Source organism: Mytilus trossulus, chromosome 5 (genome assembly GCF_036588685.1).
Source record: "Mytilus trossulus isolate FHL-02 chromosome 5, PNRI_Mtr1.1.1.hap1, whole genome shotgun sequence".
NCBI lineage: Eukaryota > Metazoa > Mollusca > Bivalvia > Mytilida > Mytilidae > Mytilus > Mytilus trossulus.
Genome location: NC_086377.1, coordinates 53,168,487 through 53,240,575, shown reverse-complemented (window position 1 = coordinate 53,240,575; position 72,089 = coordinate 53,168,487). Strand labels below are relative to the sequence as shown.

Genomic DNA, 72,089 nt, shown 5'->3' with positions numbered 1-72,089 from the left:
TGCATTATAAATTTATGAAATTCTATTTTTATCTTGGGCCATAAAACATAAATGTACATTACTGCTGATTTCTTGCCTCATGGTTATGCATTATATTTTTATGAAATTCGATTTTTATCTTGTGCCAAAATACATAAATGTACATTGATCACTGCTGATTACATGCTACAGGGTTATGCCTTTAATTTTAAATGAAATTCAATTTTATCTTGGGCCAAAAAAACATAAATGTACGTCACTGCTGATCCATTACCTCAGGGTAATGCATTTTATTGTAATGGGATTCAATTTTATCTTGGGCAAAAAAAACATAAATGTACATCACTGCTGATTATTGCCTCAGGGTTATGCAATGTATTTTTATGAAATTCTAATTTTATATCGTGCCAAAAAACATATATTGTCATAACTGCTGATTCTTTGCCTAAGGTTATGCATTATATTTTTATGTTGGGCAACAAAACATAAATGTACATCACTGCTGATTACTTGCTTGTAGGGTATGCATTATAAATTGATGAAAATCTATTTTTATCTTGGGCCCAAAAAACATAAATGTACAAAACTGCTGATTTCTTGCCTCAGGGTTATGCATTATATTTTTATGAAATTTGATTTTATCTTGTGCTAAAATACATAAATGAACATCGATCACTGCTGAGTACTTGCTACAGGGTTATGCCTTTTATTTAAATGAAATTCAATTTTATCTTGGGCCAAAAACATAAATGTACATTACTGCTGATCCATTGCCTCATGGTTATGCATTTTATTTTAATGAAATTCAATTTTATCTTGGGCCAAAAAAACATAAATGTACATCACTGCTGATTACTTGCCTCAGGGTTATGCATTATATTTTTAGGAAATTCTATTTTTATCTTGGGCCAAAAAACGTAAATGTACATTACTGCTGATTTCTTGCCTCAAGTTTATGCATTATATTGTAATGAAATTCTATTTTTATCTTGGGCAAAATACATAAATGTACATCACTGCTGATTCCTTGCCTAGGGTTATGCATGTTTATCTTGGGCCAAAAAGCATTAATGTTCATTACTGCTGATCAATTGCCACAGGGTTTTGCAATATATTTTTATGAAATTCTATTTTTATCTTGAGCCAAAAAACATATATGTTCATAACTGCTGATTCTTTGCGTAAGGTTATGCATTATATTTTTATGAAATTCTATTTTTTTGTTGGGCAACAAAACATAAATGTACATCACTGCTGATTACTTGCTTGTGGGGTATGCACATTATAAATTTATGAAATTCTATTTTTATCTTGGGCCAAAAAACATAAATCTACATTACTGCTGATTTCTTGCCTCAGGGTTATGCATTATATTTTTATGAAATTCGATTTTTATCTTGTGCCAAAATACATAAATGAACATCGATCACTGCTGAGTACTTGCTAAAGGGTTATGCAATTTAAATGGAATTCAATTTTATCTTGGGCCAAAAAACATAAATGTACATTACTGCTGATCCATTGCCTCAGGGTTATGCATTTTATTTTAATGAAATTCAATTTTATCTTGGGCCATAAAACGTAAATATACATAAGGGCTATTCCATTTAAACATAGATCAACCGCCAGGAAGGCATTTTGAAATCACTTCTAGTGGTGGGTGCCCTTTTCAAAGTTTTGATAAGAACAATCCTTCAAAATTTGTAAAAACTGCTTCTCTGGGTGGCTGCCCTATTTTCAGAGTGCCTTACTGGGGGTTGATGTATGCTTAAATGGAATAGCCCTTACTTCTGATTACTTGCTTCAGGGTTATGCATTATATTTAACTGAAATTCTATTTTTATCTTGGGCCAAACAAATATGGTTGTGTTTTTTGTTATCCAATGTACTAGTTTGTATCCCAAGTTTAAAAATAAATTAAAATCAATGTGAATTTATTAATTTCAGACAAAAGTAATTGGAAATACATTTTTTTTTGACCTAGCTTGTTTGTGTTTTAAGATGTTTATAACAGTTATAATTTGTTGTATGTAAATTCTATTTCTTGAATTGTTATTTTCTGTACATATTTTAATTAAATAGTTTATTTACATTTATTATGTTTGTGTATCTTTAATACTTTTCATCAAACCTAAACTGAAATTTGTTTTTGTTACAAAATAAATATTTCAATATGATATCAGTTCATGGTTTTGAACCCCCTAACCTGTTTAATTTAATTAATTTTGTGAAAAATATAACAGCTAGCAACAAGCAATATAGGATCACTGCAATCTTTTCTCGTTCATAACTTCAGTTTGTATTTAATATAATACTTGTTTAGTTTATTAATGATTTTAATTCTTTTTTGGCCCCATGCAAGTTGCACAAAGGGCAAATCAGCGCATTATATATGTATGCATGGTGTATTATATATAGCTGCTAGCTAGCTGATGTGGAAAAGATCCCATTAATATCATATATGTTCTGGCACTAGAATAAAGCCGCTCCAGTGCCGCAATATAGCGGCAATAGTGCCAGAAAACTAATTTGCATACGGAATACGCTATAGCTGCATTGGTGCCGCAACATGATGCCAGAATATTACCGCTGAAATGATGCCAGAAAACTAATTTGCATACGAAATACGGTATAGCTACATTGATGCTGCAACATGTTGTAGCATTAAAGCCGCAACAAAGCCATACTGCTGCCGCAACTGTGTGCCAGAGGGCTTATATTTCTATAAGAGAACCTGTAATACATGAAACCAGCAAAGCAGGATCTGAGCCATTGGGAAGTTTTCCTTTATCGCAGATACTTCTTTCATATCTTTGTATATCATGAAAGATCTGTAATAAAAATGTGCATGTTATCTTACTGTCATGGGCATTTTGTATGCTGTACAATATTTTTTCTCTGTTTACTTTTAAATATTAGTAATTTTATTTGCTTCAAGACAGTTATCTTAAAGTGGAAATAGTCTCTTCGTAATATTATACACCTATTGACTGGGTGTGAGGGTAATAGCAAGTTTGTTTTCCCTGAGGGAGCAATAGTTGGTATGCGAAGGGACAACAAACTTGCTATTATCCGCACAACCAGTCATTAGGTGTTTTATTATACTGACCAACACAGACATCTATACACAAAATAACTAATTTTCTGAAAAAGTATAATATATCACCTGAAAGAAAAGAAAATTGTCACATAACTTTATATGCAAATGATGACTTTTAAATTTTTAAAATTCGTTTTGTATTTATAAATATTTCATTAATATCAATCAAGACCAGAAATACTTGTGTTAAACTTTCAGTGATTATAATAAATTCTAGCGCAAGTACACCACACGCAATTTCACTTTTAAAATACAGAGAGCGAACCCATATGACGAATAAGGTATTATATTTTAGATCTTACAAAAATTCCTGTGAAGATTTTTTTTCTCTTTTATAATTGCTTCTGTTCTTGTTTCGAAATAACAATCAATACAAACAAATTCAACCGTTTACAATATTAGAGTCTTATGTAGACGAAACGCGCGTCTGGCGTATTAAATTATAATCCTGGTACATTTGATAACTATATATTCTCCTCTGAAACTACTGGGCCAAATTTTACCAAACATAGCCAGAATCATTATTAGGCTATCTAGTTTAAAAATTGCGTTTTGTGACGTGGCAAACCATCCAAGATGGCCGCTACGGCTGAAAATAGAATAAATGGGTAAAATGCAGATTTTGGCTTATAACTCAAAAACCAAAGCATTTAGAGCAAATCTGACAATGGGGGAAAATTTTTCATCTGGTCAAAATCTATCTGCCCTGAAATTTTTAGATGAATCGGGCAAATCGTTGTTAGGTTGCTGCCCCTAAATTGGTAATTTTAAGGAAATTTTGCTGTTTTTGGTTATTATCTGGCTACATTAATTACCATTTATAACTATGTTTTTTGTTTGTTTATATTTGTAATTCTTCAGTCTGTATTAAATGTTGTATTTGTGTTTGCTTGACCCATATGGGTGTATTTTTGCAAATGAAATGATTATTATTATAGATATAGATAAACTGTAAACAGCAATAATGTACAGCAATTATGACTCAAAAATAAGTCAAAATGACCAAAATGGTCAATTGACCCTCTAAGAAGTTATTGTCCTATATAATCAATTTTAACAATTTTCATAAAATTTATAAATTTTTACTAACATTTTCCACTGAAACTACACGGACAAGTTCATTTTAGATAGAGATAATTGTAAGCAGCAAGAATGTTCAGTAAAGTAAGATTCACAAACACATCACAATCACCTAAACACAATTTTGTCATGAACTGTCTGCTTCCTTTGTTTAATTCACATATACCAAGGTGAGCGACACAGGCTCTTTAGAGCCTCTAGTTTCAAAATTAAAATTGAAGTAAAAAAAATATTTTGTTTGAAGTATTAACAGTAGTTTAAACAGGTCTCATTAAAAATTAGCATGCATGGTGAATTGATTAAACAGGGTCCCAGATAGCTTCAACTGGATGAAAAAGTTGTGTTATTTTAGAACTTATCCGGAATGGAATAAATAGCGATTAGGTGTATTATTTGGACAAGTGTTTTAGTAATAATTTGACCACTAAGAAAGGAGAATGAAATACGAAAACATCAAGTCAATATGATCAAGAAATTGGTGAAAAAGAAGAATAAACCAAAATGGAATATTTAGTTTTAAGATTGAATTATCCCTTTGATTTTCTTCAAAGTAAAAATAATATAGCAGACGAAAAAGGGGTTAAGGTAGGAGTTATCGAACGGGCGAAATAACCGGACACGACTGTACTAAAAAATCTTTAAACATGCGAGGTATCTTACCTCCAACTGCCTAAACTTTAAACTCCCACTCCTCGCAAGTGCCAGGATTCCGTGACCATCCTGCGTTTTTAGGAATTGTCACAAACTTCAAGTGGTGCACAGACATTTTTATACTGTCTCCTACCCATAGCGTTATGGCATATTTTAGTTGTGCCATAATGAGTTTGTTTGAGTGTTGAATTAGTTGTAAAATTCGTCTGCTGCGTCGGTGAGCGTCAAAAACGGAAAGGCCCGGATGCTGCAAACTGGTACTGGTTCAAACTGATTCCTAACTAGAACAACATATAAAATAAAGAAACCAGACCGCGCAGCCTCTCTCCGGAAAATCAACGCAGCGTACATCTTATGGAATGGAAACGCCAAAAAAAAAAAAGAAAACACGTTATTGGTGTAATAGTCCAGACTCCGACAAGATGAGATATAAAAAAAATTGTTTCAACATATATGTCCAATCGAGTTTATACAATAATAATGAATATAGTGACAAAAGTGAGTAAAGTTTTAAAATGAACCGCCATTTGCATTGCAGATTTGGGGGGGGGGGGGGGGGGGGGGATCTCAGGCACTTCACGCCACTGTTCTGTTCTGGTTTAGAAATCCCGGCTGTTTTATATATTCGTACGAAGGTTGGAATCCATGAGAAATCGCTACACACCTAATTGCCCTACTTTTTCACCAAATTGTCCCACTTCCTAAAAGTTTAAAAATCGCACTCTTGAGTCTTGTTTTATACCAACTCACCCAACTTCTGCACTTGTGAAAAGGACAAAACATCATGAAATAAAGTATACCAACTGGCCTCACTCCCCGGAGTTAGGGTAGGATTAGTCCAAATAAATGTGACGTCTTGAAAGGCTATTATATATTTTTTTCCTTGACGCCTTATCAAGGCAAGCGTCTAAGAAAAGAATTATAATAGCCTTTCAAGACGTCATAATTATTTGGACAGGGTAGGATGTTCAGACTATCTTTTCAAGTATGATAGTGCTGTCAGCAATTGTCAAATCATACCCTAGCTGTTCTAACCATATGTAAAGGCATACACGGTCAAAACACTTTGTTCTAGATCATATAAAATAGAAGTAATTAAAAAGAGAACCTGTTCTCACCAGCACGGCATGAAAAGCGACCCTGCTCTAACCCCCCCCCCCCCCTTTCTGGATTGGCGCCTGTAACCCACCTCTCTTGCCCCACTCATGACAAATAGATAAATCACAATTGGTTCCCGAGTCATGTTGGAATCCTTGGAAACACAGCTGTAGACCTTGAGGCAAAGAATGCCCTGGGTGACCCTCTATCTAACTGTGATATACCATATACTGATTTTAAATCTAATATTAGAGAATATGTTTTTAATATATTGAAAAATAAATGGAGTAAAAAAGATGATAATAAATTGCATGAAATTAAACCTAGTTTAGGCAAACCTTTTGATAATATTATGTGCAGAAAAGATCAGTGTGTTATTACTAGATGTCGTATTGGTCATACTAGAATAACACACGAGTATCTTTTAAAAAATGAAGATGAACCACAATGTGTTCCTTGCAACTGCAAGTATACTATTAAACATGTTTTAATTAATTGTATTGACTTTGCTGATATTCGTAAGAAGCATTTCAATGTCAATAATATGTATGATTTATTTAATAATGTGAATTTTAATATGTTTTGTTGTTGTTCAACTTTATGTCATCAAGGTATTGGGTAATTGGTATGCATGTTTGGAACAGTTGAGACTGTTGGTGCTGTTTAATCCTGACAGGGAAATGTAAGTATTATTTCATTTTGTCCTGTTTTATTTAGAGATGAATATTTTGCATGCTCTTTGGTTCATGGTTAATTGGACTTTGTTGAATATTTGTGTATCTTATGTAACCAAACTGTGTAAATAAGAAGTAAATATGAGTATCAGATATTTTTATAATTTATATAAGACATACATTTATAACAGCTGATCCCACAAGTACAGTAAAACATAAGTAAAGGTAACATTAACAGTATGCAATAATCAATCTATTGTCATGTTGAAGCAAAGCACTACGCATACTTTATTAACATATTCAAACTAATATTACATGTTATCAACAATAAAAGCACTAAATCATTTGAAGCAATGCACTCATACACTTTTTTATATCATAAAACTATGACTACATGTTATCAAAAATAAAAGCACTAAATCTTTTCAAGCAATGCACAACACACACTATATTTATTTCATTAAACTATGATTACATGTTATCAATAATAAAAGCACTAAATCATTTCAAGCAATGCACTACACACACTATATTTACACTATGCCACTAACTAAGACATGTCCTTTGCTGGCGGGCAATAAATGGCAGCACATTCACGAAGAATGATCACAACAGCTAGTCCATAGGCTGAAAAACTTGCCTTGCACTTGGCGGCTCTTCTTGCGTTGGTAGCGCTGGAGTTTCCCCTCGGTAACAAGTTTCAGCTAAGGAGGGATGTCACTTGCCTGTGCAAAAATTTCAGTGACCATCTGATAGAACGGTACATGCCCTCTGATTGCAACGTTGGTGTTAAAGCGGTTGTGCCTCCCCTCGACATCATTGTTGGTTCTGATGGCTGACATAAATACACTCCAGTGGTGTATCTCGAAGATGGTGCTGTCTATCCAGGTGGAGTACACATAGTTCATAACGGGAACTATGACCTGTGGTGCTCTGGCATCTAATTGCAAGAACGTGTCGGTGATGTGCTCTGGGGGCAAGAAGGGAAGTGCCATCAGTTGTCTCAAGAAGGTGTACACACTATCTTTCTGGTTGTAGGCAGTCTGAAAAAATATAAACAAATTAAATACTTATAACAATAAAAAATATATATACAATGAAGTTGATTATATTATTTTTATAATTAAGGCAGCTGTATTCATTAGGAATAAAAGATAATCACCATGAATTGATTGATTGATTGTTAGTTGCTTTACGCCGCATTAGCACAAAAAGGTTATATCGCGGCGAGAGCTAATTCGAATATTTTTTACAATTTAAAGCATATTTTTAAAATAAGACAAAAGGTCCTTCAATACACTAAAATTCTTGGGTTAAGCAAATTGATTATATACAAATAAAAATCAACGGTAAAATAACGTGATAAAAATTAAAATCGATTTAAATATAATAACATTTTTATATTTTATAATAAATTCCAATTTCTTTTAAAAAAAGCAACAATATTTGTAAATGGAACATTATTAAATAAATCATACATATTATTGACATTGAAATGCTTCTTACGAATATCAGCAAAGTCAATACAATTAATCAAAACATGTTTAATAGTATACTTGCAGTTGCAAGGAACACATTGTGGTTCATCTTCATTTTTTAAAAGATACTCGTGTGTTATTCTAGTATGACCAATACGACATCTAGTAATAACACACTGATCTTTTCTGCACATAATATTATCAAAAGGTTTGCCTAAATTAGGTTTAATTTCATGCAATTTATTATCGTCTTTTTTACTCCATTTATTTTTCAATATATTAAAAACATATTCTCTAATATTAGATTTAAAATCAGTATATGGTATATCACAGTTAGATAGAGGGTCACCAAGGGCATTCTTTGCCTCAAAGTCTACAGCTGTGTTTCCAAGGATTCCAACATGACTCGGAACCCATAGAAATATTATTTCTTTCAGAAGAATTTTTAAATTCCTCATTACATATAAAATTTTCAGGATTGTTGGGTTTTTAATTTTAGTATTTCGTATAGCTTGTAAGCATGAAAGTGAATCCGAACATATAATAAATTTGGATTTATCTGAAGAAGCAATAAATTTCAAAGCCAAAACTATTGCTTCTGCTTCAGCAGTAAAGATGGATGCATCAGATGGCAAACGGAGGGTTGCAGCTCTGTCCCTGAAGACAGCAGCAGATGCAACTCTATCACCATCTTTTGATCCATCAGTATAGACAGTTGAAAAATCGAGATAATCGGCTTTAATGGCTCTGTTCCGCAATATTTTTTCCGGACGTATTTCCGTGTTTGTTCCGATCTTTAGTTTTATCTCGAAATCAACTTCCGGGGCGTTCAGGAACGCAGTCTTTGCACTACACCTTGATGAATTTTACCGATAACAACGATTTGCAATGACACAATACAGTGTACCATTCAAGTAGAGATGTTTTAGTTACTTGGTTGAAGTTCTCATAATTGTAAGTATATGATTGACAGTTCTGTATGCGTCGTTCTTTATTTTCAGGGGTACGTTTCTTCATTTGTTGGCACATTTTTTTTCGCGCCGTGTTTGCCGTTTGTGTCTTTCAACCAGTAACGTCAAATTGACAAGTTTAGCACAATGGTTTAAAAAAACTTGAATTTGTCAGGGTTGTAGGTAGGAATTTATCTGAGTATGTCCCAGGTGAATGACAATGAATGTAGTAAATAGAAAAAAAGAGATAAAGACTTTAAAAGAGTAAATGTGCATGGGTCAAAATTGCACACAATACATGTACATGGGAAAAAATTATCAATGATCGGGCCTTTTATTCCCGTTTTTTATCTTGACAGTCCCTGGAGGATTTTCAACAATGAATGAATTATTCATACCCTACAACAAGGTCAAGAAGGCGTCTATAGTGCGAGATTACTCTGACATCCAATGGCTGATTTGCCTGACAAGCTGGGCCTTGGCCCCTAGCATCCACTTCAGTGGTATTTAAAGTATTGTACTGTGAGTAAGTTAAAGGTAAAAAAAAAATTACTTCTAAGTCTAAACTAAAATTAAAATTGAGAATGGAAAGTCTAAACACATTAAAAAACCTAAACAGTCAGATCCTTCATTAATCAGTAGGTACACAATGTATATATGTAAGCGTACTTTCATTCCACCATGTTTTTATTCCGGGTAGCTGTTTTTCCCTTGAGAATATTGGATGTAAATAGTGTGAAAGGGTCGATCTTGATATTGTTGTTTTTGTTTATTTTAGACCGATTTATTGTTTACATAAATAAAAGGATTAAAATTAGATTTCCAAGGAACCAGTTTAAATAATCTGAGTCAATCTAATGAATAATGAGTACTAAACACTTCATCAATGTATGGATCTAAAGCACTAGAGTAATCAATCCCGGTATAAAATAACTAGCTATAGTGCAATCATTATGGTACAAAATCACTAGTGTAATCATTCCTGGTTCAAAAACAATAGTGTGAACATTCCTTGGACGAGAACTCTCCATTTATTACATAGATCAACTATGCACGTTTCAATTACATGAAAAAATATCAATAAGCCCAATTTTATATATATTTCCCCTTCAAAAAAGCTTTTTTAGAATGTTATAGTGACTGGTGGATGTTTTACACTGGACCAGGATAAAAAAAAAACCTAGTGAATTTTTGTTGGTGGATAAAAATCACTAGGTATTTTATTCCTCTGGATAAAGTGCACTGGCAGAATCAAACCACTGTTACATATACACATTAAAACTACACTAAAATGTAACAATGAGGTATAAGCATGACAAGAACAGTTTTCATGAGTCTACTCTGAGTATACAGTTATATCAAAGTTAGGAACTACATCAAGTTGTAATGAAATGTGTTATAAAAACTGAAATTACATAGTACATGTAGTAATTTCAATAAAAAGCACCCCTCTTAACTTAATTTAAAAAAAACATAATACTTTTTTTTTCTGCAAGCATAAACTAATTACAAAAACAAAAACTGCTGCCATGCACATAACTATGTGAATTACTGTTTGTGATTAATATCATACATATCAGTCTTAAAAGTGAAAAGTTGAATCTACATGTATATATTTTGCTTTGTGATCAGAATATTGTATCATTTGTGATACCAAAAGTCACTCAAGTATTGAAATAGAACAAAACTCAGGGATCACTACAGAATTTATTTTAAGGGTGGTGCTGATATTGAAATTACAATCACACAAGATCACACAAGATCATTATCTGTTTAAAATTAGGAAAAAGATAATCAAATTAAACATGTTAAAGCCGTTGTAAAAAAAAATTGTAATGAAGGCATGAATTTATACTTTTGAAGTAAAAATTGTTAAAAATGTTCATGGTAAGGGTTGAGCTGAAAAATTTACGGTGGAGTAGCTCCACCATTAAATAGCCTCTGGTGATCCATGATTAACTACAGTAACTACTTGTATATTCATGAAATTTGTATGGCACCAATTTTTATACGACCCCAAAAAAAAATTGGGATCGTATAATGGTATGATGTCGTCGTCTAAGTAGTCTGCGTCGTCTTCGTCAGAAGACACATTGGTTTCTGTAGTAATAACTTTAGTTTAAGTGAATAGTTTATATGTACCTGCAGTAACAAGTATGTGTAAATTATATTTTTTCTTATGTATATTTATTCTTTCAGATTTGAAAATGTTATCAGAAGATCTACAAGAATCAGAAACAGAGGAACCACCAGATTTACACTCAAGTCTTCCAGAGTTAAAATTATGGAAAGTGACAAAACTTCAAGAGTGGTTAGAAAAACACAAATTGAAAAAGTCAGGATTAAAGGAAGTATTGGTAAACCGGGTTTATCGAGCAATGTCTGGTTACATGGATTCAGATCCAGATAGCTCAGATGAGAACTTAGGTGAGGATTTAATTCCTGTACATGAGATTTCAAATTGGAAGACACTAGACTTTAGTGACATTCCAAATGGTTTGGCCTCAAAAGATGTAGACGGTTATTTTCTCTACCAAAAGAACCCTACAACAGGAGCAAGATTGCACTTTGACCGACAAATGAAAAAGGCAAAACGACTATGCAATGAAGGGTTTATCAGAGATATACTATATAGTGATTTATCAGACTTTTGCTATATCAAGTCCAAGTGTTTACCCTCTATGAAACAGTCTGTTAGTATTGGGACATCTGGCATGACTGCCAAATTTTATAGTTTAAATGTATGCCTAGGTAGAAAATTTGGAAATATCTTCAATGCTAGATGCAACTGTAAGGCAGGTGGGGCTGGTCTCTGTGCGCATGTAGGTGCTTTACTGTATACTTTAGTTAAAACCAAAAATGCATGCACATCAAGTGAGTGTACTTGAGATCGTCCTAGACCTCTGCAGCGAAAGCCAAGTCCTGCAAGAGTCTGCGATATAACTTTTACTAAGACAGAAAAAGAAACACAAACAAAAAAAGTCCGACCATATCCTGGAATATACCAAGCTGGACCTATTAAGGAGATTCAGAATGAGACTTTTCTAGATGACATTTTAAAAGGGTTGGAGAATGCATATCCACAGTGTGTTTTATATCAGACACTTAGGTTTGAAAATGCAAATATTGATCCTTTTTTGGAATTGTTCTTCCCGGACTATATGTTTTGTGACTTTGTAAGTCTTACACGTGATACCTGTGTTAAAGACTTCACACACTTTTTTGACAACCTAAAAGTTACAGATGCAATTAGTCAAACCCTTGAAGAGGGAACAAGAGGTCAAAGTGTCAATACTAATTGGATAAAGGCTCGAAAAAACTTAATAACAGCATCTGTTATGGGAGAAGTTTATAAAAGAAAAAAGCTTGTGCCAGACAATTTGTTGAAAAAAATTTGTGGATATGTGACTGTTCCAGATAGGGTCAAGAGCATAAAGTATGGACGCAAATATGAATCGGTTGCTGTAAGTCAGTACATTCAGAAACATACAAAGGAATGTGGAAATACTACAGTCGAGTCTCGTGGACTATTAGTCAACCCCAAATATCCCTTTTTAGGGGCTAGCATTGATTCACTGGTCACTTGCAACAAATGTGGTGTTGGCTTAGTTGAAGTAAAATGTCCGTATGGCTCAGACAGTAAAAAGGAACCATGGAGGAATAAAACTCCAATTGAGTGTGCCAAAGATACCAACTTCTGTTGCAATGAAGTAGATGGACAGCTTGAATTAAAAGACACAAGTAATTATATGTATCAGGTTCAGGGTCAGTTAGGAGTGTATGAACTGAACTGGGTAGATTTTGTAATTTGGACTAAAAAAGGTATCAGTGTAGAGAGAATTAACTTTGATGAATCTACATGGAATTCTATGTTGCAAAAGCTCAAAGAATTTTATATTGGTTGTGTTATACCAGAAATATTTACAAGGAGAGTAGAACGGGGGAAACCACTGTATTAGAATTTAACTTGTTAACTACCATTTTGACTATCAGAAACCTACTTTAATATACATGTATATCCAAAATAGCTGATATAAATATAAACAGCAATAAATGTTCCCTGCTCATTTAATTTTCATAAAATTTTTACAAAATATTAACTTTGACACTTTCATGACTTTGACAAAAATATAAAAATTTCAAAAAAACTTGAACCACACACTTTATCAGAAAAAAATCATTGAATATATAGCAGTTTGACAAATATTAATTTTGATCATTGAGAAGCTTATAATTTTTAATTCCTAGTTATTATTCACACATTTGTCCTTTAGTCTTTTTAATACTATCATGACTATACGGTAGTTATCATGGTTATATCATACCACAAACAAATTTTTCTATGACTATTATCTCTAATTTTTTGGCACTTGTATACATGTAAATGAAACAAACATAAAAACATCCAAAAACTTTGATCATGTTGATGGCAATAGTTTATAGCATAAAGCATTATGGAGTAATTCTTTTATTAAAGTAGAAAAGATGTCATTGATGGATGAGTTGGTGTTTTATATTACATGTAAGTGGCAAATATTATCTTTATCTATCATGCCTATGGCATGTACATGTATGATATTTGCAAGTACTCGACATGTCACAGTTTACTCAAATAATTTGTTTGTAAACATGAATTGTTATTATATATACATTGTATTATTAGTATGGGGCTATGACAGATGTATAAGTTTTACCAAAAACATTATGGGACGAGCCATTGTTTAATGTAGTTTCAATTTTGCTTTATTTGATCAAAGCACTTTCATTTTCATGTCGTCGAAATGATTAATTTCTTATTTTAATATAAGTAGCATTTTCAAATTTTGGAAAGGCTTCAGAGTTTCAGAAACTATATAATAATAACCTCTCACTACACATTTCTTTTATACTGGACCTATATATAAGACTTTCCATTGGTATGTACCAGTTGATTGTGTGCAGCATTGAGACAAATTAAAGTTCATCTCGAGCTCTTATTCATATTTTTTATTTACTTTGGCAATTTCTTATTGAGGATTATTTTGATTTTTGAGACTTTTACATTATGATTTTTGAAATTAAGTTTTTATGATTTAGGAGTTTTAACAATTATTTTTTTTGACATTTAAGGAATAACTGTAATATTTTTTCTGTCTATGAAGAAATAACATAAAAAATGTGGTGCACACTGAATAACCCACGTAGCGGGTTATTTTAAAGTGTGCACCACATATTTTATGTTATTTCGAATAGACAGAAAAAATATTACAGTGATAATTATTTCTTATAATTTAATTCTAAATTTCATTTTAAACCGGAGTAAATCATGAAAAAACGTCACGGTCACATGACTATATTATGTCTATGGGCTGATAAACAAAACGACGTCAGCCAATCAGAAGATGCGTTACATCCAAAATCAAATTATTGTAAATTGTAAGAAATATTTTTTTCCCCCATATTTTTGTACTTAAATGAGAATCTTATTATTGCTGTATGACATTGTTTATTAATTGATTTGTTATCATCATTCATCAAAGGTGTTATTGTTAATTAAATTATTTAAACCTTCTTGGTGTTTTATCATGTTTATCATAGATGTCGGAAGATGTGGTATGAATGCCAATGAGACAACTCTCCATCCAAATAACAATTTATAAAAGTAAACCATTATAGGTCAATGTACGGCCTTCAACACGGAGCCTTGGCTCACACTGAACAAAAAGCTTTAAAGGGCACCAAAATTACTAGACGTGAAGAACCATTCAAACGGGAAAACCAACGGTCTAATCTATATAAAAAACAGAGAAACACGTATAAATTACATAAACAAACGACAACTACTGTACATCAGATTGTGTATGCCTATCAGAACATTGAGTCTAGCTATAGACTCATGATACTGACCTCTTGTCCCTTTGTTCAGGTACAATGTACATGTACATACTATTTAGCCCCTCTTCTTATCTTATTATATTTGTTGAATGAAATGATTGTATGATACATGAATGCCTGGTCGGTTCATCTCAGTTCCAGGGTTCAATAGTCAAAGTTAAGTTTTCATGGTTCGTATAAATGAAATAAATATTAATAAAAAGATGTGGTACATGATTGCCAATGAGACAATTTTCCACATGAGACTAAATTTAAATGTCACAGAAATTTACAAAGACCTGTATGACCTTCAATAGTGAGTGAAACCCATATTGCATAGTAGGATATAAAAGGCCATAACCATGCTAACTGACAAATGTAAAACAATTGAAACCAGAAAACTAATGACCTGATTTATGTACAAAATAAAGAAAACAAATTTAAACAAAAATAAAAGTAGTCATGCCAAAACAAAAGTCCAAGAACCATAACTCTGGACAAAATCATCAGACTTAAGACAAAATTCGAAATTGATAGGAATCGAGTCATTATAAAATTATATACCAAATATCAAATCAATATCTTCAAGAACAAATAAATAAAAAAGAGTGAGAAACTGATGTCGGACTGACAGATGGACAGACAAACTGTTTACACCTAAAATTTCTCTCCAAAATCAACATCTGTTGAGGATGGACATGGCGGATGAAAGTGAATACAAAATAAATGAGGCAGGAACTGAATGTTTTTGTCAATCGAGTTGAAATACTTTTTCTTTGGTAATTTTAGGTTCTATGTTAATTAAAGTTTGTAAAATCCAAGAGGGCAATAAAATCAAGAAATGATTAAAAAAGTTTCATCATTTTTATTAACAGGATATAACACAAAAAAAAACATAACATGAACACCATGAACACATTGCTTACTACCTTTTGAAAAGAATTCAAAACCGAGATTGACAGTTTTTTTTGCTCTGCAAATAATTGCAGGAAATATAGTTATTAGTTTCTGTCATAAATACAGTTTGTTTTACATTTTTTTTTTTTTTTTCTCCCTCATTTTTTTTGGAGGCTCAGGTTCAAAAAAGATTTTATAATGATAACAAATGATAAGAAAATGAAGATAAATTACTTTCCATGTACGAGTAACCCTTTTAGAAGGCGTACACCAAAAAAAAATTATTCAAATATCAATAATAATAAATAAAAAAAAATTGTATATCAACACCGTGTTTAACCAGAATTGTTGCACTCCTGACACTTTCCATTTACAACAGACAGAACAGTTGAAAGAAATTATATGAATTATAAAATGTAGGTTAAAGTTTTTAAATAATATAATCATTTGATAATTAAAGTAAAGGTTATTTCTTTCATATAAGTGTTGATTCTTTTGACAAAAATACACCAAGTATATATTAATTTTGTTAAAATAAACTTGTGTTTTAATTTTTTTAAAAGAGTTCCCATGATTTAAAATGTTTTATTTTTAATGACAGACATGACAGACATACTGAAAATAACTATATATAATTTTAGTCATATTTTTCTATCGATTCTGCTTTTAAGCATACAAAAATGTATACAACAATTTCAACTGATTATGTTGCATCCCTGACACTGTGTATGTACAACCATTAAATACAAAATATATGAATATCTTGGAATTTCCATTATTTGGTCTTAATAAGTTTTAAATTTTGGAAGTTAAATTGGCATGATTAGCAAGCAAAATACATGAACAGTTTTATTTAAGAAGTGGAGGCAACAAATTTGTAAATGCGGCACAAATGAAAATCATTTGCTCTGATAAATGAGCCTCAGATATTGGTAAACGAGAGTTTAGTATATTATAGTTTTTTATTTGCTCCATTTTCATTTCCACAACTATTCTTGCAGAAGCAATGCTATTGGTTTTAAAAAATTCCAGGTGTGACATCTGCTTCTTCGTTGAGACTCTTGGTGGCATATTTAGTCCCACATCAGCTGGAAGCAGGTCTTCTACGGTGAAGCCCTTATCAGCCATAATTACATCCCCTTTGCTTAGTTTTGGCAAAAATTCATCATGTTGCACAATGTGACGATCTGACACATTTCCTCCCCACAGTCTAGAAATGAAAGTTACCATGCCACTTGGTGTTACACCAATCAGTACCTTGAAGGTGTTAGAGTGCTTGTATTCAGACCATGTCATCCATTGAGCCTTTAATGATGAAGGTTTTTCAATGTAAAATTCAGTGCAATCTACCACAATTCTTGTATCTGGATGCCCAGTGAAAAGTTTTGGCAAGTTACAAACTATTTGTTCTCGTGTTGGCCAGGTTACTAATGATTTGCAATTATCAAATAGAAAGTTAATCCAAGTGTTCATTATACGAGAAACAGTGGATTCAGACACTCTAAAAATATCAGCTAAATGTTCCTGCAGAAGTCCTAGTCGCAATCGCATCATAACCATAAAGAATTCATCAATTGGTCTTAAAAAGCGCTTTCTTCCTGGTTTTAAATTTCCTTCTTGTTGGTAGGATTTTTCACCCATGGATCGGGATTCTCCTTCCCAATAATTCAGCTTATCTGCTCCATGTTTAAGTAGTACTGAAAAGAACATCCAAAAAACACTAAAATTAACAAATCCAGTGTAAAATCTCACTTTGGCATTATCATGTTTCACATTTTCAATTGTTATTTGTGGCAAGTCTGTCTGAATGCCTACACTCACAGAATGGATCTTGATATCTGTCTCAATATTGTCTGTTGTTGTACATGTACTTGCATTGGTTGTAAATGTAGTAATTTTAGTTTGTGTACAGCTTGTCCTGAATGAACACGTATTTACTTTGTCAATGTCAGAGGCAATATTAAGATCCTTCATGATACTAATGTTTGGTATTTTTATATTTTCATTTTCGTCTAACTCCGCTGTGTCAGTATTTGTATTTTCTGAATGGACTTCTTTTCTAAAAAGTGGACGACGTGTAGTCACCTTCTTCATTGGCTTAGAAGGAAAGATAGTTGGAATTGATTCATGTGTAAATGGTCCATCAAAATGAGCACTACAAACTCTTGTACTGTCATTAACAATTAAGTTTGCCCTCACATTTTTAAGTCTCTGAATCCACAGTTTTTTAATATGGGCTTTTTTTTCTGACATGGGAATACGGTGAAGTATAAATTTTGTTCCATCTGGTCCTATCTTGTCAGATGTATGACTGCATCCTGGGACACAACAATATTTCTTTCCAGTGCTGAAAAATATAAAAATAAACATGATAAAAAAGGTCATTTTATTATTTATTTCTAAGCAATCAATGTAATATAATTGGATATGTTGTCATACAGTTAGAATTTTAAAATAATTTTTATCATTGTATTAATATAACTTACTTTCTTTTTTTGGAGGGGGGGGGGGGGGGGGTCAAATGTGTTCAGATAGGTACACAATAGATTGAAAGTTCTGTCATTTTAGCAGAAAAGTTGGCATCCCAATTTATAGCACTTGACTAAAGTGCAGTATTACTGCCAGTTACTGACTAACACAATAAAATTAACGGTACCAATTTTTCTTGCACCAGATGCGCATTTCGACAATACATGTCTCTTCAGTGATGCTCGTGGCCAAAATATTTGCAATCCAAAGTATATATAAAAGATGAAGAGCTATAATTCAAAAGATCCAAAAAGTATAGCCAAATCCGTGAAAGGAATCAGAGCTTTGCATGAGGGAGATACATTCCTTGATTTATAATAATTTCTACGTACGGTTACGCTTAAGGTTCATCATAACAAATGGACAAATATGGCCGTATTTTTACCTCAAAAACTACTCTGAGTACAGACTTACCTGTGCTGTTTGAAAACTTTTAATGCCTAGCATCCACTAGATATATAAAAGTTAAATGCATTTTGTGTTTAAGAAAGATAAAATCTTTCTTGTTTTTTGCTGGGCATTTTTTTTCCTTTCTTCAGAAGGTGCAAAAATAAACAAACACCTGCATTACTTTGATACTGTCCACTCACTGACTCAGATAAACTCTTTAACTCACCTATAGTTCTGAAGATACCTGGTGTCTATGTCAATTAAGGACAATGAAAACAATACAAACCGGTTTTTTACCTGAGGGAGCATCTCATAGTTGTTCCACAACTTAGTCAATTTTCACACCTTTTGCACGAAGGAAAAAAAATGCCCATCAAAATCCAAAAGAGATTTTATCTTTCTGAAACACAAAATGGATTTAACTTTTTTATATCTAGTGGATGCTAGGCATTAAAACTTTTCCAACTTTACAGGTAAGTCTGCACTCAGAGTAATTTTGGGCATGTAAATACAGCCATATTTGTCCGTTTGTTATGATGAACCTTAAAAAGTTTAAAAAAAAACATGTCATTTTGCATTTGGGCTTCTAGTTGCCTTTGGCACTCATATCACATATCAAATATAAATCTTAAAGTAAGATAACGCTATTCATGTCTGCCTTACCTTTTTTTCTTCGTGAACATAGTAGAGGATGCTGCGTTCATCTTAGCTGCTGATGATGTTGAACGCCCCGGAAGTTATACCGGAATACTAATTTCGGAACGTATACGGAATTACCCCCGGATTTGCTATTGCGGAACAGAGCCATTTCAGCATAGTGTTGCTGAATTAAAAGAGGATTTGTTTTATTTTTATTGTGTTCACGGAGATCAAATATCATTTTTGGTTTGGGAAGTTCCCATGGAGGACATTTGCAAGTTTGAACTTGAGCAACAGATTTTAAATCAAAAGAAGCTAAATGTGGTTTTAAACGTATACCTAACGGAGGAATTTTATTTTCATGTTTTGCAAAAATATCTTCATAAATCGGATTAAAAACACAGCTGTAGGCAGGATTATCTGAATGCGCTTTTAGTTTGACAGCATATTGAAGTCCAAGCTTCAAACGTCTGTCAGTGAGTGAGTGCTCATCAGCCTCTACATACAGACTCTCAACTGGTGAGGTTTTAAATGCGCCAAGACAGAGACGCAAACCTTGGTGATGCACAGCATCGAGAATCTGTATGTAGGACTTCCTTGCAGAGCCATACACTATAGAGCCATAATCTAGTTTAGATCTAACAAGAGATCTATACAAATTGAGTAAAATGTTGCGATCAGCACCCCAGTCAGTGCTGACGACAACTTTTAAAATATCTAAAGCTTTTAAACATCTCGCTTTTAACATTTTGATATGGGGTAGAAAGGTTAACTTTTTATCGAAAAGTAAACCAAGAAATTTGGTTTCATCTACAATTTTAATTAGGTTGCCGTACAAAGTTAGTTCTGGATCAAGATGCAATTTTCTTTTGTTACAAAAATGCATCCCGACCGTTTTTGAAGTGGAAAATTTAAAACCATTTTCCGAGGCCCATTTTTCAATTCTTCCAAGACATAATTGTAATTGTCTTTCAATGTTATTCATATTTTTGCCTCTTTAACAAATTAAAAAATCATCAACGTACAATGAACCTTCAATATTACTTTTTAAAACTTCAACAAGGCTGTTGATTTTAAGACTAAATAATGTAACAGATAAAATACTGCCCTGAGGCAATAAAATTAAAAGATTTTTATTCAGTTTTGAATGTTTTAAAAATCATAGAAATGAAACATGTTTGTACATGTGAAAGGTAATGCACTTACATTTCTACATTTTTAAGTATCCACATCTGATTCACGCCACCTCTAGAATAGGCAGTTTCACAATAACTTTGAAGCCCGTCTTTGATTGCTGATAAAATAGATGTTAATAATTTAGAAAGGGGTTTCGTTGAGCACTTGGAAGACCCAGCAATATACCGTTGTTTGTAAGGACACTTGTGTAGTTTAGGTATCCAATACAGTGATGGAAGAACCAGTTCTTCATCTTTGGTTGAAATACCAAAAGGAAAAAAGAACAGACCTATGATTATCCAGGATTTCCTCTTTGGTAAGTGTCGTGAGGGTATATGTTGGGTTTCCAAGTGAATTGTCTATACCTAATTCGTTTATCAAGCAATTAATGTAATGACTTTTACAGACAAAAACGATGTTATTTGGGGCTTTGTCTGCGGGGACAACAACATATTTATCATGGAGGTCAGATAGGTGTTTAGCAACATTTGGATCTTTGGAGATTGAAGCAGCATGGGCATTGATGGACCCATTCAGTTTCTTAATTCTAATTTGTATTGACGACCTCACTGCCTTAATCCATTCGGATAGAGTGTCTAAGTCTTCCTTCTCGCGCTTAGTCCATTGCCTGGCATAATCCTCAACTGAATCCATCAACATTTTAAAGTTGTATTTCCAATTAATTGATGGATTTAGGGCTCACGATATTTCGGACCTTTCGATAACACGTTTCGTAGAGAAGTGTTATTAACAATGTTAATGTCACCGGTAATAACGTGGCCAGCAGGATTATATGTGAATTGGGAACTAGCACAAGTGCAATCAGGAGGTTTAGACTTGAAGTCGTCAATATTGAGATCCTGTTTAAAAAAAACGCGTTTGTAATTGAAAATTTTAGTGTCAATAGGTTTGGTATAGGTATAAAAAATAATTGGTACAGACTGGTCTTTGAAATAAGGAGATATTTTCGATTGGACTAATTTATGATGAAGGATATTGCCTAGGTTGACGCCATCGAGACCTTCGTTGGCAAAGGAAAGATTTAGAAATGATCTTTTCTCTGTTTCATCTTTTCCAATGCGAACTGGCTTGAAAAGTCTGCGACTTTCAAGTTTGTATTGGTTTGAATGAGGGTTTGTAACAGTGGATTCCAAACATAAATTGAACAGAGAATGAAGTTTTGAAAGGGGTGATGAATAAAGTTTCGTGCACATGTGATGAATACCTAACGGCTTTTGTATGAATGACAGCAAGTCATTAATAGAGACATCATGCAAAGAAGGTGGTGTATAATGACGATGCCCATGACTGTGTCTACGTCGAGGAGTTCAGTTGAAAATATTCATCAAATTCACCGAGTTACACGAAGGACAAGATAGAATACCTATACCATAAATTTTGTCATTGCAGCCATACGGTGTTGCAGTTCCCAATTGTCTAATCCAGTAGTCTTTTTTTTGGTCTACGGAAAGTTGTTGAAAGATTAGGATTGTTAAAGCTTGTAATTGTTGCCGTACTGCTTTCCTTATTTTTTGGAAGGTCTTGGTGTTGTGATTCTTTTTTCATAATACAGGGTTAGCCCTTCGTACTCGCCTACAGTTATCCCAGCCGCTTATTCTCTCTACTGATGTAAAATTTGTTGATATCAACTCCTTCTATTGAGAGGAAATTTATCGGGAGTTATTATATTTCGGTCCAGTTAACATTCGATTTTGCTGGTAGCGATTTAATTGATTAAAAATCTACATAGTATGCAGTGGCTAGATGTTCCATAAGTTTTGGAATCATATATTAGAAAAGAGAAAAACGCGGAAAATGAACCTCGTAGTTGTTATTATAGCGAAAGGTATCCAAGTGATGTAATTGTTGTTTCAATGTAGTTATTCATTCCAAAGGAGGCCGTAATGGCCAAAACGTATAATATAATGTGTGTACCTCTTCTTGTTTCAATGATCTTTCAACCCTGTTTGAGTAGATATCACATGCTCCTCCTACTGTGTTCTTAAAATGTGATTTCACTGTGTTCTCCAATAATATATTATAAAATTCAGAAGAATGTGATACAGGTAACATTTAACAAGCATTTTATTACCGTTAATTAATTTTATTGAAAACTAATGAGATAATGTCACTCTATAAAATATCCTTAAACTAGCATTTAAAATTATGGTTATACACTATGTGTTACCCACATGTTTAGTTGAACCTGTGTCTCACAAGGGAGGCACGTGTGTTTATATCATCACGGAAACATTGAAAACCTCTGGTTGCTCATGGTCATTCTCGTTATTGTCATCTTCCAGTAGTTCATTCAGCTGTGGAATAGACTTGTAAATTTTTTGAAGTATGAAGCATGCTAAAACAATGTTGGTACACTTTTTGGGGTGAAATGTAGGCATCCTGTGGTTTTGTGTAAGCACCTGGAATGATGAATTAAATCATTTAATTAAAAATTATAAAGCATATTTTGTGAAGAAAAATATGATGGTCACTTTCAATTTACATGTTTAACAGGTTAGTCACAACAGTTTTGATTTTACCCATATTTTCTGTTTGTGTAATAAAACTTACATTTTTTTATGTAACACAAATCTTTACATCTGATGTTTTGCCTAATATATCGCAAATTTGTAAGTCATTTTAACTACTTTGAAGTCATTCTGTATAATACATGTTTTTATAATTGAATAATGTACTTGACAATCAAAATAAAAAAAACTGTATTAATACAATATTTGTGACAGTTTTATTCCTTTGCTTTCCTCTATGTGTTTTACTGTGCAAATACTGATTAAGTGTGATGTTAAAATATCCTATATATCCTTAAGTTTCTGGTTTGAGAGTACTGCAACTTTAGAAATTAGTGTATGCATTTATAATTGTGATCTAATTTTGGACAAAAATTATGATCTAATTTTGAACTTAAATTAGATCACAATTTGCAGTATTTGAGAACATTTCTGTTTAGTTCATATAAGAATGTAATAAAATCATTGCAATAATTTCTCAAATTACAGTTGTACCACTATAGTTCGTCAATTATTGACTCATTTAAGTATAATCCAAATAAGTTCCAAAACTGGTGGATTTACATGGGAGGTATATTGTGATATCCGTTAATATGTATATCACTGAGTCTGCGCTAAGTATATATATATTAAGAATAGAATTTTATCACGGTGTTGTTTACAAAGCAAGAGAAGCAGGTCATATTAGGTTAACTGGTATCATTTTTGACTGGGTTATGGTTTTGTATACTTATATAAAGAAATAAGTCATCATATCTTTTTATTAATTGTACAAGTAGTACCATAGGCTGTGTATTTGAACAATTTGTATACCTGAACCCGGATTTCAGAAGTCCAAAGGATCTCTCAATTTCATTCTTGGTACTTTTATGACATCTGTTGTATTTTTCTTCTCCATTTGATGATGGATGTAAGAAGGGTGATAACAGCCATGGTTTAAGGGGATACCCTGAATCAACCAAAAGCCCGCCATCTACCTGCTTGTTTTCGAATTTATCACTTAAAGAGCAATTCTGCAATATGAAGCTGTCGTGTGTGTTTCCAGGCCATTTTATAACTACATTGGTAAATCTGAAATAAGAAGGCATATTTGTACTTAAAAACAAGCTAATCGAAGTCTTGATATGTGCAAACTAATTTTATTGGATAATAAAGTATGTTTTTTTTACAAAGCTAAAGAAGCACGTCATATTAGAATAAATGGCTTAACACTTCAATTAAAATGTTCTATGTATCTGTCATATTTTCTTCAAACCCCAAAACTGCAATTTAGCCATTGTCATCATTATTCTCGTCAAATTGCTACCTTATCCATGTTTGTTTGACGAAATGTGAATGGTATAACAATTATAATTAATCTTATTGTGCTACTGGTTGAATTGTCAATATCTGAACTTTATGTTGAAAAATGATACAATTCTAACTAGTGACATGGAAGTTCTAGACAGTCGGAATGACACAAATCAGCGAATCAAAGAATTCGATTTGATTTATAACTCATAAAGGACAATGCTGTCACAGTGATTAAAAAATACTCCTTTACATGCCCTTCTGTTTTCCAAATAAAATTAATAATACCAATAATTGATAAGTTCCAGGTCGACGGGTTCAAACAGAATTGTTGAAAACTGTGCATCTTATAATCGGCATGACTTTATCAGATGACAATACCAATACTAAAATAAGGCTTGTGCATATTCTTAAATTCAGCGATTTACCCGCGATACCACGGGTGTGTTCTAGTATTTCTGAAGATTTGTATTAGTATTTACCTTTAAGGGACTTCCGACTATCACTATAAAGATACTGCATGCAAATTGCACCTTGGTTAATATGGGTTCTGGAATCTTTTCATGTGTGCAGTAGTAAGACGAATGAACTCAAATTCGTCTTCTCCTTTCTTTTCCACATTCCTTCATGAAGCTTGATGTTCTCAGTGCTCAATAGTCGAGAACCTTTCTTCCTCAGGACCGGTTTCATTGTGGCGTCATATTCTCGGACTCTTCCTTTTATCAATTTTTGTATTTGCCGGATAAAATTTCCCGGTTCCAGTCTATTTCGGTCTTGCAAAACGTTTTCTAAATTGTTCGTAACCTTTTTTTTATGGTGGCATTATAATCTCTGGACATTCCTTTTACTGCCAACAGGTTAACACCACTCAACATTAGGAATATTGGAATATGACGGTAGACTACAGTTATTGCGGATGGACTGCAATATACATTTTTTTCTGTCTAGTTCCTCATTTATTTCAACTTGAAAAAGGCTGGTGAATGGTTACGAAGATCTAATAGTTTCCGCAGTCAAAAGCTGCTTTCAATCGTTACTGTCTTCCATATTGAGTTGCTCGATGTCATTTAGATAGTTGTCCGTTTCTTTATGAATATCACGGTCTTTTGTTAATTGGCGTAACATAGTGAGAGATCGAGTTACTATTCTATAGAGTATGGTGAAGCAAGTACTGTTTTTTTTACTCTGTTAATATCCAACACTAATTTCAGTGTTGTGGAATTTTGAAAGATCAACATCTGAACAAACAGTTGCAAGTGTATCCCTAAATCACTTGATAATATGACTGCAACAAAAATGTATAATGCAAATGTCGTTTCTTTCTATTTGTGAGTCGTCTTTTTCAGTAATTGATATGTCATCTTGATATATTTTATAGATAATAACGAATCACAATAAACGAAAAACGTGTCATCCTGATGGACGTGTGACAAAAACTGAGTCATCCTCAGAACGCTGCTAGCAAAATCTGTGCCATACCTCGTAAAATATCGTCCTCTTTCGGGTGATTTACTGAAGAGCAATGAAAGAACTGGACAAACGTTTTTTCCCATATTTTCATTGAAAGATGTGTTACTTAATACAGATTTGAATATTTGGAGAAATTTGTACTCGCTTCTATTATGTTACTGAGGCTGATATAAGGCAATGTGAGGCTAGCATCCTACAGTTTTGCAAAGACTTTGAAGCTGAGTATTGCCAGGAAAGAGTTACCCCAAACATGCATTTGCACTTTCATTTGAGCGATTGTTTAAACGATTATGGTCCTGTGTATTCCTCTTGGCTTTTTAGCTTAGAAAGATATGATGGTCACCCTTGATCACTGCCGAAATACAGTCGATCGATTGAATTGCAGAGGATGAGACGTTTTACTCGGGATTCATTTGTAAATTCTGTACAACTACCAGCAAAATACGAAAGTACTTTATTTAAGCACTTTCAAAAGATGGAGATGGATACTCTTGGAGCAGTAGCAGCCATAGCTGATGAAGAGATCAGACATATTTTTATAGCAAAGCAAAGTGCCCCTATTTGTCACCAGGATGGTCCCGCATTGGTGCATATTAATACTCAAAGGAATCACGACACTGTCTAAACGCATGACGAAAACTGTATTATGTCTCGTACCTACAGAGTCATGTATTCAGATATGTCGGATGATGTAATCAAATGCACAGTTGTTAGTTTAGGCAATGAAATATATGGATCATGGGATTCCAGACACAAGCGTTCCTCCTTTATAATGGCATATTGGCATACTAAAGACGGGGAAATAATTACAGAGACCGATTAATGAGTGATTTAGATGCTGTACTTGGCTCTATACAGCACATAAAAAAAATTACCTGATATAGATAGAGATGCGATGATGTTGACTATTACTTCTCACTTGGCTTTATGCGAGGCCATACAATTTGCAGAGATAACCCACATTAAGATGGATGTTTCCATAAAAAAAGAAATAGAAGTGTTGAGTATATGTGTTAGTAGATTTTGTTTTAAAGTTCTGGAGTTACCAAACAGTCAACTGAAATGAAGTTTCTTCAAATGAGAGTTTTCAATGCAGTCTTTGCTAAACAATTAAAGGTACACTGAATAGATGTTATTCAAATAAATGATGACTTAACTCTCTATTTATATAAAGAAAATTTGCAAAATGATAATCGTAGGTAAATATATATGAAAAGGCTAGAATTTTCAAGACATTCCGAATAATTTGTTTGTGTTTCAGTCAACTATGTACAAAGATTTCAAGAACGCAATAATGGAATGGAGACGTAAATACACCAAGTAAGGATAGAGTTAGGATGTCGACTTCCAGACTGCAGCCCATTGAAGAGTTTTTAGCTGTGATGATGAGACTTCGCCTTGGATTGTATGCAAGGGATGTAGCTGATAGTTATTCCACTTATTTAACAACCTGTCTTAAACTAATTCATGTTGAACTCGAAGTTATAAATGTTTATGATATGGTTATATGTATAAATTAACGGTTCACAAAAATTTTATTTTTTTGAAATTCTAAGGTTTTTCTACCTCATGCATAGATTACCTGACCTGGATTTGGCTACACTAGTAGGATTTTTTGTCCTAAATGCTCAGCTTCGTACTTTATTTAGTCTTTTTAACTTTTTTGGATTCAAGCTTCACTGATGAGTCATTGTAGACGAAAAGCGTGTCTGGCGTATATACAAAATGTAGTCCTGGTATCTATGATGAGTGTATTTGCATCTGGTATGTAAGGAGTTATACCTTTTCTGACTTTTAATTTTTGGTAGGCAAGACTGTTGAATGTTTTTCATGCAGTCGCATTGTTCATATTAATAATAAAAACCTTGCTATTATTTCCCAATGTGTTATAATATGAAAACTTTTACTTGACAGATTCCAGAACAGAATGTGACGAGTTCAATGTAACAACTGCAGAGGTGTCCGATGATATAGTGAAGACGAATCTGAAATTGGTTAAAGAAAAAGACATATGATGAATTTGTAACAGAAACATGACTTATAAAAACAATTGCCCCAAAGGGTGACTGGGGAAACGAATTATAGTCACTCGGTCTTCTCAAAACTGGCAGTATAACGCTTGCCGAAGTGGGACGACCGATTGCTTGTGCGGGATGTAACAAGTTCGCAGTCATGTCCTGTCAGAATGTAGACGTTAAATTCTATGCCTTGTGTAAAGAGAAAAATTTCAGAACTATTTAATATGAAATCACATCGGAATATAATGCAAGACACTAAGTGACCCCATTTAAAACAATCCGCACTTGGATTTATTGTACAAGTCCTCATTCATACGTCAGTTTTCTATTGATTACTAAAAATAATACCAATGTCAAGATAATAAGTTAATTAGAGCGGAATATTTTTTTGTTCCTTACATTATCAATATATGACACCTTCACTGTAATTTCGGATGCAGAGTTAGATTTATTAATTTCGCCAATGGTAGTTGAAACCCATTCATAGGATAAAGATCTGCCCAGGCTCGTTTAAGAAGTCTTGATCATGTATTCTAAGAGGGCAAAGTACGTGAAGCTCTTATAAGATGCGATCCTACAGATGCAGCATTGAGATGGTATCACACAATACATAGGAGAAAATACTGTGTAGCATGGGTCGAATTCCCTTCGGCATACTGAATGAAATTATACACTTATCAGGTTTCTTAATATTAGAACAGAAAATTTATTATGGTGGAAATCGTTATTCTAACTTACCCGACTTTAAAAATACTAGAAAATTCAGCTGTATGCAAGCTTTTTTGGGGAAATGTAACGAAGACTTCAGTTTAATACGATATTATTTATGTAGAAGTGACGCGTGCCTTGATAACGCAAACAATTCAGCCTTGATTTAATGTTCTGCAAGTTATTAGTTAAAATAAGGAAAAATCTGAGAGGATTAATATTCAACAGCATAGTGAATTGCTCAAAGGCAAAAACAAAAATTTGAAGTTCATTAGACCACATTCATTCTGTGTCAGAAACCTAACTTATATTGTACATTTTTATGTACACTGTATATTTTTTTATTTCTGACTATTTCATAGCAGAGTTTTGGCCTCATTTTTATGCATTGTACATTCACATCATTTGAACACTGTTGAGTAGTTGTCTCATTGGCAGTCGTACTACCTCCACATCTCCTTATTTTTATATTTACATAATTTGAACTCTGGTGGATAGAAGTTGTCCATTGGCATTTGACAATCCTTCCACATCTCCTTATTTTTACATATTTCATAGTATGTTTATATTTTCAGTGGTATCACACACATCACCATCATGAAATTTTTGATGCATAGCTGTATCAAATTTTCCCTTAAAAAAAGTACTATCTGGCATCTGGTATCTGACTGTTACAGTGTTTTCCCTTTAGTTTTGTATCCACTAATATAAAAAAAAAGTTACCATTTGATATTTGTTGGCTCCAGTTAGTAGTGTATTTTCAACTGATGAGTCCTGTAAACACTATGGGTCCCTAACCACGAAACACATCGAATAATGCACATTGCACAGTTTTCATATCAATGAAATGATTTTTTTTCATTAAAATTCAAAAAAAATAAATGCAAGAAATATATTAAAAGACCTGTTAAATATTATTGGATGTGTCTTGAAGAATGTTTAATATTTCTTAAATCGAAAACAAAATACACTTTCTCGTAAGTAAATAAAGTAATACTTATTAAGATATTTTATAAATAGCACTTAATGTAACACGGTTACACAGGTTCATAAAATAGTAACACAACAACAGGAGTTGACAAAGGAAAAAAACAAAAGAAAATATCATGTCATCTTTTGCGATAGGAAAAAAAGGAAATATCATGTCATCTTTTGACTAGAAATCAATTATCGAATTTCAACATCTTATCTTGAAACATTTTAGTTTGTCTCATTAAACACCTCTTTATCTGAGGTATTATACTCACAACAAACTTTAATAATAAAATTAACGGTACCAATTTCCTTGCAGAAGATTCGTATTTCGACAATACAAGACTCTTCAGTGATGCTCGTGGCCAAAATGTTTGAAATACAAAGCTTATATAAATGATGTAGAGCTAAATAAGTTCATATTTAAGATTGGTACTATGCCGTAACTAAACTTTATGAGTAGAGTTCATTTTTTGAACTCATGAAACAAAACCAAAACCCTGTAAAAAATAAAAACAATATTTGTAAACAATTCGTCAACATGAGTGCATTTACAGTTCAATACAGAAATGTGCCATATCAAAAGGTCACTGGACTCACTTCCAATATCTTTCCATATTTTTGGTCATGAAGATAAGCATGTAATCATTTGATGCATTCACCCAAGAACGTTTTTAGACAGTTCAGCTGCCTTATGCGAGCACCCTGGTTTTGTGAGGTACCTAATAAATGCTGAAATACGTGCCATTGTTATCATCTAGCTGGCTACTATATTATTTACAACTTATTGGAGAGGTTTTTTTTTCATACTTTGGCAAAGAAGCTGCTGAAAAGAAAACCAATAAATTTAGAAATGAAGTTTCAACAACCCACAAGGTGACAATGAGATCGTCAGAATGCTATCGCTGCGGATTTTTTTTTTTTTAGAAAAAACATGAATTTTATAAACTTTTTTTTCAGGTCATTGAAAGTGATTGCTGATATTGAACCTCCAATAAAGGTGGAAGGATCAACAGAGATGATGGTTTCGGTTGTCAAGAAGGTTGTGTTCAGACGTTTACATCATGTATGGATATGCATATGCATTTTTTTGATTGGGGATCACAACGATCTTCAGCAAATGTCAACCTGAGACAAGATTATGTTAAGATTGTACGATGTTTTTATAAACTTGTCTGTATATTAAATTTAAATAGAATTGATGGTTTTATCTCACAAGATATATCCAAAGACCAACAACGCCTTAAAAAAAAGATGCACGTGAGATTTTCAGACAAAGTTAAGTTGTATTTGAAGTCAATAATTGATGATGGTTAAAAGAGTGGAAACAAGTTGAATGCTGGCACTGAAGCAAGAAATATGAGAGTTGAACTAGAGAATGGAACCAACAAGTTTTGTAACAGTCAATACTTGTATTCTTGTCAATTGACATCCTAATTTGCTTGTTTAGCTGCACAGAAAAAACATGCCCTCAAAGTCTTCCGCAGTAGCTCTTTTTGACAGATATGAAGAAATGTCAAGTTTTAATCTACCATTGATTTGCTTATTAGTACTGTGTAATTTGTGTTCTCAGACGTGTCATTTATACTGTACGCAGATCTACTACAGTTTTTTTTAAATTACACATTGTTTTACTTACAAAATTATAAAGCTAAATTCAGTTTGAAATAGAATAAGTTGACATCAAATTTTGTCATTGTAAACCATATTCTAGTTATACTGCAATCCGTTTATTAGAGCAATTAAAATGCATTCTTTTTGGCAGTTTTTTTTTAATCTTCGTTATAGTCAACTATTTATTATTACTGCATGTATAGGTAAATAACATATTTTTGTAAGCATTACAATCAGACGAAGACTTGGAAAATGTTAATAGAAAATGGACCTAACATTCCCGCAAAGACGAAAACAAATACTTGAAGACAAAATTAGTGTCAGGGATTTGGTTGAGCTTTTACCCATGGCTTGCATCCAGACATGAGGTACGATTTTTTTTTAATTTAAAAGACGATTGTGAAATTGTGAAAAACCATTGACTATTTAACGCAAACATAACGAAGATAGAATTTAAAAATTACAAATAAAGATGTAGGATCATCTTGGCACTGAATTTGATTTCATGTAAAATTCGTATGATTATGCTTCTACCATTTGTCATCACAGAGGCCATCCGGGATGATGGCCGGGGAAATTTTGACAGCCACTGGAAAATCAGGGTAAATTGCAAAGGGACAGAAATTACAATAGGCCATCTACGTACCCCTCCAAGAGTTGTTGCAAGGGTTCTTTACGTTCAAAGAGCGTGGCACTCTCTTTACACGAGACTCCCCAAGGGTGACTGGGGTATAGAAATATGGTCACTTGGTCTTCTCCCGACCGGCAGTAAAACGCTTGCCGAAGTGGGGCGTCCGTTTGGCTGTGCGGGATGTATCAAGTTCGCAGTCACGTCCGGTCAGAAGGGGGACGTTTAATCCGATGCCTCGTGTAAAGAGATTGCCACCCTCTTTGCACGTTAAGAATCCTCGCAACAACTCTTTTGAGGGGTCCGTAGGTGGCCTGTTGCAAGGCAAAATTTCTCTTCCTATCCAGTATACCCTCATTTTCGAGTAGCAGTCCAAATTTCCCCGACCATCATCCCAGATGGCCTCTATCGTATCAACCTACCTATTGTATTTACTGTGAACTTGTTCTCGTCCTGAATATGCATGAAATATTTGCCACTGGAAGTTGAGCAACCAACAATCAATCAATCAATCTTTACACGAGGCATCGGATTCAACGTCCCCATTCTGTCCGGACGTGACTGCGGACTTGATTCATCCCGCACAGCCAAGCGAACGCCCCTACTTCTGCAAGCATTTCACTGCCGGTCGGGAGAAGACCAAGTGACCATTTTACGTTTCCCGAGTCACCCTTGGGCGCTTATTTATGTTTAAAAAATCTTAATTCAACTATGGATAATTGACCAAATATATAATTTATGTGTTTCAACATTGATGGCAGCTTTTGAAAGAATTCAAGCGACTAGAGCCAAATACAGCTATAAGTATAAATAAATAATTTATATAACAAACCGTTGTCTTTCAAAACTGCTTCTTGGTGATGATATAAGGGCCTCGAATTTTCTTGCCACTGGCATTTATAACGACAGTAATCAATTAGCAATTATTCAAGATAAAAACCTGTTTTACAAAAAATAGAAACAGTGTTTTATCTAGTTAAACTATTAATTGAAGTGCTGCGGTAGATACCTCCTTCTTAATTATCAGCCAATTGTATGGGACCACTTTGAAGAAGCATTTAAATTTAACCAAAGTGGTGGATTTCGTATCCATAGACACCTGAAAAAAACATAGAAACATTACAGGTGCAAGAAAAATGAGAAATAAATATTCAGATGATGTTCTCAACAGGAATATAATTTATTTGATCAAATCCTATCAAGCAACATTCGAAACTTAATTTAGTTCTACAGTTGAACTGCTTAAAAATACTTCATAACTGGTTGAAATTTTCCATGACACATCCTATTTTAGATCTGAACAACATTTTTGATATGCTTAAATCGCTTCTACTTTTCTTTATAAAAAAGGAAAAACATGTCCAGAACAGCAAATTGCTCACTAGTAAGAAACATATAATAACAAAGGAAACACGTGATGATTAAACAGTTCTTGAGTGGATATGTTTCCCTTTGAAAGATGTGTTGAGGAAAAGGAAACATTATTTCACCTGCTTTTCTTAATTCTGACGTAAATTAAAACCACTTTTGTCAACAGAGAGGCATGTGTAATGGACAGAATAATAATCCAACAATTTGACATTTCTCTCAAATATAGTGACTTTATACTTATCTTCCTTCAATAAGTGGCTTATCATATGGTAAGGTTCACTTTCAGTCCAGTTCGCAAATGATTTTTGGCATGCTAAACGTGTGGCACCACAGACAACAATGGACGCCTATGAGGACTAAAAAATTAAAAAGCATAATGAAAAACATAACATAATTCAGGAATTAATGGATAAGTTTTAAAGTCAATAAACCATGCTGAACTAGATAATTTCCATGGAAATAAAATGGACCAATGATGACACAACTGCATACAACATATCATTAACCTACCACAAGAGGTTGACCATAAGCTGACCTGTTAATCAAATATTAAAACATGGTAGACAGATGCATGATACGCAAGACAAAAATCATGATTATAGCTTAACCAATTTTAAGAGTACTTTTACTTCACAAAACAAAATTTAGCCTATCAATTTAAGAACTGCATGTACAATTCTGAATCAAACTTAAGGTAGCGTCTTAGGGGACGACCATTTGATATTCTGGGGAGGGGGGGGGGGGGGGCAGGCCTTGATAATCACAAAAATAAATTGTTCTGTGGTAGTTTAAAAATAAATAACTCAGCAGGTATATAGTTTCTTGGGCCTTCAGCGGTTACAAAACCCTTCAAAAAAAATTTTGCCTCGCTCCACTCGGCAAAATATGTTTGACAATACTTTTCAAAGTAGCTAGGTAAAACCAAACTAAATCAACTTTAAAGTCATAAGAAACGAGTGACCGGTGAAAAATTATGTTCTTCCAATTCTTGAACCAATGCATACACACATCATAAACTTAGTCTTCTGTGCACCAATTTATCATTTTTTTCGTGTAAATTTCGTATAATCGTCAATTTTTTTTTTCAATCAGTCAGTGTTGTGAAAATATGGCAGGTAATTAAATTTCGTGTTTTGAAGCCGAAGTTTAACGATGGTCACCTGTTTGTCAAAATTCGACAAAAAATAAACAAAAAAGCATGATGTTTTAATTTTTGAATTGTTGTTTGGATGGAGAGTTGTCTCATTGGCACTCACACCACATCTTCCTATATCTATGGAAAGAGAGCACGTGTTTAACATGTGAATTCAGATAATAGTTTATTTTAAGGACATCCATGCGTATTGTGATCACCGGAGTTTTACGAGATGGGTTACACTGAGGTCACTTTGCATACGGAAAATATGTCGGGGGAAGCAAGCAATTAAAATAAAGTAAACTTCTATATATGAATAAATTTAAAAAAAATTCTTCAGAAAAAAGTATATGTACATAAGTTTTATAATGAAAACTATCCATTGAGTTATAAAAAACATATGTATTATTTTTTTTGATTTGAGGTTTCTTATGACTTTAATACTATGTATGTATACTATACATGTATATTGCTTGGGAATATAAATGATTCATTTCGTGAAGAAAATTAAAAAATCTAATTATACCAATTGTCTTTTAATTATGATATACTTATAACTATGTATTTGTGTTTCGTTTGTCCTGTATCGCTATGTGTTATCTTGAAATGTTTGTATATCATATTGTCCTCTAGTACACAAGTATTTGTCTGAGGTTATGAATGAAATCTTAAAATTTCTGCAGGGGATAATGATCTTTTCTGATTAATTGGTACATAATGACTTGACTTTACATGTATTATTCATAATTGGTATAGTCCCTAGTGTTGACAGTTGGTTACTTGCCATTAATTTGTATATCCCTTCCAAATTTAGTTCTCCATGTGTAATGCCTCAAATTAAAAGGGTGAAATTACACTGTAAGAAAAATTGGGTCCAGAATTCCTTAAAGGAAAGAAGTGATTTGGTCCAGCGGAAAAAGATTTAAAATTAGCACTTCGGAAGCTGTCAATAGATTTCAAGATGCCCTAAACATAAAATTGTCCATATTTTTAGTTAGAGACGATGAAATTTTCTACAATTTTGATATATTTTGTCCCAAAAGTAGTACAAAATACTGTAAAAGTTTCTTTGAGAAAGCGCAGGTTGGAATTTTTTTTTATTTTCATTTTTGTTCTAAAAGAAATGCACTACAAAATAATTGTGGTCTCGGACCAATTAACAAATATTTAAAAAAATTGCATGTTTTCGAATATCACAAATATAGTTGTGAAAATGAATAATCAGTCCCTTGCTTTAATGAAAATGAAAAATCTTGCTTCAATGGTGCAGAAAATTAATAATCTGTCCTCTCAGTTTACGAAAATAAATAACCGATCAAAAAAAATCCTCCTGCCCCCCCCCCCCCCCCCCCCCCAGAATATCAAATGGTCGTCCCCTTAAATTATATTAGCATAGATTACCTTAGCCGCATTTTGCACAACTTTTTGGAATTTTGGATCCTCAATGCTCTTCCAACTTTTTTACTTGTTTGGCTTTATAAATATTTTGATAGGAGCGTCACTGATGAGTCTTATGTAGACGAAACGCGCGTCAGGCGTACTAAGTTATAATCCTGGTACCTTTGATAACTATTTACACCATTGGGTCGATGCCACTGCTGGTTGACGTTTCGTCCCCGAGGGTATCACCAGCCCAGTAGTCAACACTTCGGTGTTGACATGAATATCAATAATGTGGTAATTTTTATAAATTTCCTGTCTACCAAACTTCGAAATTTTCGAAAAACTAAGGATTTTCTCATTCCAGGCATAAGATTACCTTAGCCGTATTTTGCACAACTTTTTTGAATTTTGGATCCTCAATGCTCTTCAACTTTTTACTTGTTTGGCTTTATAAATATGTTGATAGGAGCGTCACTGATGAGTCTTATGTAGACGAAACGCGCGTCTGGCGTACTAAATTATAATCCTGGTACCTTTGATAACTTCTTATATTCAGCTCAAAGTTTTTTCATATTCTTTTAAATTTCTTCATAGTTCATTGAAACTAATAATATTGGAATCTACTTTTACAGTGAGCTTGAAAATGTCTACACTTGAACTACTAGATAAAGTACTATGTGCTGACACTGAAGATGTAAAGTCTTTCAAGCGTTACAGGAAACTTGTTCAAGAACATTCCTTTGATCAATCATTTAGACAGAGCTATGAAAAAGCCAAGGCTTAGTTGGTTTTAAACTGCTTGGCCAATTGACAAAGAATCGGGACTCAACAGCAAAAACTACTGAAACAGATTGATTTACAATTAAGCAGATGGAATATAAGCCCCTAATAACATTACTGAACCCCTATATATACATGTATATACAGTTCAGAACTAAAATTGATACATATATATATATATATATATACATGACAATTGAAATTCTACTGAGTTTGCGTACTCAGTTTCTTTTTGGAATTTTGGACACTCAATGCTCTTCAACTTTGTACTTGTTTGGCTTTATAAATATTTTGATATGAGCGTCACTGATGAGTCTTATGTAGACGAAACTCGAGCCTGGCGTACTCAATTATAATCATGGTACCTTTCATAACCAACTACAGCCATACGGCTTTGAAATGCTGGTGGTCTAAGAAGACCACTATACAAGGATTTCAAGGAGCGGACCTTGATCAGAGTTGCAAAACAATCAGTGAATTCTGATATTAATGAAGTAATTGCGAAATAAACTGAATCCCAGCATGTGGATGAAGAACATAATTTATCAGTGGGGGCTGCAGCAGACAAAGAAAACCTTGGTCCAAGATGATTGATTGATTGTTGGTTGCTTAACGTCCAGTGGTCCAAGATGATGAGAATGGTGCAGATAGTGATCATGATGACCACTTTAGTCATAATGATGACTGGAAATGAGGGGAGGGTTTGATAAAAGAAGAAAGAAAATTTATTCATATTGCTTTATTAGCTTTTTTTCCTTCAACACTGAAGAAAATTTTAGTAAAATAATTGTGCTAAATATGGAAATATGCATCTTGGATCTGTGAACTAATTTTTTTTACTGGCCCAAAAACATTTTCGGGCCAGTCGTGCTACACTGTCTTGGGTATAGATTACCGTAGCTATATTTGGCACAACTTTTAGGAATTTTGGATTATAATTGCTCTCAAACTTTGTACTTGTTTTGAGTTCCAGCAATTGATCAATGTCGGATATAAGATTCCTAGAATTCCATTGTTCTCCGCCATAATAATATGGGTTGATGAGAATTGTAAGCAGATCAAATTTAATATTCAGCTCATATTTTGCAAAAAGCATACTGCACACTTTAATTATTTCACGAGTTAGATTGATTGATTGTTGGTTGCTTAGCGTCCAGTGGCAAATATTTCATGCATATTCAGGACGAGAACAATTTCACAAAAAATATATTAGGTAGGTCTGGTCATAATAGAGGCCATTCGGGATGATGGTCGGGGAAATTTGAACTGCCACAGGAAAATAAGGGTATATTGGATAGAACAGAAATTTTACCTTGCAACAGGCCACCTACGGACTCCAAAAAGAGTTGTTGCAAGGGTTCAATATTCCATGCTCTTATGTATTTGATATGACAATTTTTCAGGAGTAAAATGATAATCTCAAAGACAAAGGAAGTATGACGAAGTATTTCCTAATATTCTTATTGCTGTAGAATTTTATGCATTTTATTTTTATTTTATTAGATGCATTCTTATTTTTACAACTTTGATATTGTAAACTATATCAATTCAAAACATATGCACCATACTTGTTATTTTAACTATTTGTTGAGTGATAGTCATTAATAAAATCAACGGTACCAATTTTGTTGCACCAGATGCGCATTTCGACAAAACATGTCTCTTCAGTGATGCTCGTGGCCAAAATATTTGAAATCCAAATCTTATATAAAAGTTGAAGAGCTATAATCCAAAAGGTCCAAAAAGTATAGTCAAATTCGTGAAAGGAATCAGAGCTTTGCATGAGGGAGACACATTCCTTAATTTATAATAATTTATAATATTTTGTAACAGCAAATTTTAATAACACAAACAATCCGTATTTTCATGCCAGTACCGAAGTACTGGCTACTGGGCTGGTGATACCCTCGGGGACTAATAGTCCACCAGCAGAGGCATCGACCCAGTGGTAGTAATAACATCAACGGTACCAATTTTGTTGCACCAGATGCGCATTTCGACAAAACATGTCTTTTCAGTGATGCTCGTGGCCAAAATATTTGAAATCCAAATCTTATATAAAAGATGAAGAGCTATAATCCAAAAGGTCCAAAAAGTATAGTCAAATTCGTGAAAGGAATCAGAGCTTTGCGTGAGGGAGATACATTCCTTAATTTATAATAATTTATAATATTTTGTAACAGCAAATTTTAATAACACAAACAATCCATATTTTCATGCCAGTACCGAAGTACTGGCTACTGGGCTGGTGATACCCTCGGGGACTAATAGTCCACCAGCAGAGGCATCGACCCAGTGGTAGTAATAAAATCAACGGTACCAATTTTGTTGCACCAGATGCGCATTTAGACAAAGCATGTCTCTTCAGTGATGCTCGTGGCCAAAATATTTGAAATCCAAATCTTATATAAAAGATGAAGAGCTATAATCCAAAAGGTCCAAAAAGTATAGTCAAATTCGTGAAAGGAATCAGAGCTTTGCATGAGGGAGATACATTCCTTAATTTATAATAATTTATAATATTTTGTAACAGCAAATTTTAATACCACAAACAAATCCTTACTTTATGAAGATTTTTACAATATTTTGCCAAAAAATTACTTTCAGATGCATTCTTATGTATTTTTATACAACTTTGTTATTGTAAACTGGATCAATTCCAAACATATGCACCCTACTTGTTATTTGAACTATTTGTGGAGTGATTGGTATAAAATTATTCCAGAAATCCTCACCTTTATGAAGATTTTTACAGTATTTTGCCAACAGAAGACTTTAAAATGCATTCTTATGTATTTTTATAACTTTGATATTGTAAACTGTATCAATTCCAAACATATGCACCATACTTGTTATTTTAACTATTTGTGTAGTCTTTGTTTTTAAATAATCCCAGAAATCATCGTTTTTTTAAGATTTTTACAGTATATGCCAAAAAATTACTTTCAAATGTATTCTCACATGTTTTTACCACTTTGATATTGTAAACTGTATCAATTCAAAACAAATGCACCATAATTGTTGGGGGATGCAGAACCCAATGTCCATGATACCAGGGTGTCATCTTGGCATAATTAGGGGGGCTCAAAGATGGGTGGGGTCAAATTTTTGTTACATTTCCTAAATTTTCTGATGTATGTAGAGTAGATGGAATTATATATTCTCTTATGAATATTTAGAGACATATATATGTCTGCTTCAACTTGGCACTAATTTTATTTCAGTAGGGGGTCTACATGGCATAATTTTAGGGGGGTGAATTTTCATGGAATATTCTAGAACATCAATGTTAAATTTGTTCTAGAGACATTTCATGGTATATGATGGTATATAATTATGGAGTTAACAATTTGCAGCAGAAGTGACACTTTGGAATTTTCAAAATGGCCCCCGTAACCATAAAAACAGCAAAAATAAGAAAAACATCAAAATGCTTCAAATTTAATGAAACTTAAAACTAATGTTGACTTACTTGTGTAGAATTGATTTTTGAGTTTGGAATTTTCAAAATGGCCGCCGTTACCATGGAAACAGGAAAAATATGAAAAAATTCAAAATGCTTCAAATTTAATGAAACTTATAACAAATGTTGCCTAACTTTTGTAGACTTTACTTTTGAGTTTGGAATTTTCAAAATGGCCGACGTTACCATGGAAACAGCAAAAATGTCCCAAAAAAAATCTGCTTATTGATTGAAACTTTACACACACCTTATTTGGCATCAATGATACCGCAGAACAATGATGTGGGGTCCGTTTTGGTGACTTTTGTGTTAGCATCCTAACACAGGATTACTTGTTTTATTTTTCACTTGTTATTTTAACTATTTGTGCACCGATTGTTATTAAATAATCCCAGAAATCATCATTTTATGTATATTTTTAATGGTTTTTGCCCCAATAATGACATTTAATTGCAGTTTAATGTCAATTAAAACTTCTGATATAGTTCACTAGAAGCCCGATTTCAGTCTGAAACGGCCATTTTGGTCTGATCACATCTTGATTGACTGGATTTACCGCTAGAGAAATTCGTCCAGATATTTCAGATCGTTTAGTCGCCGTTCAGATCGATAGCCTCATCAGGTAAACCAGTTCGTTAAGGCGTATCAAGACGGAAAAGACTGAATCATCTAGCGGGTTGTTTAGACCCGTTAAGACCGTGTCAGACCAAAACAGACCATGGATACAAAGTTACGTCAAGATGTTGTCAGACCGTGTCCAGTCGTGTTCAGATTTTAATCATTTGGACACAAAACGAGTGAAACTTTCCCATTGTTTATCAGGGGTTGCTCCCCTTTTAAAAATAAAATAAAAGTTAGAAAGAAGACGGTTTATGTTAACTGAAAGTCTACCACGTCCCTTTAATCATGTTAATTAAATAAAAAAAATATTCAATTTGAATTCTTACTACATCCTATTTAACATGTTTTGTATATATTTTAAAAAATAGCTCAAAGTCATACTGCTGAACAAACCGCCGCGAAATGACTAAAAAATATTCAACAGATTGCCGAAATAACATTTATTTATTGAATGTAAGCACCTGAACCTTTATATTAAAGGTTTACAAGTGATTACAATACATGTTTTTTGCAATTACAGACTGTCGTGGGTGGTGAAAAATTTGTCATGTTGACGCAATAGATCATTTTTACACCCGTATTAAATAATTACGGATGTCGGCCGTGAACACACAGGCACTTGTCTCAGAAAATAAATTTCCTATATACCTTATTATGATAAGGTATATAGGAATTTTTTTTTTCTGAGACAAGTGCCAAAAAATTTCCTATATATAATAAGGTATATAGGAATTTTTTTTCTGAGACACGTGCCTGTGCGTGAACACTTGAAAACGCGTGATCTTAATAATTATGTTTAATTAAATTTAAGATGTAACATTTTTTAATATTGTAAATGAATGCATTCATTTAACTTTTAATGTTGGCTATATAAATTGCATTTGAGTGAGGCAGGGAAAAATATATATATATAACTAGAATCTATGTCTTTTCTCGTTTTCCGTTTACTGTCATGCCATTGTCCGTTCATTTTTGCCAGACTCATGCGTTTGACTTTCCATCTTTATTTTTCACTTATACTATAATTCGAGAGCCTTTTATAAAAAAAATATTACACACCAGAAGACTTTGTTAAAAGATAAAGTTTGAATATTATAGCAGAAAAAGGCCAGTGTACCTGAAGTACATTTGAAGACCAGGTTATATATATATTACATGAATACAGCATAATAAAGCTGGTTTAATTTGAATTACTATCCATTAGGGACATTTTCTGACGATAATTAATCAAATCTGACAAGTTTGATTAAAAACGGAAAATAAGCCCGTAAACGATTTAACGTTACCGTACCCTCTTTACTTGTCGTATGTCGGCATCTTCAAATGGCAAATTTATTTTACACAAATTCGTTGACATGCCATGATGGTAGATGGACACTACAGCACAATATAAGCTGAGCTGGAAATTACAATTGGTGAGTAGAAATGAATAATATTTTAAAACATGCCTATCAGACATGAGAATAATCATTGATCCGGCCAAGAGTTTGAAGGAAAGATGTTTACATTTGTTACATTTGTGCATACAGGTATGAATTGACTTTCTAATACACCACATTCTTGTACAGTAACTTGTTCAAAGGCAAAGTAAGAATTTATGCTTGTAAAAAAATTATTCCTGTGATTGGACCACCCCCCCCCCCTTTTTGGAAGATCAATGCATGATTTGAAAAAGGTACATATAAACTATGGTTTAAATCCTCCCTTTTAAAAAGGGCTGGATACACACCTGTTTATTGCCTAAACCATTGTGTGTATTCACAATGGTTTGGTTGGGGGGGGGGGGGGGGGAGGGGGCCTATTACCAGACCTAACCCCCTGATGGAGTAACCCTAGTCCAAATAATTATGAAGTCTGGCAAGACTATTTTTTTTTTCTGAGACGCCTTCCTAGGACGTTGTAGGAAGGCGTCCCAGAAAAAAATTTAAATAGCCTTGCCAAACGTCATAATTATTTGGACTAGAGTAACCCTACATATTCATATTTATTGTATGTTTAATAATGTATTGATAACTGTCACGTCCTAAAATTTGCATGAAATATCTGTCACTGGATTTTTTAGAACTTATAACCAACCAATCTTCACATGTATGTTACAACATGTACAATGATGATGCACCTATTTATATAGCCACTGGTGGGTGATGTACAATAATTATAATTTATCACATATTTGTTATGAATACCTTCAAGGCTTGGGTTTGCATATGCAATAACCTCTAAATTGCCGGGGGCAAAAAAAAGAGTATATTGATATTGTGCCCTGATTCCAAATGATGTGACAGCATTGCGTCCTTAACGACAATTTTTTACACTTTTGTGATAAGAAATTTAAGATAATTTTCCAGGCATGTTTCATTAAATTGCAGGCGCGGATCCAGAGGGGGGTTCCAGGGGTTGGAACCCTTTCTCTTTTTGAGGATCAATGCATTTGAATTGGGACATGTAATTGGAACCCCCCTTTGTCCTGGTTTTCAAAATGGCTGGACTCTCCCCTGAATTGTTATCAATGATTTGTTTTGCTCTAAATTTTGTAGCACTTAAATATAACATGTTATAATCTATGCATACCATTGCTTTGTCATGTATTTAGTAATATTCTACAAATTCTATTTTGAAATAAAAAAGTATTATTAAAAGAATTTGTTGAATTATTATTACTACAAATATCACAAATCAAATACATGTAGGTACTGTAAATTCAGAAATTATTGCTTGCAAATTATTGCGAATTTTTCATTTTAGACTTAAATGCGATTTTAATTTTTACGATTTTGTGAAAAATCCTGTTTAATTCATATAAAATATCACAAAATGTGCGTTTAAGTTATTGCGTTTACAACTCAGTCGCATTTTTCGCAATAATAAAAACCTCACATTAATTTCTGAATTGACAGTAGTAATATAAAATAGTATTAATGCTATTGACTTATTTAATTTTATACATGTTATAGAAGTCGCATGTAATACAAGTTATAAATACTTAATTCTTAATGTAAATTTTTTTTGTAGATAAGATATCACATTGGTTTGAGCATGATTCCCAGCAAGATTATAAAGGGGCATATAAATCATATATACATAGGAAATATATAGTGTCACTAAATTACTCTCATACAGTACCTCACCTCTGTAGCTGTAAATTGCGAAACGGTGGATTCATTCATAATTTTGAGTTACTTATTGCAATTGGAAATAACGTTGATAAAGCTAACAGCATTATGCCATGATGTTGATGGGATGTTCTGATTGGACAAAAGGGAAATTGTGAATTGAACAAATAGCAAACTTGAAATTCATAGGAAAAAAAGTAGGAAATTGGAATAATGAAAATTCATAGTTTCAGTGATTATCTTACAATCATCATGATCATTGTCAATACTACAAGTGCATCATCATGATCATATATATCTGAATTCACCTTGGATAATTATACATTTAAAATAAGAATTTGGATATAATAAGAATTTCTGTGCTGGCGTTGCTACTGTTGGCTTCATGTACCACTAGCTGGGAGTGTTAAACCTTTTTGACCTTTCGTGAGGGTCTGTCACGGTCCGTCACAATTGGTTAGTGTCATATATGCATGATTATGGAAGTTTCACCAACCTAGACAAGCTTTACAGCCCTGGCACGGTTGTTGGTTGCACTTAGAGTCAAATGACAGCTTGCTGTATACATTTGTAGTTCAAATAGTCTGAATGAATCTACATGTATGGTGACAATCTTCTAAATTACTGTTCATTCTGAAACTGGCATTTTATACTAGTACATGTAGTAGTCGAACATATTAAACAATACATGTACTTCAAAGTATCAATTTATTTTGTCTCGCCTTACATGAAAGTCATGAAAGTTGGTTGTATATATGCAAGAAATATGTATTACAGTCTTGGGGTGATGATGTAAGCTATTTTTAATAGAGCTTTACATTTAGAAAAGCTAAAAGAGCTGGTTCAGGGAATGAGTGTAAAATATACTGTTACATTTTATTACATGTAATTAGATACATTTTATTGTATATGAGTACCTTGCAAGGTCTACTTGTCTATCAGGTTAGGTTGACCTGACCTTAATTTTATTTCATGGATAATCTAAGTGATTTAGGTTATGTCAGTTTAATACAACGTTAACATGGTTAGGTTTGTTTCTCAGATACTTCGTAATGAAATTAGAGACTGGAAATGGGGAATGTGCCAATAAGACAACAACCTGACTACAGAGCAGACAACAGCAGAAGGTCATCAATGTTTGAATTGTTTCTCAGAAGCTGTAAGCTACATTGAACATGTTAGAAACAAACATAATTTTTGTTTTGCCTAAGGAGATATGGTATCAGGGGTGAATCCAGCCATTTAAAAAAGGGGGGGTTCCCAACCCAAGACAAAAAGGGGGGTTCCAACTATATGTCCCCATTCCATGATCGTCCAAAAAAGGGGGGTTCCAACCCCCTGAACCCTCCCCCTGGATCCACCACTGGGTATGAATTTTGATGAGACGACTTGCATTACTTAAACTATAAACCATGTAGACCAAGTGATTTTCTTTTTAGTCACTATATAATAGGTCACTGCACACCCTTCAGCAAAGACCAAAAACTTAAACTTCATGATGAGCACCCTATAAATGGCTCTGCTTGGAAAGAGCTAGGCTTCTAACAGAGTTAATGTAAAAAATTCAGACGAGAACCCAACAGTGATGACAACTTGATTTATACTAGTATACATGAGCTACAAACAAACAAATATGTGATAAACAGCAATCAACAAAAACACTACAGACAAAAAATTAAGGGGAGACTATTTAAATATAAAAAAGAAGATGTGGTATGATTGCCAATGAGACGACTCTCCACAAAAGACCAAAATGACACAAACATTAACAATTATAGGTCACCGTACAGCTTTCAACAATGAGCAAAGACCATACCGCCTAGTCAGCTATAAAAGGCCCCGATAAGAAAAAGTAAAACGATTCAAACGAGAAAACTGACGGCCTTATTTATGAAAATAAATTTATTTATTTATTTATTTATTAATGAAATGCACATTTATACCCCTGGGGGTTGAAGGCATATACAAACAATACAATACAATATACACAATAGAAAAATTAACATATTAAACATCATATATAAAGTGGTAAAACAGTAATATTTATGCAGGCGTTGTGTCCACTCCCCTCAGTGTAAATGACTTTTTAATGAACGGAACAGTAAGCTGCATAATATCAAATGAAGATAGAATTAATTGTAATCTATCTGTTTCAGACAAATTAACGTATTCTGGACATATATTATTTATATCTTTTTCAAGCTGATTACGTAAAGATTTATTAATTTTACATTTTAAGAAAAAGTGGGTTTCATCTTCAACCGCATTTATATTACAATGTTTACATATATTCTAAATGAACAAAAACAAATATGTCTCACTATACAAATCCTTGATGTAACACAAAAACAAACGACAACCACTTAATAACAGGCTCCTGACTTGGGTTTATTTACTTTAATGTAAAGTAAATAAAATTATCTAACGTCTTGTACAAGTATTACCCTGACGTTCCGTGAAAATTGTTTTCAAAAATCTAATTTGTCCATAATTCTTTTATGTTATAAACTTATTTAAATAAATTCAGACCTTCACCTGTCTGATCACCAGCATGGCTAAAGGTATTACTCCCAGATGTATTGGCAGGTGACATCTCCAGGTATTCAAGCGATTTCCTGTCGGACTTGCAAGTTCATGCATCATTTCACTTCTGTCAGTGTACACGACCGAAAACTTGAATCTTTCCATTTTAAACTTTCAGGTGCATAGGTAATCATTTGATAATATCGGCGTTTTACGTTTCCGCAAATTGGCATTACTTTTCCGCGAAAAAAAGTTGACGTTTCCGGAAAAAAAAGTTTACGTTTCCGCAAATAATTATATTACTTTTCCGGAAAAAATGTAACGATTCCGTAAAAAAATAAATCATTACTTTTCCGCAAATTATTAAGGAATACCTATTGTACGAAAGCAAAGCTATAATAAAAAATGTATAAAGTTAAAGGTCGTCATAACATGTAAGTAAAATACATCATTATAATATATGAAAACGTATGTTCATAGATATCTTGATATGAGTTCATAAGTCAGTTCTGGCAGAATATTTGTAGCCAACACGTCGTACAAAGTCCATATTAGCACATTCACCGTTTACAAGTTTTGTATTTTGTTCAGGAAGGAAGTCCATCTTCTCCTTTTCATATTTCCGAATGGGTGCTTTTACAAAGTCAAATATGGTAGGATGGCTAGCGTAAAACTGCTCGTTCAGGTAGGCACGGAAATACTCGACACCATTCGTTGTTTCTTTTCTCGGGGTCAGGAGGTGATGCCGAAATGGTTGGTGGACATCTCAATTGCCATCTATAAAAAATTCCAGTAAATAATCGGCAAACCTCATGCATTTATCGTCAGATGGAGCATCGGCAACTAATTCAACAAAGCATTCTTTAATCATGTCAGTTGGCAAGCCAAACCAAAGATTTCTCAATAAAGTTTAAATCATCCTTAATCAGAACATTTTCTTTATTAAAAAGAAAAAAGAAAAAAGTTATAATATATGTACATTCTAATCTTTATAATTTACCAGGTAAATTTGCGGAAAAGTAATAAATACAAATTGCGGAAACGTATACTTTAAATTTGCGGAAACGTAGTATTGGGATTTTGAAAAATTAGCGGAAATGCAATACGCCCGATAATATACATCTCTGTCCTGCGTGTCCGATAGTGATACACTAGTCATTACTGTTTATAAATAACATTTCTGGTGTAAAGAATATTATTCATAAAAATTTAAATAATTCCAAAAAAGAGATTTGATAAAATAAAAATTTGCTTACACATTTTTTCCAATGGTAAATTTGGGGAAATGTAAGTAATCGTTGTCAAAAGTAAAGGCCAGTTTGAAACATACAAGAAAAATTGATTTAACAAAAATATATATATACGCACTTAACGACCATTCTTTTATACGCCTTGATAGAAAGTTACGGAACTATAGATAGTTGCAATTTAAAATTATATACATTTTTACATTGAACATAAGAAAGAAATAAAATTGAGAATGGAAATGGGGAATGTATCGAAGAAGAAGCGGAAGGTCACCAACAGGTCTTCAATGCAATGTAACGAGAAATTCCCGCTCCTGGAGGTGTCCTTTAGCTGGCCCCTAAACAAATATATACAAGTTCAGTGATAATGAACACCATACTAATTTCCAAATTGTACACAAGAAACTAAAATTTAATAATACAAGACTAACAAAGACCAGAGGCTTCTGACTTGGGACAGGCGCAAAAAATGCGGCGGGGTTAAACATGTTTATGAGATCTCAACCCTCCCCCTATACCTCTAGCCAATGTAGTAAAGTAAACGCATAACAATACGTACATTTAAAATTCATTCAATTCAAGAAAAGTCCGAGTCTGATGTCAGAAGATGTAACCAAAGAAAATAAGCAAAATGACAATTAAACATAAATAAACATGCAATTTGCCCCCTCCCTTTTTGGGAAAAAAATTGGTTGCTTATATAGGGAATCACTGAACCGTGAATGGAGCGGTCCCTCTCTTAGGTCAGTCAGTGGGCCATCACTTACGAAAATTCCTGGATCCGCCACTGAGCATGTTATCATGGGATGTCGATGGACTATTGTATACCAAAAGAAGAAGAAAAGAACCAATTTGAATTAAAAACAGGTCGATATTTAACCTGCTCTGGTTCGTCGAAGTAATGGACAAAGTAAAATCACAGATTTCTATTTAAATAAAATTGTTCTCGAACAAAGGAAGGAATTCGTCATCACAATTGTTGGGTATAATGTATTATAATGTGAACATCGTTCTGAAGTACTGTATGCCAAATTTTCTGTTCCAACATGCACGTTATATATATGCTACTGGACGTCCCAAGAGAATTTTCTGTCCCGACATGCATGTTACCAAGAGATGTGAATATTTTCTTGGAAAAGTATTCAGTAACAAAGTTTCAAATTAATATCGGGATTTATTTTCTTTCTTGATATATTCAGTAACAGCAAAAAGAATAACTTGACTGCTTGTCCGCTAAATTGGGCTGTTCTTGCCAGATAAAAGACTTATAGTTATATAACTCGAAAAACTTTTAATTTTTTTTTTTTTAATTTATTTCATCACTAGATAGCTGAAATTTATTGGGAAACTTGCATTTCGGGCATATTATTTGCTTCTTAGCTCGAATTAAAGAGTGTTATAAACTTTTTCAAATGTTGAATACGCAACCAACAAATGGAAGTTTTTAACGACCTTGACTGGCTATACAGCCCTTGCACGGTCGGCCCTGGCTTGCGCCTTTTTGGGCATTAAATAATTTAATATGTTTACCATGTGGTAATTTAAATAATTTAGAATGATAAGAAAGTTTAATAAAAACAAAAATTTAAAAAGCAAAAATTTGGATAAATAAATGAATAAAAAAAGTAAAAAAATTAAGATTAAGTAAATAATAAAATAATAAAAGAATATAATACGCAACCAAATCTCCAAGTATTATTTATGTTTCTGGTAAAGGCGTTTGATTGGGTATTAGTTTGAGGTAGGCGTGTTTTCGGAAACATTCCTCCAATCAGACCTATTTGACATACATGTGTGCGCTGATGCGTGTACACTGGCTATTGTAACGGCACGTGTGACTGTCTCATATCGAAATCTGTCGAGCGTGACCAATGTTTATTGTAGAATTTTGTCATGTGGTCAAATTATTTGACATACAAGTTTTAAATTTGCATTTTGAAAGATTATTTTCGGAAGTTGTCCCGTATATACTATTCTAAAGTGTTAGAGAAAAAAAAACAAGACTTTAAAGGAAAGATACATATCAACGGAGAATATAACCTGAGAAAACTATACTAGTCTACTAGCATAATAGTCAAAGATATAAAACATGTATTATATGGCTCTGATATTAAATTAACGTGTTCTGGAAAATTTTGACAAAATATAATTGCACGAATTTTTAATCGATCGCTGACCTTTAATTCTAGAAGTGACTTGTGACTGTTATAAACATGCAGAGACAATTCTATGCATTATGGTTGAAGTTTACAATGAACACACTATAGTTATACATTTTCCTTTTAAATATCAAATAGACAATCACCTTTCGGATAGACTTGCTTTTTCTTTCTTTTCGTAAAAATTATCATTCGTCCATTTAGAGACATAAATTACAAGTTATATATGTCTCTGGTTTATTATATTTGATTACTTCAAAAATGCTTCAAAATACTATGAGCCTGTATTGGGGTCCCAACCGATCACACAAAAAAAAGGGGCGAGTTCCAACTATATGTCCCCGTTCAAATGCATTGATCGTCTTATAAGTTTATGACTCAACGGTTTCCTCCAACAATATGGTTTGATAAATTTCTTTCGAAGTTCATTACTTTTCACATACTAAAATAAAATGATATTCATCTTCAATTACTTGTTTATCACACATAATACAAAATCTCGGATATGTCTCAATATTATAAAATCGACAAGTTTCTATATTCAAACAGTGAGCAGATATATCGGTATTTACAAATGAATGGTTTTATAAATATAATTTACAGCATGATCTTAATAAAATTGTTGGGGTCAAATACATCTATGCAACATACATTTAGGCGAGTCTTCAAAAAATAGTACATTTCACTATTAAAGCTACCGTTTAATCTATCTTTGAATTCAAATTAAAACAAATTCACTTTTTTTACACCCTGATGTAACCGTATTTTTAAAGTGTTGTCATCCGTATCAATAAATTGTTTAATAAAATTGAAGTGCATGAGTATTATTAACGTCTAGGATAAGTGTGAGATTTCTCTGTTGATGGGAATAAACAAAATTTAGCTGAATTTGTATTATTTAAATTAATGAAAAGGCAAGCTAGTGTGTGTTTGAAATGATATTGTTGAAATGGATTTATACCATGAAAAGTGTGTGTAACTGATTTTACGTTGACTTGGACTGCGAATTTGAAAATAATATATTTGTGAAATCACATTCTACAAGATGACATATTTTGTAAGTACGTTTAATATACTCTATAATCTTTCATTCTAATTATAGTATCTTTGAAATGCATTTTATAGCGGACTATGCGGTATGGGCTTTGCTCATTGTTGACGGCCGTACGGTGACATATAGTTGTTAATGTCTGTGTAATTTTGGTTTCTTTTGGACAGTTGTCTCATTCGCAATCATACCACATCTTCTCTTTTATATTTATATAGCTATTACTTGCAACTGCCACATGTACATGTTCTAGACTCGTGTCGCTGAAAGAGGTCTCCTTTCAAGTTTGAAAATAGGTGGAAAAAAGCCACACCCACTTATAAGATATATACATGCTCTCAGTCTGACTGTTGCATTTTGAACAAACGAGTGAAAGTCCAGCGCCATGTAGAACAAAATAGTTTCAACATTCATTTATCATTATCATGATCTTGACCTGCATGGATATATGCATTTAACTTGCAACTGTACGGTTAAACAAACCGGTTATTGATGGCTGCACAAAAATCTTTAACCTCAGACAAAACATGAAATTAACTGTTCAGGAAAAACGAAGTCCATCTAGTAGTAAAATACGGAAAAATGAAAATAAATATTTGCAAAATTTTCCCCTGGATACTGTGTTTTGGACATAAAGAAGCCAATGTCCCAATTTCCCGAAATTCCATTATGTTTGACAACGATTTTGATGTAAAACAAAACTTTAACCACAGACTGAACCTAAATGCTGAATTAGTCGGCGTGAATGCTGACGACGGAACCTTTATTTTTTACCAATTAATTAAATGAAATTGCGCCATATTTACCTGTAAATATTTTTTTACCTATAGCAAAAGAAAAGCAAATGGTATGTTGTCAGAGCTACCTTAAAAAAATAATAAATCCAGAGCTCTTCAAAATTGAAGAAGAAAACTAAGAAAAGAAAGATTTAAAATATGTGCGTCAGTAAATGTATATAGAGAGAAGAAAACTTCACCGGCTCAACTTAAATTCCAGCCGAATTTTACTGAATAGTGGATGCTATTGGTGTTGTTACAAACAAAGATGATGACTTTGTATTGTGTAACGATCCAGAAAGCGGGATCATTTTATTAGGATGCAAAGCTAATTTAAAATTTAAAATTTCTGTGTACAATTTCAGAGGAAGTTTTTGCTGGTATCTATAAAATTTGTCCAAAATATTTCAAACAACTTTATACTATACATGCATGGCTTCAAGATAGGACATTATATATGTGTCTATTCTCAACTACATAACCAGCCTTTAGTTCAATGATGTACAGAGACATTTTAAGGTGTAACTGTGTATATTTATACAAGTGAACGTTTTAATTCAGCATACTTTTTGTTATTAAAATGACTTTAACTCCGCCAGTCGGTAAACTGCCGATCCCGAGCCCGGATAAAGAAGGAGGGAAGTCAATCATTTAGTTATTTTATATAAATAAAAAAAAAATTGGCGCAATTAGATGATTATTTTATTGGCGCAAATGATACCTATAGTTTTGAAAATTAAGTGGCGCCAAAGAAGTATTGGCGCAATTAAGTTGTGGCGCAAATGAGTTACTTTTTGGCACAAATAGATATCGCCCGAAATAATAGCTTAAACCCTTTCAAACTATTCTATTAATCTCTCCAGTAATGAAAACCTTCTTTCCTTGACGGGTAGACTTTATATACATAAATTAAGTGGTACAAGAAAAGCAAAATGAGTATGTTAATTTTGATGTATGCCTTTTTGTGATTCTTCGTTACATTTGTTGTTTTTATAGTAATATTAAGATGATAACACAATAATGACTGCTGTACCCCTATTTTTGACATTTTTACTCTTTGAGTATGTTTGTTTTGTTCATACATCGTTGACAATGTAATGGAATTTGATGCGACTGTCATACAAGTGAGAGGTTTAGCTAGCTATAAAACCAGGTTCAATCCACCATTTTCTACTTTAGAAAATACCTGTACCAAGTCAGGAATATGACAGTTGTTATCCATTCGTTTGATGTGTTTGGACTTTTGATTTTGCCTTTTGATTTAGGATTTTCCTTTTGAATTTTCCTCGGAGTTCGGTATTTTTGTGTTTTTACTTTTTTCCATGCCATATGGCATAGGTTATGATTAGCCCTCGGGGAAAAACAGTCAAATGAATGGATAATTATTACAAGTACGTGTATTCCCGACAAACAATGACAATTACCAAATTCGTTCATTACGTGTAAATGAATGCATTTTGTAAAAACATTAAATCTGTATTTATATAACTGTACAAATCACCCATGCAGAAACATATATACACATGGAAAAAAGTATTGCAACACCTTAATTTTTTAAAACATGAAAAATTAGTCTCTTATTTTGGATGGAATATGATAAAATATTTGTAAAATAATATTGAAACGTAGTTAATGATAACATTGGCTTTAAATCGAACAAAAAATGTATGAAAAAAAAGTTTTTTTCGAACTAAAATTTTTATAACAAAATGAAGTGTTTTTTGTACAAAAAAATGCATTTTACAAGTTTTACTGTAGACGAACTTTACAATGTCAGACATTTCAAAATTAATCTTTAGAAGATTGTTTACATCATGGTTGGTCGTTATACGCCAAAGAATTAGTACTTTGAGCGCAGCTTCCATTCAATACCACGAAAGCAAGCGATCCATGGTAAAAAAGACATTTAAAGGGCACATATTTATCTTTCGTCTGACAGCACGTATACACCGCAGTTATCGTGAATTATATAAACATATAAAAAAAAAATAACATTATTTTTTTAAGACAAAACAGAGAAAAGAACTGATAAGTGCGGGTATTCCATGCGCCTTGCCTCCTTTATGTTTCGATATTTTAGAAATTTATTAATCTTTTATCTATTATAACACGTGAAAACTACACCGGTGAGTTCCATATATGTCTTCAACTTACAGCTGGTCCTGAAAATGCATGAAATATTTGCCACTGGACTTTTAACAACCAACAATCAATCACACTACAACTTAAAGTATATATAGTAGTGAAATACAAAATGAATATTATAATGATACAATTAGCAAAATAAATAGAATACAAATACACACTACTTTATTTAACTGACATAATTTAAAGGAATACTCTGTAAACTATATAAGTAGAGAAGCGAAAAGTTTCTTTTGAATACTTAACAAACTTCCGAACAGTTCATGTTTTTTCGCTCAATTTAAAATCTTGAAAACATATGCATGTATATTAAAAACTGACGATCAGACATCACTAATACGTGTATACACAAATTCATTAATTCTTTATTAACGTTTAGCCCTACGGCACCTTTCTATTAAGAATGATGATGAGAGTAATTGTAATATATAATAGGCATGTACTTTCTTACGTTACGGATCATTGATTTTGTTACCTGTTGACCCGGTTGATTACTAGCACGTGCCATCGAACTCAACCATTTTAACTAAAATAGATTTTGTTTAAGTTAACGCCATATGTATACTAAGTACAGTATACCTATCATATGGATTAGAAAATGCATATTATACGGTGATACTTTAACACTGTCCCGACAGAGACTGAATGAATGCAGTATGATGATCAGGTTTCGGGATCCGAGAAGTCTTTTTTCGAATTTCCGGATGTCGGGAATATTTTTTTCCAACTTAAATAGAGTAAATCTCACTAAATTAATACACATGCAAACAAAAAGCAACAGCTTCAACGGTTAACTAGGACATATATCAACAGAAAACGAATTAAAGCAAATGTCATACATAAAACCAAAATATGCATGTGTTAATTTGCCTCCGGTGCATTTCTGTGGATCCTTAACTTTTTTAGGTTACGTTTAGGATTTTCCGTTACTAATCTTCAAATACGAAAAACATTTTCACCGGTGTTCACAACATTTTAAGGTTTATGGCATACATTCTGGTGTGTATACAATTAACATACGTCCTTGCATTTAATTACCAATATACATTTATATAAACTAACATTTATTAAAAAATAAACAACATATATAGACGAATAATTTATTAGTTCCTCGACAAAACAAGAAAAGAAATAAAGAATCAACAGAAGATTTAATTTTTCTTTGTAATTAATCAAAATAATACTTCAAACAAATCCTAATTTAAAAAAAAACATATATACAAATTAATCTAAAATGCATTATCGAGTAGAAGGGGCGCAACTCGTGTTATCAAACCGGTATACTAAACGGATCTAAACAGGGTCTGAACATGTTGAACGTAATTTTGTATCAATGGTCTGTTTTGGTCTGACACGGTCTTAACGGGTCTAAACAACCCGCTAGACGATTCAGTCTTTTCCGTCTTGATACGCCTTAACGAACTGATTTACCTGATGAGGCTATCGATCTGAACGGCGACTAAACGATCTGAAATATCTGGACGAATTTCTCTAGCGGTAAATCCAGTCAATCAAGATGTGATCAGACCAAAATGGCCGTTTCAGACTGAAATCGGGCTTCTAGTGGTTGTTGGTGTTGTTCTATAACATATGCATTATTGGAAACATTTAAATTGTGCTTAATAAATTTTTTATTACTTAAATCCTGAAATTCTCACTTTTTCTTGATTTTTTTTACTTTTTGGCCCAACAATGGCCAAAAGTGATAGAAAATATCATTTTATTGCAAAGTCATGTTAGTTTCACCAAGAAATCCTTCACACCACTAGTTTTGAGATTGGGCCTAAAAATGACCCTACTCCTTTGCATACAAATTGCACGGTTTTCCCAACTTGCTGAGCAAACAGATTACTCTATACTAATGTCTGCAAGAATATGACACTTGCTTATCATTTTTTATGGGACTTTTACGTTTTGAATTTTTCTAGGAGTTCTGTTATTTCTATTTTCTAGAATTTCTATTTTACCAGGACTATAGGTAACATGCATAGCCGCATTTGTCATCCATTCTTATGATTATTCAGATTGGGTTATTTTGAGAGAAAAATGACAAAAACGGAGTCCGGAAATGATTCCGTAATAAGACTTACTTTAAGTCATAGATAAGACTTCCCGTTTGAAACATGCACAAATACAACCAATCGTATGATAGATAACAAAAACAGAAAAATAGATAAGCCAATCAGAGCGTTCTCCGTTGCATGGTGTTTAGGTCACAAGAACCACAACTATTATACCTCCTTAGCGAGTACAATTATTTTTCGCGTTTATCTACATGTAAACTACGATTATACTTCTTTAATATATAAAAAGAATCGCTGTATTCTGTCTACTGTTTTTTTTTAAATGTTATAACATTATACTATTCAAGGGGTCATACCAGTTGCATTTATATTAAAATAAGTAAAACATGTGACACAAGTACAAACAATCGTAGAGCATTCTCCATATCATGGTGTTTAAATCGCAAAAATCACAACTATTATATCCCTTAGAGAGGACAAATATTTTTCGCGTTTATCTACATGTAATATAGACTCTCTGTATTGGGAATTTAAAATGGAAAATAGTGATTTGGCAAAAATGAAAGAAAGGTAGAGATTAGAGGGAGGAAGGACCTTTTTCTGGGCGTCGGGGTCGGTTTGGGTGTTTTTAAGCTCGGGATCTGGGGATTGATCCTTACGGGTAGGAATATATTTTTCGATTTCGGGATTTGAATTTCTTTAAAATCTGCTTCTCGGGATTTCATGGTTTTTAGCCCGGGATTTCGGGATCAGGAGCCCTCCAATCGAGAATCCCTCAAATTAGCCTTAGTCGGTATTTGTCATTTATACATGATTCAAATCCTACCATTGGTATGTTAATAAGGCTCTCTCAAAAAAGCACTGATGGATTGTCATAGAAGCATAATTTTTAGACTAATAATGGTCTATATATAAGCAGTTACATTTAATCAAATCAAATTAAAAATTTGCACCATTTCTAATTTGATTTGACTTTTACCAAAAGAAGCATTGTAGCAAAGGAGAAGATTAATTGTGGTCGTAGGCCAGAAACACGAATATAATTGTATTTAGCAGAAACGAAACAAATATCGGACTTTGGAAAAAGGGAGATACCTTTTATGTAATTCTCAAAACATAATATCTTTTACAAACAATCATCCTACAACAGTTCATAAGCTGTTTATGCCCGCGATTTCGCGGGTGTGTTCTAGTATTATTTAATTATCATGATGATCGTGTCCATAACGTAATTATCACATCAATTTAATTAAAACACATGTTTTGTGTGTCCAACTTTTGTTTACAAGTATCTGAAACCAATTTTTCTATGGTCTATTTTCCTCGTGTTGTTTCTTATTGAATGTACAATGGCTGATGTATTATAACCAGAACAAAAAGTAAAACAAAGAGCTATGGTAACTTATTTAATTAGACTGATAACTTAATCAACTTTTTAAAATCTATTGGCTTATGTCGAATGGACGGAATACCGTAATTTTTAATAGTTTCTGTGTGAAAGAAAACATTATTACTTGGATTAAAAGTGGGTCATTTGCACTCATACCATAGATACATCTTCTGTACATATTAAAATGATCTGCATTTTAAAAATTGACGGTGCATCTGTTTGACATAGGAGAAGAGGTAACTATTTCTGTTAAAGACATTTTTTTTAAAAGGGGGAAGATAACATTTAAAAAAGATTATTTACACTTTTTTTCCAAATAAATATATACATCTCGATGAATGAAAAAAACGATTTCTATTAATCCACAGCTTTATGATCATTAACATCCTGGTTATGAAACAAACGATTTCTATTAATCCACAGCTTTATGATCATTAAAATCCTGGTTATGAAACAAACGATTTCTATTAATCCACAGCTTTATGATCATTGAAATCCTGATTACGCAATATTTCAACATTAATTTATTTGTAGATTCAGAGGAGAGTATGATATACACTGCTACTCCATGAACACCTCAACATATCGAAGCTCCAGAAAAAGAAATAGAGAACAGTACTTGAGAAAAGAAAGCGGGACATGTTCCCAAAAGGAAAACAAGGCAAAGCCAACAGAATCAAAGGGATTCACCACAGGAGAAAAAATGTAAATTACTAGGAATTGCTCCATTTAAAAATGGACACCCAGTGGGACGGAATAGTTATTTTGAGATCGAAAGATAAAACGAAAATAGTTTGCGGGGGAACAGATACGGAACTAAAAGAAAGGTTTTTCCAGCAGGAAATTCTTGTTGACAATTTGGAAAAAAATATGCACAAAATTGTCTAGTGTCATGCTTAAACTGGCTTCAGTTGGCAAAACAACGAAATCAGTTCTGGAATCACCTGATCCATCGCCATCAAAGGTTTCTAAAATTGCAATGGATATGTTACCAAGGCCATCCCAAAATAAAGATCTCGAATCAATTCCATTGGAAAAGTCTGATCATGTCAGTGATTATCAGTAGAAATTTTTACTGGTTTCACTAAGAAGAAACGCAACATATGCCTCTTCAAATTTGATATAGGAGAAGCTTCTGAAGAACAGTCGGGGAAAAGGAAAAGGCCAAAAAAATCAAAGAAGGACTACGTAACTTGTTTTAGTACATCAATTGGTAATATCTGATCACAGCACAGCAAGCTTAAGACAACATTTATCGAGAATCAAATGACGAAAGCTCAACTGAAGAGTCTGCAAGGTTGAACATATTGATTGATTGATTGTTGGTTGCTTAACGTTCATGCATATTCAGGACGAGAACAAGTTCACAATAAATACAATGGGTATGTTGTTACAATAGAGGCCATCTGGCATGATGGTTGGGAAAATATGGACTGCCACCAGAAAAGGAAGGTTTATTGGATAGGGACAGATATTTTGCCTTGCAACAGGCCACCTACGGACCCCCTTCTACCCGGACGTGACTGCGAACTTGATAAATCCCGCACAGCCAAACGGACGCCCCACTTCGGCAAGTGTTTTACTGCCGGTCGGGAGAAGACCAAGTGACAAAATTTCTATACCCCAGTCACCCTTGGGGGTAAGGTTGAACAGAAGATAGTTGATTAAAAGCATAATTTATTTAAGGTAATACGGTTCAAATTCCTAGACATATATACCTTAAAACATCCACCAAAGAGGTTCAAAGAAGGGGTTGATAATGCTCCAACCATAATTGGCCTTATTGACAAAGATTAATTCGGTTACAAAGAATAAATCTTTTCTGAATGTGAGGTATATATAGTAGATAAGAACCACAGTATTACTGCATAAAAAGAGGCTACAAAAGGGGTCATATTTCTTCAGCATGATACAGAAATTTTACATTAACAACATTTCATACATTTTTAATTATGTTACTTTCCCAAATGTATGTTTACAATTTCCCCGTATTCATTTCTTTGTGACTTTCACAATGTTGTATTGGACCCTTTTGGTTCTGGATGTTGCAATGAGACACAGGAGTGACATGATTGGTGAGCCTCCAGACCAAGTCTACAATATGTGCCACATACATACTGCATATCGCTTATATGTTCCATGGATATCTTTGAAGCTTGAACAGACAAGTTATTTCAAGTTGCTGTGTTAATGAACAGATTCCAAGACCCTTCTGGCCATAATGATGATAATAAAAAAATGGAAAAAGTGGGAAGTCATGTAGATCTTCCCCTTGACCCATACGTCTGTAGCCAACAGTGTAAGCCCAATTTAGTGCACTTCTGAAAAAAAAAACACGTTATGTTTAAATCAAAATGTACACATAAATAAAATAAATACATTATTCGTTTTTTCAATGTTTAATGATAACTGGTTCATTTTCTCGTGATTGCTGCAAGACATAACACTCCGACAATACTTTTATAAGTTTTTCATACTTCTTGTCTCCGCATAGGTTTCTGACACAGAATCAATGTGGTCTTATGAACTTAGAAATTTTTGTTTTGACTTAGAGCAATTCACTATGCTGTTGAATATTAATCCTCTCCAAAAAAAATTTGTAGAAATTTCTTTTTATTTATGAAATTTCAAATGAGAAAAAATTATTCCCCCCCATTTTTTATTTCACTTCCCCCTTTCCTTTATTCCAAAACTGATCTCAATTCAAAATTTTAATGGAGTTTGCAACAATAATTACTCATTTAAATACATCATAAAATATTAAAATGTAAAAATGTGCTTGAAATTTAAACACAAGGTTTATGACCATAAAAGGAAGGTTGGTATTGATTTTGGGAGTATTGGTCCTAACTGTTTAGGAATAAGGGGAAATTACTCAAGTTTTCCGTCGTTAGTTGTTGACTAAACCGTGTTTCAGATTTTTTACGGTCACCTATGGCTTGATCACAATGTGCTGAAAGCAAAAGGTGTAGCTATTGGCAAATATTATATAATTATGTACGTAAATTAAAGAATGTTTAAAATATTTACACAGGAGTGCACACACTGAAATGTCTCGCCTTCTTTACTAATCATTAATATTATGTTGATAGTCCTAAAATATAAGGCTTTATTAAAACTTTCACATACACTTAACATTAACCAAGATAGCTAAACAAAGACCAATGAACCATGAAAATTAGGTCAAGGTCAGATGAACCATGTTTATTCCTTTGTTTTTGAGAAATACACGTTTTAGACAAGGTAAAATATGACAAAACGTTTATTGAGTTTGTATTTCTTTTTTCAGTATATGGAAAAGACTGTTCTAATGAAAATTGCCCTAAGAAATTAATGTTTGATGGAGGAAAAATGGCTTTATAAAATATAAAAACATTTATTATTCGTCAAAGTTTATTTCGTGATTATATGTGGCATTATTTGTGTGGGAGGTACTAATTTATTTGCATGTTAAGATTTCTTATTAACGAGTTCAACTGGTTCCAATGTGCTGAGTTTATATTTGTTAATGGAAAAGTGCTTTAAACAGAAGGCGTTTAATATGTGTAAAAATATTATATATTTCAAAAACATTTTGCGGTTCTGTTATTCATGAATTACACATAAATGTTAAGAAAATGATGAATTCTACATTTTAACATATCATCTTAACCCAATTTTTTACAGTTCAGGAATGCACAATAGAAAAGCTTGGAAGAATATTACAAGACACTGATGGAAAAAAAAAGTTCGTGTAGTTCTTTAATTCAATTTCATTCCTGTCGGCACTACTAGTATAAGATAATGTGCATGGGGAGAGTCTTAAAATACACAGAAATTGATAGTAACAAATCATCCAGAGACGAAAGGAAAACGACATTCTATCAAGGAAAATTAAGGCTATCAAGCTGAAATTAGAATGAGTTTTTTTTTTTAAGTTTCCATAAAAGACTTGCATGCAAAGAGTATATGTTCCCATCTATAGCAATGGTAAAGACTTGTATCAGCTTGGGATTTGGTCAACTCTTATATCAGAATATTCAGTGAAAATTCAAATATCGACGATAAATTGAGTATCTGCTAATGGAATATTTTTTGTTGACCAAATTTTTGGGTATCCAATTTGAAAAAATCTACTGTACAATGTATAAAAATTATTAAGTATACAGAATTCATGACTATTGCATCAAACTCAAAATTTGTAAGGCATTTTAGGGCTAGCAGGTCAGTTTTGATGGGCTAGTAGTTCTTTCAACAGGGCTAGGCAAATCCTGATACCAATTTGCCCTGTGGTAGTGGGCAAAAACAAAATTTCTTAACCCCTATATTTTTATTAATTTACTGAAACTAACACTAAAAGGGTTCCCTGTCAAATGCTGTAGACATGGTATTCATTATAACAGCAATAGTGCAATAAATCAGATTTTAGAAGAAAAAAAAACCTATCTTGTTCTTGAATTGTTTTGTTTTTTTGGAAAACTGTTACGTAGCTTCTGTCTCTAAAATCAAAAACAATTCAAAACTTGAGATTATGTTTTATTTTTAGCAATGAATACTCTTATTATAATAATCTTAGGCAAGGTGGGAGGGGGTCGAGCCTATGTGGGAAAAATTTAGTTGGTTACATAGAAAAACACTCGGATGGGCACCCCTCTCCCCTCTTAACAGTTCTTGATCAGCGAATTATAATAATTTTACATTTATATTCTGAACAACTCACCAAAGCATCGCATGTATTAGAGCAGATTCCCCCAGAAAGGCATTTATAAACACTTGATCTTGTGGGTCCACTTCACACCACAGATTCATTGCAGTCCTTACAGACTTTTTCACGATGACCACATAATTGATATTCATGTCAACACCGAAGTGCTGACTACTAGGCTGATGATACCCTCGGGGACGAAACGTCTACCAGCAGAGGCATCAAAAACTTGAAATTATGTTTTATTTTTATTTATAGCAATACATCCTCTTATTATAATAATCTTAGGCAGATGGGGGGGAGCTTATATTTTATTTGGTTATATAGAAAATCACTTGGATTGGCACCCCTCTCCCCTTCTATAAAATTTCTGGATCAGCCAAACATAATAACTTTAAATTTATGTTCTGAACACCTTACTAAAGCATCGGCTTAATTACAAACATGATAGTGTGGGTCCACTTCACACCACAGAAAATAACAACATATTGCAGTCCTTACAGACTATTTCATGAAGTACCCAGAGGTTAAGGCAATTCCATCCAAGCATCCACACCATATTGCTGAGTTCATCATTGAAGTGATTTGCCGACACGGGACATCACCTAAAGTCATCATAGAGAATTTTGTTAAACAAGGTCAACTCAATCCTATGTTCAAAGCTAAATATACACCACCAAGTGTCATCTCCTAACCATCCTCAAACCAATGGGCTCACAGAGAGGTTTAACAAGACCCTGTGCAACTCACTCGGGAGGAATGGAAATGACTGGGACCAATATCTACAAGTTGCTTTTGCTGCGAGAACATGTGTCCAGAAGGCAACAAAGCAGACTCCTTTCTTCCTAGAATATGACAGAAAACATACCGTACCAACTGAGCTATAGCCACATGCCTTCAGATAAATCAGATGAAGTAGAAATGAACGATAGAATGATGTCATTTGTCCATCTGATTAAGATCCAGAAAGACCAACGAAGAAATAAAAAAAACTTAGACTAAGCAGTAAGAATACCATGACAGAACCACCAGAAATCATCCCTACCTGGTGAACGAATCAAAAGATGTTGGGACAAGATGGTACACAGAGGGACAGGACAATTCATCATTACAGACGATATGGGGAATGGTGTATACAAGGTGAACGGAAGGAAGACAGTTCTCTTTGCAAAGAGCCTTAGAAAGTACTTGACACCTAAACCAACTGCAAATAGCCAGATTTGTTAAATCGTTTTGAACTCACCAGTGACAATGTTTTTTTTTTAAATAATATTCTGCACATTGTATCTGTATAGTTGGCATAGGCGAAGTCTGTTCTCGCGTTGGAGTATTTATATTTGCTGCTGTTCATCTTAGTTGGCTTTAGATGAATTTCGAATTTCAAATGTTTGGCCCTGAGCGCTCCTGATGAAGGTAAATCCAGAACAGTGCTTCGGACGCAAGCAACTCTTAAACGTGTTGTTTTCAAGTATTTGAAAAACAAACGCGAATTTTATTGACGAGACTGGCTTTCAAATTTTAAATGCACTTCATGAGTATCCCATAGCAAATACACATTTCTATTTGTACTGTATCTTTGTTGTATATGATTTTGAAAACCGAGATTTAGGTCAGACTTACCTCGGTCATTTTCTTAGTTCGTATTGGCACGTTTGGGTGTTACTGATTATTAATGATATGAATGCATATGTAAATTGTTAAATGGAGATTTTATTTCCAACATCGTTTCCCCAAAATTATAATATTTGAATAAGAGTGTTTTTTTATTGACCTGACAGTCCTACCTCTATTAGTATTTATATCTACTTCCTGCTTGAACAGTCTTGTTTGTATCCTGTTTTTTTTCCAATTTTGTCTTTCATCCATGAAAACATCACATACATGTAAATACTTTGCCAGGAAAATATTTTAACACGAAGGCTTCATGCAAATGCCTTGCACAATTAAAACAGTATACATAAGAAAATATTGACATTCTAAGTTCAATTTGATCTGCATTTTGCTAAAAATAAAAATGATCTTCATGGTCCGAAAAAAAATGAACGCCAAGCTAAGCAGATTTTGAGCTTACAACACATGAAGGAAATCCAAAACGCATGTTTTTTTGGACAGGTTTCTCAAATTATGAGAATGCTTATGTTTTATTTCAATATTCTGAACCAAGGGCTACAAACATGAGATATTGAAAAGGTGATACATTTTTTGCTCGGAGAGGAAATTTTCATTAAATGACGAATTTTTGTAAGTAGTGTGCGCTTAAAGTTGGCTTAATGGTTGAAGAGAAAATTTAGCAATCAGGTTTTCAATCAGTGTTGGTTTAGATTCTCAAATTTTCAGCACAGTTTTAAGTTTTAAAATGTTTTAAGTCTTCATGCAAACAGTGTTTAATTTACCGAGTTTTTTTTTTAAACTAAGAGTTATAATATAAATAGTACTAAAAAAAAAATCAATTATTATACTTAAAATGGCTACTATTGATTGATTGATTGTTGGTTGCTTAACGTCCAGTGGCAAATATTTCATGCATATTCAGGACGAGAACAAGTTCACAATAAATACAATAGGTAGGTTAATACAATAGAGGCCATCTGGAATGATGATCGGGAAAATTTAGACTGCCACTAGAAAATGAGGGTATATTGGATAGGGATAGGAATTTGGCCTTGCAACAGGCCACCTACGGACCCCTCAAAGAGTTGTTGCAAGGGTTCTTAACGTGCAAAGAACGTGGCACTCTCCTTACACGAGGCATCAGATTTAACGTCCCCTTCTGACCGGACGTGACTGCGAACTTGATACATCCCGCACAGCCAAACGGACGCCCCACTTCGGCAAGCGTTTTACTGCGGGTCGGGAGAAGACCAAGTGACCATATTTCTATACCTCAGTCACCCTTGGGGATAAAATGGCTACTAGAGCAACAACCCGTGAGTCAAGTCATTTCCTTGTAAAATATGATGATGGCAGATTATATACATGCCCAAGAGTCAAAGTCAACATTCAAGGCCGTGTCCATATCGGTTAGCGCTATCCTGTTACCTATGGCAGTAGCGTAGAGACCCCTGAAACATCCGAGGTTTTAGACACAGGAGACTACATACTAATGAGCAGATAAATGAACTTACGAACTTGATACATCCCGCACAGCCAAGCGGACGCCCCACTTCGGCAAGCGTTTAACTGCTGGTCGGGAGAAGACCAAGTGACCATATTTCTATACCCCAGTCACCCTTGGGGATATTTCAAGAGAATAAACTCACGAAAACAACGAAAATTCACAACATTCGCGTTTATTGTTTTGATTTTGACCGCCTGACAACTTTCCGGAAATATCAAAGTGATGTAAATAAGGACTCTGTGACGGGCAACTTGTAATATCCGTGTTTTAACGATTTTAGATTTCATTTACATATTATGAATATTAATTAGCAAAACCATTACTAATTTCTGGCTATGGTCAATATGTAAGGCGTCAGAGGTCTAGGTCATATTCGAGGTCAAGATCCAAATCCTCAAGACATCAGTGGTCACAATTGTCTTCAAAAAGTACCTATTCAAGGTCTACTTCAAGAAAAAGACAGATGCAGTTCAAGGTCTACTTCAAGAAAAACAGAGATCCAGGTCAAGGTCTCCTCTTCAGCAATCAAAGTGTTGGTAAACATTCATCTCAACAAAAAGAGAATACTAATTCCAAAAGACAAAAAAGTTAGTTTTGAATAATACATAATTCATTGTTATTTTCATAACTTCAAGAAGTGCTGGAGGTTATGAGAAGCATTGCGGTTAATCCACACCAGCTGATCGATCTTCACTGTTTCCAGGGGGTAGCTCAGGTAAGAGAGTGATAGCGCTCATACTGTAACGCCTACTTTGGGTTTGGAATGGGCGTCCGAACATAAGGACGCGTTGGGGTTGGTGTCTCCGTTTAGGATTCTCTTGAAAAGTGTTGCCTCTTTCTTTTTTCCGCCGAATGCACGACATGGACACCCTCGTCACCTGCCCGTTGATTGGTAATAACATAATAATCATCTCGATATTAACAATAACTATTTTGTCGCTAACCAATGGCACGAACAATTATCTATATTAAATGCCTCCGTACTGATTGATTGATTGAATGTTGGTTGCTTAACGTCCAGTGGCAAATATGTCATGCATATTCAGGACGAGAACAAGTTCACAATAAATACAATAGGTAGGATGATACAATATAGGCCATCTGGGATGATGGTCGGAGAAATTTGGACTGCCACCGGAAAAGGAGGGTATATTTGATAGGGACAGACATTTTGCCTTACAACAGGCCACCTACGGACCCCTCAAAGAGTTGTTGCAGGGGTTCTTGACGTGCAAAGAGCATGGCACTCTCTTTACACGAGGCATCGGATTAAACGCCCCCCTTCTAACCGGACGTGACTGCGAACTTGATACATCCCGCACAGCCAAACAGACGCCCCGCTTCGGCAAGCGTTTTGCTGCCGGCGGGAGAAGACCAAGTGACCATATTTCTATACCCAAGTCACCCTTGGGGAGCCTTAGTTCTGAGCAATATGAAGATATCATCAAAGTTTTTCACAGCCACGTTAAAAGCAACATAAAGACACGGGCTTATGAGTATGGTATTTTAAAGCTAGGCAACGTATTCCTTATGTATATTGTTGAAGGTGAACGTATCATTGACGGAATTTGATCGACATGAAAACACAAATATATGTTATACGTCACACAGGTAATGCCAAACACATTTGTTGTTTACAGTACAAAGAAATGAAAGAAATGAAGTTAAACAGACTTTTTTTCCCATAAGGCATCACCTAAAGCTGCCTTTTGAGCTTGTCGCATTAGTCCTGACGGTTCGAATAATGCCGCTGGAGTACTTGACAGTTCAAACTTGAAAACTTCAGAAATATCAGGAAAAATGTTGTTTGCCGCTGCAACAAGTCGTTGAAACAGCAACGGGGGGTCAACAACCACTTCTTCGCCATCAATCTTTATATTGGTTTTACTTGCTAAAGTTACCACCTGTTTGTTCTTTTTGAAAACAAAATCGTCAGCATACGGATCCTCCATAGACTTTAATATTTCTTTTCCTATATCCACTGATCTTTCAACGTTAACTTTCTCATCAGCTAGTGTACCAGTTTCAATATTCCGAACTGAAAGGATTTCTTTCCCCCAAAAATGACTTCAATATTTGAACGTCCTTTTTGTCTTGATCTATCCTACTTTTCCCAAGTTCTTTGTGCTGCTCACTTGTATTATAGTTCACATTAATAAGTTTCTGCATTGCTTCATTCATTTGTGAACATTATGGCATTGATAACAGCCATAAAAGTCTTTGCGATTCGCTCAAACCACGGCCTCTGGTCAGACCACCTGTTGTATTTAAACTTCGCATAAGGGCTTGCTCTATTACAAGATCAGTAGACAAACCGGCCCAAAAACGATCAGTTCGTCTGATAACATGGTGTACTGTTTTGAATAAATTGTCTAAGGCAGGATGCGTTGCAGGCCGGTTAAGCATTTGTTGTAAATAAATGTGAACTGATTCTGCATATAGGTTGTGTCCGGAAGCAGCTAGATAAGGGAGCATCTGCTGGAGACTTTTCAAGTGTAAGTTCCAGTTTCCTGACCTTTCAGCAGTGATAAATTGACGGAGAAGTTCAACCATATCCATATACTGGAACCAAAGGGAAGCAGTGCGGCAATTTTTCAAAGATTCTCTAAATAATCTAATGCGTTCAGATATAATATTTATAGTTGGGTTATCATTCAATGATTCGATCGAGATATTACGTTGTATGATACCTTCAAAAACTTTTATCAATTGCTCGATTTCAGATGGTAGACTTTGGTTTGATTCTGACGGCTTTTCATTATCAACACTAGTTGTATCAGCTTTTGGAAAGTTTTCTTTGTCTTCTAAATATGCTGGAGGAGGATCGTCAGTATCAGTTCCAGGTGTATATGGTGGAAAATCATATATTTCTGATGTAATGAGCAGAGTCAAAGCTGTTGAGTAAGAAAATGACCACGAACAGCACGGGAAATGGCTTTACCACTAAGCATATGACCAACAGCAGTAGAAGCATAAACAGTTTCTAATAGTTCCGAAAGACCGGAACTATTCATAATGTGTCCTATAGATCCGAGAAAACTCATCTCAGTGTGAAATCCACCAAGTCGGACAACCATGGATTTCAAGGTACTACTTTCTGCTTCATTCAGGATAATATTTACTGCTTTCCAGTATAAGGGCTGATCGAATGTAACAACAGGATCTGCGTTGTGTCGTTTTGCTTCTATAGAGATGAAATGCAGCGTTGAGTTTATGCATGTAAGGTCACTCGGGTTCATGTCAATCATTGGCAAATAAACTATGCTTGATTTTCCCGGAAATACTCCACCATATACCATTTGACACTTTTCTTTTTTTAATAGCTGAGGCATGGATGAGATTATCCTGCCAGCTCTAATGGTCATCTTCCCAATACTGGCAGTAGTATTGTCTGTAATCTTAACACTTGTTGTCCAGTATACAATTGTCAAGTTGAAGGACGTTGACACTCATAATACAGGTTTTTGACATTTCAATTAGGTATGTTTTCTGTAAAATGTATAATAAATATAAATATTTGAAAAAAGGATTGCACCACTAAAAAAAAACTCAGTGTACATTTCTCATTCAATACTTTGGACTTTAATAATTAAAATGTTTTTTTTAAATGGAAATTAATGTTAGTTTGGTGTTTTTTTCTAAGATCCAAGATTTTATAAATAATCAAATTCATGCAACCTGAAACAGAAATGCACTGTTTGTCAAAAAGATGATGTTTGTGTACAATGTTTTCATGATGTATAAAACATGTAAAATCCCTGAGGGAAGAAACATTAAAAATAATCATGCAAAACGTAGCAGGTAACAAAGTTATCATTACACATTTAAAAATAGTTTTAATGTTTGGGTAAATTTCAGGACACACAACAACAATGATAATTGATAGAAGGAGAATGAGACCGTCAACGTAGCTGCAGCTCGGGGAACGAGGAAGACAGGTTTGGAGTAAAGCTTATGAAGGACATAGTAGAGGCTATGGCCTTTAAAAAACTCACACCTGGGACTTCCAGCAAATACCAAACTGAGGACATATTAATAAAAACACAGATAATGAAGAAGACTAGACTGATCAGAGCCCACCAGAATTGATGGAAATTTACAAACATGATAAAGAACTTATGGGGTGTCTTTTCATTATTAGAAACAAAGCTACAAACAGGTATGAATATGAGGGTTTTGAAGAATGGCTTAAACATGTTTCAGAGTTCCGAAAATATTCTTTTCCGGAAAATGTTATTTTCCAAAAACAGACGAAGTAGACAACGAAGTTGAACAGTTTTCCAAAAACAGACGAAGTAGACAACGAAGTTGAACAGCTGACACCAAATAAGTATTAATTTGGGTTTATTGCCACACAAAATCTACCAACAACATCTAGCAGTAGAAATATGACTCTCTGTGACTTGCAGAAGAAAAGAATCAATGCCATGCAAATAAATAATTCGGAAACAGTAAACATTAAAAGGTGAGTCCTTTCAAAAGTATTGGATGTTTAAATTTGTACAAAGTACATAATAATAGCAGCTATATTCTTTTTTGAATGGAAGCTTAAATTTTATTAAGATGCTAGATTTTTTAACCAGTGTGCAAATGTTTAATATTATCTTATTTGTATGAAGTGTGATATGCTTATGTTATTTTATAATATTTACAGAAAGAGGGTAACTGTTTAGCCAGAAGGCCAGAGGAAGAGGAGCAGATGAGGGAGACAAAAAGAGTACGTTTATGGGACCTCTTTAACATAAATAAAATTAAAAATATTAATTATAAAAAAATAAGATGTGGTATGATTGGTAAATGTTGAGATGCAGGAGAGTTGACGATAGTCGATGAGAGTGACAATGTAAATTAATTGGTGTATATTTTTGAACTTGTTTATAATAAATATGTATATCTGAACATGAGTTGTAAAGCCAGTGCCATATAACAGCTCCGTGACACTATTAATAATATCAAATGTATTAATGATACTTGGTAAAAAGCACACATTCATCTCATCTTTTTCAATACATAGATATAGGAAGATGTGGTGTGAGTGCCAATGAGACAACTCTCCATCTAAATAACAATTTAAAAATTAAACCATTATAGGTTAGAGTACGGCCTTCAACACGGAGCCTTGGCTCACACCGAAAAAACAAGCTATAAAGGGCCCCAAAATTACTAGTGTAAAACCATTCAAACGGGAAAACCAACGGTCTAATCTATATAAACAAAACGAGAAACGAGAAACACGTATATATTACATAAACAAACGACAACTACTGTACATCAGATTCCTGACTTAGGACAGGTGCAAACATTTGCAGCGGGATTAAACGTTTTAATGGGCCTAAACCTTCTCCCTTTTTCTGAAACAATAGCATAACATCACAACATATAAAAACATACGATAAAATATCAATTAGCAGACTTAACTCAATCAAAAAACGTATGATTACACAAAGAACGAATAAATTTGATCTGTGATATCTGAATACAAATGCACAGTTAATTAAATATTAGAGACAAACAGTCATGACCAAAAGGCTATCAAACAAATTCAAACACACTGAGAAATATTTAACCAATCAATGTTCACTTTAGAAAAAAAAAACAAAAAAAAAACGTATACATCCACATCATATACATGCATGAATGTGTATTTTTTCATGCAAAAAAACAATACTTCTCTTATTGTTTACAATGATCTTTGAATGCAAAATTTAATTTGTTTACTTGTAATGATAGAACCAGGTTTCCAATTCCGTCAGTTTTTAGGTATTTGTTCTCTCACTTTGATGATGTTCGTGAATGTGCTGAATTGTGCAATGATGGCATCAATCATAGCAAATAACCTGGTATCTGTCATAAAAATAAGATTAAATAGCAACAACCTTTTTGTTTCTCTTGCAGGCGGTGGTACAAGTAGCTATGATGGTAAAAAGACATCAACAGAATGCATGCAGAATTATTCCTTCTAAAAGATAAATGTGTGAGTCATGGTTGTTATCAGTCTATGCATACACCCAATCTCCATCTATATATCCACCAGCAAAGGCAATTTAGACAAAATTGATCAAACCTATTCATTTTTAAAAAACAGCCAAAGAACGTAAAGGAGAAAAAGGTGGCATCAGCCAAATATGACGGGTTATGCAATTCTGGTATACGTAATTGGTCTACGAATTATTAATACCACAATGTTTTTTTTCTCACCATGTTGAGATTTGACGCATTAATGAAGTAACTGAACACTTTTGACTGTGTAGGTCGACATGCTATAGTCGGATCATGCATCAGATCTACAAAGAGAAAACGCATGCCTGCACCCAAGGTAAAATAATACATTAGTCTGCAACCTAAGTGGTTTCAATTTTAAGAATTAAATGTTCCTTTTTGTACTTGTCGTAAAATCAAATAACATATTATGTATAATAGTGTTCACAAGATAATAACCTTAATTAAAATTATATAAATGTCTAAGAATATTTCAACACGTTAATTAATACATTAAAAGTTTTATTAGATTTTAAATAGAAATACGCACTATTCCAATAAACAAACTAGCTTTATTAGGGGTGTGCATCTCTCAAGGTGAAATCGGATGCATGACAACAAAATATTTTTGTAGCTTAATCTATACAAGATATGAGGAAAAGTGTAACATAGGACGTCATCACGAGTTGGTTGACCGTTATGGAATAACCGTTTCACAAATGATATCGGATATGTTCCTTACGTCGTAACTACAATCCCCTTCCCTTTCATGAATTTGACCTACCGAATTAGACTATTTACCGGATTTGTAATCACATAAGCAACACGACGGGTGCCGCATGTGGAGCAGGATCTGCTTACCCTTCCGGAGCACCTGAGATCACCCCTAGTTTTTGGTGGAGTTCGTGTTGTTTATTCTTTAGTTTTCTATGTTGTGTCATGTGTACTATTGTTTTTCTGTTTGTCTTTTTCATTTTTAGCCATGACGTTGTCAGTATGTTTTAGATTTACGAGTTTGACTGTCCCTTTGGTATCTTTCGTCCCTCTTTTAATTGATCTTACATAAAATATGTTTGTAGCTACAACTACATCAAGAAAAAAATTAACACACATTTCTAGATGTACGATTAATTGTATGAATTTCAATAAATTAATTTGTATGATTTCAAGATAGTTATGGTTTTGATTTGCTCTAAAATCTTTAATCGTCTTTCTCATTGAATCAATCACATTCAAGAGTTCGTACTAGTGCATCCAATATCTCCCGCTTTTTTGTCTTCCTTGTGTAACCCAATTTTGCTTTTTTTCAATAATTTGAAATGTGACGTTTTCAAAATCATGTCCTGCTCTAACAAGGTGTCTTGTTATTGGGCAGTTTCTATCTTTTGAATGAAACAGTGTTTCTGTT

The 72,089-nt window shown here is 33.5% G+C and overlaps 3 protein-coding genes and 1 long non-coding RNA gene across 4 annotated transcripts; 3 read left to right on the top strand and 1 right to left on the bottom strand.

Annotated features, from left to right (window-relative positions):
* The first annotated feature begins 8,805 nt into the window (after nt 1-8,805).
* On the top strand, nt 8,806-11,898 carry LOC134718916 (uncharacterized). Its single transcript, XM_063581762.1, has 2 exons — nt 8,806-9,014; nt 11,210-11,898. Exon 2 carries the CDS (start codon nt 11,218-11,220, stop codon nt 11,896-11,898), a length of 681 nt encoding a protein of 226 aa, XP_063437832.1. The 5' UTR covers nt 8,806-9,014; nt 11,210-11,217.
* A 255-nt stretch (nt 11,899-12,153) lies between these two features.
* Nucleotides 12,154-13,938, top strand: LOC134718915 (uncharacterized). The gene has a single exon (XM_063581761.1). It carries the CDS (start codon nt 12,172-12,174, stop codon nt 12,967-12,969), a length of 798 nt encoding a protein of 265 aa, XP_063437831.1. The 5' UTR covers nt 12,154-12,171; the 3' UTR covers nt 12,970-13,938.
* Nucleotides 13,939-16,609: 2,671 nt separating this feature from the next.
* On the bottom strand, nt 16,610-19,383 carry LOC134718071 (uncharacterized). Its single transcript, XM_063580562.1, has 2 exons — nt 19,343-19,383; nt 16,610-18,107 (listed from the first exon to the last, which is right to left on the bottom strand). Exons 1-2 carry the CDS (start codon nt 19,381-19,383, stop codon nt 16,610-16,612), a joined length of 1,539 nt encoding a protein of 512 aa, XP_063436632.1.
* A 22,135-nt stretch (nt 19,384-41,518) lies between these two features.
* Nucleotides 41,519-44,289, top strand: LOC134719720 (uncharacterized). Its single transcript, XR_010107678.1, has 2 exons — nt 41,519-41,890; nt 43,488-44,289. It is a non-coding gene; the product is annotated as an uncharacterized LOC134719720 (long non-coding RNA).
* The last annotated feature ends 27,800 nt before the right edge of the window (nt 44,290-72,089 follow it).

Coding starts and splice junctions, on each gene's coding strand:
- LOC134718916 (XM_063581762.1), top strand. CDS start 11,218: ATGTTATCAGAAGATCTACAAGAATCAGAAACAGAGGAACCACCAGAT.
- LOC134718915 (XM_063581761.1), top strand. CDS start 12,172: ATGTTTTGTGACTTTGTAAGTCTTACACGTGATACCTGTGTTAAAGAC.
- LOC134718071 (XM_063580562.1), bottom strand. CDS start 19,383: ATGAACGCAGCATCCTCTACTATGTTCACGAAGAAAAAAAG. Junction 18,108..19,342: donor ATGTTCACGAAGAAAAAAAG/GTAAGGCAGACA, acceptor TATATTTTTCAG/CACTGGAAAGAAATATTGTT.